The sequence below is a fragment of the Trichosurus vulpecula genome, chromosome 4 (assembly GCF_011100635.1).
Source record: "Trichosurus vulpecula isolate mTriVul1 chromosome 4, mTriVul1.pri, whole genome shotgun sequence".
Classification (NCBI taxonomy): domain Eukaryota; kingdom Metazoa; phylum Chordata; class Mammalia; order Diprotodontia; family Phalangeridae; genus Trichosurus; species Trichosurus vulpecula.
Window position 1 is genome coordinate 77,826,907 of NC_050576.1, and position 72,089 is coordinate 77,898,995.

Genomic DNA, 72,089 nt, shown 5'->3' on the forward strand with positions numbered 1-72,089 from the left:
CTTCCTAATTTAGGATGGGCAGTGACTACAGCTTGTCCCAATGGCCCCAGCTCCCCACCCCACCCCTATACTTTCCCCACTGAATGGTGGCCAGTAGAAATGAAAGAAATAGCTGACTCCACTAATTCAGTCCCCTCTGAAATTAAATGATATATATATATATGTATATATAAAATGAGATATTATCAAATGAGATAGTAATGTAAAGCGCTTAGCACAGTGCCTGGCACGTAGTAGGCGCTTAATAAATGTTTATCACCTTCCATCTCCATTAACTGGCGGACTTGCTTAACCTGGGATTCTGGGGAACCTCCTTTCTAGTGCAATGAGGCCCAAACACCCAGGACCAGCAAGAGTTTCTAAACTGCAAATCATGTCTGAGACCCATGGCCATTCTTCTCTTCCCTCTCAAGGGTATGGGACTAATAAGAAATCAGAGAATAAAATGTGGTGGCAGGGGGAGAGGGAGAGGGGAGTGAATTGCTTTTGCATTATTTACATACTAGCCCAGCATAGCAAACCTGCCTTCTCAGCAGAAATGACCCAAGGCATTATGAAGGGCCATCTGCTGACCCAGAGAAGGGTAACAGCTGTGAGTGCTACCACTAACCAGCACACAAACACGACCAGGCAAATGGAATAAAAGTCCTCTACCTGATGGCTGGGTCACACGTTGGAAGTGGCCCCACTTCCTCTCTTCCTCACACCCCCAGCCTCCCACCCCAAACTCCACTGCGTTTAAACACTGATGATGGTTCACATTGGAATATGGTCTTGGCAGCTGGGGGAAGGGGAAAGCCTGTGATTTCCATGGGTCCCCATCTCAGCTCTAACTGAGCCTCCTCTGGCTTTGAGTCAGAAGATCTAAGTACATTTTGGACCTCAGGAACCGGGGGTAAGAGTCTTTCTCCATGAGGCTGTGCACTTTCCCCTGGGCTTGGTCAAAGCACGTTAAGGAAGGTTCTTGCATGTTCTTCCTTGTTTCTTCCCGAGTCTGGAAGTCTATGTTCACCTGGAAACATAAAGAAAGAGCGAGGTTATAAGGAAGCTAGATGCCTGGTGGCTGGGGGCTTGCCTTGAATTGGTTAGGTTTTTGTACCAATAGTAATTACAATAAACAAGTTATATTTGCATAATTCCTTATTTTGTTTTGTTTAGGTGTGAGCATGTGGGAGATGGGGGGAAAGGAGGAATGGTCAGGTTAGAAGAAAGAAATTCAGACCTGTGTAGAAAGCTCTCCATGTGGAATTGCCTGGGATACTGATATTTGCCCCTAGCTAGTATGTGTTGGAGGTGGGATTGAACCCAGATCTTCCTGGGTTCAAACTCCCAACCACTGTACCATGCTGTACCTCTGTAAAGCTTTCTGCTTGTCAAAACACTTTCACAGAGGTGACTGGGTTCGATCTTTATCCCCTGAGGTAAAAAGGGAAGTTATCCCCACTTGACAGTTGAAGAAAGGAAAGAACAAAGAAATGGAGTGATTTGTTCAGACATGAGTAATTATCAACTGAGGAGGAATTGAATTAGGTTATTTCTAAGGTCCCTTCAGGTCTAATATGCTATGCAACATTACTGGTGGGACTGGGGTTAGAACTCAAAGCACTTGACTCCTCCCTACAGCTCTTTCCAAAATAAATTCAATTCCATGACAAGTTGAGGCCTTCAGCAGACATTTTTGAAACAGGCCTCTCATCCTTTCTTAACTGTAAAGTAAGCACATCTGATGAAGAGCCTTTTTCCCCCCCACAGGTCCTCCCTTCCATGCTTGCTGGGCTAACATTTTTTACCTCCATTAAAATACCACAAGGATGTTGAAACATCCCTTCCAATTGGGACCTACATAATAAAATAGAGATAGGAAATGAACCAGTGATTTAATTGGTAAGGAGAGTTCCTTGTAAGGAAATTCCCTCTACCAATGCAACTTACTTTTATTGTTCAGTCATGTCCAACTCTTTGTGACCCCATTTGGAGTTTTCTTAGCCAAGATACTGGAGTGGTTTTCCATTTCCTTCTCCAGCCCATTTTACAGATGAGGAACTAAAGTAAACAGGGTTAAGTGACTTGCCCAGGGTCATACACCAAGTAAGTGTCTGAGGCTGGATTTGAACTCATGTCTTCCTGACTTCCTGACTCTATCCACTGTGCCACCTACCTAGCTGCTCCTACAACTTACAGTCTTAGAGAATTTCCTAGAGCCTGAGATTTTAAATAACTTCCACAGGGTCACCCAACCAATATGCATCAGTAGTAGGACTTGAACACATGTCTTCCTGGCTCAGAGACCAGTTTTCTATCCCCTATGCCACACTGCCTCTCCTATGAGCATAAGAGTATTTTTGCACAACAGTCAATAATATGAAGAATTCAGACAAACATGGGAATATTTGATGCAGAAAAGAAAGAGGGAACACTATACCTCTTGACTACAAGTCAACAAAACTCTAGTCAAATTCAAGGGACCACCCTGGAACCAAACCAGAATTTAAGCACATAGCTTTCCTTTACGTTACCAAGTGGTAATCAGCCTACTCTATTACATGGCTTTGCTTAACTTTATTTTACAGCAAGGTATAAGGCAAGGGTGCTTGTTGGGAAGTGACCGATATGCCCAAACAAAATGTATCAATAAAATAAATATTATATATAGTGTAGTTAATATATATGTGTGTGTGTGTGTGTATATATATATATACATATACATATATATATATATATACATATATATATATTTAAATTGGTAACAAGACACCCTAAGCAGATTATAGTCAAATTTCTTCAGGGTTGTGACTCAGCCACATATCATAAATGAAGTAATATTTGTAAAGCCCTTAGCACAGTGCCTATTACATAGTAGGTGCTTAATAAATAATTGTTCCCTTCTTTTCCTCCCATATCCAATGATTTAATTCTCCTAAGCTCCCCTCCCTTCTCCCTAAGAAATCCCATCTGAAACTTGAAACAGTCCATTTTGGTTTGTCAGCAAGCCAGAGTCCTGCATCAATACAATTCTTTCCAGACATCACCACCTAACAGATCACTTAACATATCCCTACTCCAGTCTACTGGAGCCATCATCTCCACTTCCACTTCCTCCTAATGAGAAAATTGTCCTCCACCTCTGGAACCACCTTGGGGTTTGAATGACCAGTTTTGGCCTTCTTTGGCTCCATTCTAGACCTCCACAGCAGTTTTCAGACATCTCCAGCCACATCCATCTACCATTCTCCTTTTCCAGCTTCCTTTTATGTGTTGTCTGCCTCCATTAGAGGTAGTTCCTTGAGGGCAGGACTATCATGCTTGCATGTGTTTATATGCCCAATGCTCAGTGTCCGCATAGTGTCTGCAGTAAAGACTTAGTAAATGCTTTATCTATCTATCTACCTATCTACCTATCAGCCTATCTATCTCTTGCTCTTCTTGAATTTCTAAGCTTTTGCCACCATAGGTACCACCCTAGTGATTAGCAGCAGTTATAAATAGATGAAGCTGATGAGGCTCAACTCAGGACAAATGGATTCATCCTTGGAACAAGACTCCAAGAGAGAAAAATGCTGGCCTGTTTCACCACATAGAGCCAAGATAAGTAGAGACTTCCTAGACAGCAAAGTGTTCACCACCAACATACCTCTCGAGGAGCCTGAACATCTACGAACTCCTCAAAGATCCTGTGAGCCTTGGAAACCAGCTTGGTGGTCGACCGAGTCTTCTTGAACTCCTCACAGGCTAACCAGAATTCCAAGTTCTCCTCACTGAACTCAGTCTTTAGGAAAGCTCTGAACGCCGCCACTCCATCTGTCATGAGAGAGGGGGGGGAAAAGAGAAGTTAGACCAAAGTACTACAGAGGAAGAAAGAGAAATGGTACCTAAAGGTAGGCATAGTTCTAGATGTCCAGTCTCTTCTTTTCCCTTTAAAACAGGGATTCTCAATCTAGGGGATCATGAACTTGGGATTTTTTTATATTTTAAAAACTATACTTAAATATTATTGGCTTTCTTTATAATCCTATATATTTTATTTTATGCACTTTAAAAGAATTATTCTGAGAAGTCCATTTGTTTCACCAAACTGCCGAACAGGTCCATAACACACACACACACACACACACACACACACACGCACGCACGCATGCACGCACGCACGCACACACACGTTAAGAATCTCTGTTCTAAAGGTTTCCATAGACCTAGAGCCCAGAAATGCCCTTGTAATGTATATGCATTATGTATGTAGATGCACATACATTGTACATGTGTCCAGAAATTTATGTGTATCATATCTCTAACCCCCATATCAGTGAATGACACAAGAGAGTAATTAATCACCGTAGTGGTCATAGGCCAAGGAATAGCTGGGTTGACTCCAATCAATAATAGCTGCTGGCTATCTATCTCCTAACAACCTTTGCCCTTTATCTGTTTGGTTCAGCTGGTGGAAACCTGATGTTCAGAAGGGCAAGGTAGGGTCATAGGGTCATTCTCAATATGGCCATTTAGCCCACCTCTGTTCCAAAGCCACCCACTGAATGTCCAACCTTCAACAGCCATCCTACAAAAGTGTTTGGTCAGCTCTTAGGGGAACCAGGAAAGAGTGTGGATGGTAAAGTGTGAGCCCCTAAGTGTTATGGGTGAAAAAGAACATCCCCACTAAAAGTAGGTAACTAATATTATCTTCCTCCATTAATGACAGTGTATGTGTGCAGGATACTGTACTAGGAAGATTATGTATGGTAGGCAGAAAAAAAGTCCCCTTGTCACTCCACACTTCACCCTCCTATTTCTACTCTTCTTTTGGAGTCTCTCCCTTACTTGTCACCTCTCTGAAAAACTGTAATATTATTAGGGGCATATGTCGTATCAAACAGCAACATAATCAACAAACCATAATTTACTACTCATGATTCCTGAGTAAAGGAATAGCACAGTGTAGAGAGGGTCAGCCTTAGAGTCATGAAGACTTGGACCCACGTCCTGGCTCAGGCACAAACTTGTTGTGTAGACTATGGTTAACTCCAGAGGAGAAAATGAGGCTGGTGACTTTGCACAGCTCTCCCTCATTTAAATCCAATTCACTCGCACATCATGGCATCACCTCCATGTCATGATCTTCTTTAAGAATGAAGGACAAACAACAACAGCAACACTTAACCTCTTGGTGTCCAAGACAATGGGTTACCATCAAGTAAAAGGAACTTCCATGCACTGGTGAAATTTCAGGTCTAAACCACCCACCCCAAATCAACTCACCCAGTCTACCAGGATAATATTAAAATTAAAAATTAAATTTAAATTAAAAAATTTAAAGTTCTCTGTGAGTAGAGATTGTTTCATTTGTTATACTTATATCCCTGTTGCCTGGCACACTGGAGGCACAATAAATGCTTGGTGAGTAAGTACCACCCATAGAACCATGGAAAGAAGAGGAGAAAGTTCACTCTGTACTTTTAAAAATATCTGAACACATTCCTATATACCTCACAAAGTTTTTATAGGGGAGAAAAACATGCTCATAGACTCGGAACTATATTAGAGGCAATCTTGTCCAACTCCCCCATTTTACAAGTAAGGAAACAGTCCCAGGGAGACTAGGTGACTTGTCCAAGGTCACTGAAGTAGTAGAGCCCATTCGAAGCTATGTCCTGCCACTCCAAATCCAATGGTCTTTTCACTTTTCCCACAATCCCTAAGGAGAATCATGAAAGCAATATGATGAAGTAGACTAATGATAGGAGGCTACGTTCCTATAGCACTTGATAGATGAGGAAGTGCTCTTATACAAAGCTGAAGCAGAATTGCGCATACCTAGAACCAGTTCTAAATGGCAACTGGCCCCATACCATTCTATCAGCACAGACTCTCGGGATCTATTCGGCCAGAGATTCACAGGCATTGAAAGGGTGGTGTTGTCAAAGCTGGCACAGGGCTGTGGTGCCTGAGGGTAGAAGGGCCAGGGAGGTTGCAAGTAAACGACAGAGTCATTTGAGCAGTCACCTCATTTCCCCCTATTCCTGTCAGTTACACAACTATTCTTATAATCACAACGTTTCACCGATGACAGGGACCTCGGAGCTCACCCAGTCCAACAGCACCCACCTATTACACCGCAGCCCAGAGAGGTGACGTACTCTGCGTGACCCAAGAACTGAGATTAGAAACCTGGTGTCCTGATGCACAGGTCCATCATACAAAGCATCTTTGACTTGATATCCATCCTCTCCCACTGCTAATCAGTTCCCAAGTCCAGTGGATTCTTCCTCTTCAGTCTTCTCAAATTCATCCCTTCCTCTCCATTTCCAAGATAAAAAGCCCACGCCCCGCCCCCCCCACCCACTCTCCCCTTCCCTTCCCCTTTCACCTTTGAGCACGCGCAGATGTTCTCAGCCTGTCTCTAGGGGACCAAGCAGAAATTTAAACATAGGCAGGTGTCCTCTCCCTGCTTCTGGCTACGAATGACTCATTACTGAGTTGAATCCCTCCCCACTCCCATCCCCATTTGGTTGCTCAACCAATTAAAAATAAAAGCTGATCTTGCTACCACACCAGGTAGAGAGGTGGCTTCTGGCTGATGGCCCTTGTGGCTTCCATACTCCAGGCAGCAAGAAGCAATTTCGGCCAAGTGTGAAGAAGGTGCAGCAGATAGACTGCTGGGCCTGGAGTCAGAAGACCTGTGTTTTGATCCTGCCTCAGACTCTTACTAGCTATGTGACCCACACAATTTCTGTCTGCCTCAGTTTCCTCAAATGTAAAATGCAGACAATAAGAGCAGCTCCCTTAAATGGCTGTTGTTAGGAGTAAATGAAATAATGTTTGCAAAGCGCTGGGCACATAGCAAGTGCCATAGAAACATTAGCTATCAGCATGGTTATTACATTAGATTCCCTTATGTCTACCTGTCTCCCATCTAATCTGTCCTGTATGTAAAATCTTCCTTAAGTGTCATTTGAATCGAGCCTCAGTTCAAAAATCTCTGATGACTCCATGTTCTATCATATCTAAACTCTAATGTCTAGTGTTCAAGCCCCTTCATCAAGGGCCCCTGCTCTATGTCTCATAGCTGCCTAGCAGGTAGCCCCCATTCTCATATGACAGATTCAGTCATGCTTTTGTACCTTTGTTCATTCTGTTTTCCTCCTTCCCCACCCTTGTTAGACCCTCTCTACCTATCCAGATCCCACACATTCTTCAGTCAAATCCTGCTTGCTCCCTTCCTGAAGCCTTCTATGGCCACTCTCTTTTCAAAATTCCAATTTTGCCTCAAGTCAGCACACACTTGTAAACCCTCTTTTCTTGAATTTTCTTGAAGAAGTTCAAAGTTAAAAGATACCCCAGAGGTCGTCTGATCCAGTATGTACCTGAAAAGGAAAGGTCTCTACCAACTACCGGACAAGTGATCGCCCAGTCTTTGCTCAAAGACCTAACCTGAGGCAGCCCAAGGGGAGACTTTGTCCCTTAAACTTAAACCATACTCTTAAGTTCTGCAACTGGCACAGTGTTGGGCCCTTATAGAATGATTTCATTTGAATGAGCAATTCAGGATAGGTTAGTGGGGATGAACTTAAGGGGGCTTGTGGGTCTCTTGAAGACACCTGGTTTGATAGATACCCAGTCCCCTAGGGAGCCCAGCGGGGTGTGTTGGTGGGAATGCTAGAGAGAGGCAAGGAGAGGGGCAATTCTCTGGCTCTGATTTATTAGGTCTGGACCCCAACAGAGATGGAAAACATGTTCTTAAGTTTAGAAGTCATTGGCTCTGGCTTTGCCGTACATTGCAACTTCCAATCTTGGTAGTGTTTTGCAAAGAGCTAGGGTGTATTCTCCTCCCTCCCCCCTTGCATCAGATAGGCCATCTACTCATACTCTCTCCAAGTCAGATAGAGTCTCACCAGGCTTGTAGCCAAAAAGGGTAGCTGGAGATTAGAGCAGCTGAGAGAAAATCACAGTTCTGTTCCTTCCTCCACTCCTGGAACAATTCCAGGAAACCATTTACCCTCCCTATTGCTTAGGTTATCCCCATCTGCAAAATGGTGGTGAATAGTTAGGATGGCAAACATTAAGTATTACCTGCTGCAATCCACAAAACAGGGAACCATCAACAAACCCAGAGACAGCCCTGCTCACAAACCTGGATCCTTATTAGCTGCCACCTCTTCTGCGCATGATGAGGTCAGAGAATTGAGACAATTACCCAAATAGCCAGATAATTCCTATTACTTAGGAAATTGCCTCAATACCCAAAATTCGCCCGAGTCTCAAGATGCCTATGACTACAATAGTTACATTTTCTAACTGTGGCACAGAGAGAGCTTAGCTAAATATGCAGCCAAAAACTCTTAAGAAACCTTGTCAAAATTCTCTAAGCTTTCAGATAAAATCAACCCCAGGGCTTTCCACAGTCTCTCCAGTGGCAGCGATACCTTTCTCCAGGACCATGTCTGGCATCTAGCAAGCATTTAATCATTGCCTGTTGACTTGACTTATCCCAGGCAGAAACGACATTTAATTAAATTCAATGGAGTACCGAGTTTGGAGTTCAAATTTGACCTCAGAGACTTACAAGCTGGGTGAGCCTGGGCAAGTTACTTCACCTGTTTGCCTCAGTTTCCTCGTCTGTAAATTAGGGATAATAATAGTATCCACCTCCCAGGGTTGTTGTGAGAAATCAAATGAGATAGTATTAGAAAAGCACTTGACACAGTTCCCCGAAAGCGGTAGGCACTACATAAATGTTAGCTATCATTATTATGCACCTACTGTTAGCAAAACACTATAATAAGTGCTGCAGGAAAAAAACCAGAACAGTCCCTGCTCTCGGGGAGTATATATTCTATTGAGGACATAAAACAAGTGCCCAGATAAATTAATGAGGTAAATGGAAGCATTAATTGGGGGAGAGGAGGGATCAAAAGGTGGCATCTGAGCTGAACCTGACAAGAAATTCAGAATTCTCCAGACAACACTTAACCTACTTACTGTTCCTGAATGCAGTCCTCCTAACTGCTCGCCTTTGTACCGGTTATCCTCTATACCCAGAATTTTCTGCCCCCTCAGAAAACTCAGCCTCTCAATTTCCCTAGCTTCCTTCAAGTCTCAGCTTAAATCCTATCTTTTGTAGGAAGTAATTCCCAACCCCCCAACTGCTATTCTTCCCCTCGGAGATTTCTTTTCATTAGTTATTTCCAAGTCTCTCTCATTAGAATGGAAGCTCCTTGAGGGCAGAGGCTGTTTTCGTCTTTCTTTCCGTCAGAGCTTGGCACAATGCCTGGCACACAGTAAGGACTTCATAACTGCTTGTTGACTGGCTGGCTGACTGATCCCAGGCAGGGGATGAACTGAAGGGGAGAGTTGGAATATCCATTTCAGAGAACAGTCAATGTCAGTTTGGCTAGAAAGAATTCATGAAGGCAAGCAGTATGAGATGAAGCTGACAGCATAAGTAGGGGACTGACCATAGGGAGACCTTTAAAACTAGGCTGAAGACTGTCTTTTATCTTGGAGACAATGGCCCCCCCCACCCCCCCCACCCCCTTCTAAGGGTTTTTACCTCTTCAGGCATAAGGTGTGGCCTGGGCTTTTAGGCATCACTGGGTGGATTGGAGAGGGGAAACTGGAAACAGGAAGGCCATCCCCCTCAACTGATTATCTCCAATTTTTCCTGTATAAACCTTGTTTGTCTATCATTGCTTGCATGTTGTCACCCCTATGTGAACTCCTTGAGGGCAGGGACTGTCTTTTGCCTCTGGCACTTCATAAATTTTTATTGACTGACTGACAGCAGCTAAGGCTGGAAAGTGTGAGCCTCAGTGGGAATGAGAAGAAATCAGAAGTGTTTTATGTAGCTTTAAGGATTTTGAGAGCTGGAAAAAAGAAGAGTTCACCCCTCCCAAGTCCTTTCCCTGGATGCATCTTTGACCTGGAACAATTGACAGCTGGCTAGGGAACAGATTGTGATCAAGATGCCTTTACAAGACGCCTAAAGAACTGTGGAGAATGTCCACCTGGCTTCTGTCCGGCATCCCTTTCTTTCCATTGCTCTCTGGGCTTCCAGCCTCTTCCTACCCCTCACTCTCCTTTTCATACTCTGTACACTGAGTGGAAAAGCTGAGGAGGGGGAGGAGGGGTCTCTCAGCACAAACAGACAGGGCAGCCATGAACAATGACCATGGGAACAGAGTTGTGGGGCCTCCCACTGGACCCACCCCCCAGATCCAGGGAGCAGATGGAGGCCCCAGAGTCTTCAAAGGACAGCTCCCTCCCCCCCAGCTCTGCATTTGTTCCCCACGTTTTCTGTTTTTATACATGCTGGCAAATTAATTAGATGAGACCCCAGTCAGGCACTCTTCTCTTCCCACTCACTTCTTTTTCTTCCCCCTCCATATCTACCTCCTACCTCCTCCCGGCAGTCTTTTCACCTGCTCCTCATTCCCTGCCTCCTAATCTTCCTTCTCTGCTCCCCCATTTTGTCCTCCCAACCTTTGTCCTTTTTTCTCTCCCCTCCCCATTATCACCTCATCCCTCCCACCCCTTAGCCAATAACGCCCCCCCCCCCCCCGCCCGCTTCCCTTCCACAAACAATTTCTCTTCTGAAAGTCCATTTACTGTACTTGGCTGGAACCACAGAATTGCTTTCACACAGATTTACTAACATCATCGACATACTATGCTTTGCATTTGCTGTGCCGTCGTTGCAAGGACGCTTCTGAGGCCCTGCCACCTCACCCATACCCACTCATCAGGAAGGTGCATGGCACCACTGCAGCCTTCGGATCAGACTGGAAAAGGTGGGCTTTCCGATAGGACCTGAGCATAATTCTGCAAATGCGCACGGAATAGACATGTTCAATCACACGTGCCCAGCAGCTAAAATAAACTTGACTGAGTTTGAAGGGTGGGAGGAGGAGGCAGGCAGGCAGGCTCTGAGCCAGTAAAGTCATCATCTCTTCTCTCTCGCCTTCAGGTTTACTTCACATGAGAAACTCTATCTATGGGGTTTCCTGCCTGGGCTTTCTGTAGGCCATGTTCTCGTGCCCTCTTAGATTAGTAAATCAGGTCCAGAGTTGAAAAGGAGTCGGAGAACAGGAAATTGCAAAGCTCCCGGGATGACCTCAAACTTCCCGTGGAAACAAAAATCTGCCTTTTCGTATGAAGATTTTACTCAAGTTGCTGCATGTCGGTGAGGCATGGATTACAACAGTCTCCAAAGAATTAAAAATGAGTATCACGTGGAAGCAAATTAACAAGTTGATAGATATCTTGTATGAACAGTCATTTGTGTAATTTCTCCCACCATTACAAAGTCAGCTCCTTGAGGGCGGAGACCCATATTTTTGCTTTCTCTGTAGCCCCATCACTTGGCATCCTACTCAGTGCACATGGTAAGCACTTAATAAATGCTTGTTGACTGATTGACATACAGTCAATCAGCCAGGAGTCAGTTAACAGTTCTTAAGCGCCTACTATGTGCCAGGCACTATACTAAGTGTCAGAGATACCAAAAAAAAAAAAAAAAAAAGGTAAAAGACAGTCCCTGCCCTCAAGGAGCTCAGTGTGATAGGGGAGACAACTTAGAAACAACTACGTCCAAATGAGCCATATATGGGATAACTAGAGAATAGTCAACAGAGGGAAGGCATTAGAATTAAGAGGGATTGAGAAAGGCTTCCTGCAGAAGGTGCAAGTTTAGCTGAGACTCGAAGGAAGCCAGGAGGCAGGAGAGCATTGCAGGCCTGGGGGATGGCCAGAGAAATTCCCAGAGTCCAGAGACAGAGCAACTTGTTCAAGGAACGGCAAGAAGGCCAGCGTCACTGAACCCCAGAGTGCATGATGGGGACTGTAAAAGCATCAGAGGATTGGAAAGGTAGGGGTGCACGGTGGGTGTCAGGAGACTGTATGTAACCGATGAGAAACTTCACAGGAAAAAAAAGTGATGTCATCAAGGAGATGTATAATAGGAAGATAATTATAACTGACAATTATGTAAAGTTTTAAGTTTAAAGCAAAGTGCTTAAAATATATTACCTAGCTTAAAAAGAAAGGGGAGAGGGAATGAGCATTTGTATTGCTCCTACGGGCAAAAGCGCTGAGCGTTTTCTACAAACGTTATCTCATCTGATGCTCACAGTGACCCTGAGAGGGAAGTGCTATTATCATCCTCCTTTTAGAGTGGAGGACACTGAGGCAAACAGAGATAAGAGACTTCTCCAGGGTCACTCAGCTACTAAGTGTCTAAGGTAGGATTTGAACTCGGGTTTTCCTGATTCCAGGCCCAGAACTCTATTACACCCCCAGCTACTTCTAGGAAAGAAAAGAAGTCGTATTGATTAAGCACCTACACTGCGCCTGGCACGATGCTAAGGGCTTTACAAACAGTATCTCGTTTAATCTCCAGCTTCAGAACATGTGACGGACGTCACTATTAGTCCCACTTTGCCGATGAGAAAACTGAGGCAGAAAAACAGCCACTCAGGATCGCAGAGCTCGTAAGTGTCTGGGCAGGATTCAAACGTGGTTCTTCCTGATTCCAAATCTAGTGGTCCATCCACTAAACCACCCAGAAGAAAAGATGGGCTGGGTGAATAGGACAGTCCAAATACTCTAGGGGTATCTTCTCAACATCAGGAGAAAGTAAGAAAGCCCTCCAGCATGATGGGTGTACTGCCTTGTTACAAGCAACGGTGGGGCATGGCAGGCATCGCACAGGATGGGCAGGAATGGAGGGAACAACAAAATCCACAAGATCACAGGTCCATTTGAGTATCTGAGTGTGTCTTTGTGGCTCCTTAGACACAGAAGAAAATAGAGGAATAGGAAAAGGGTGGAAAGGAGATGAGGAAAGAGAGGAGCAGTATTTGCGATGGTGGTGGGACCAGACTTTGCGGGCTAACAAAATCCTCTTAGATACAGGGTTGTGGGGAATATTTCTACAAGACTAAATGAGAGCCTGAGGAATTTAGAATGGTGCATTCCTGAGAACCATTTGGCATCTCTGCATAAGACATCAACCAAAAGCTGAGAAAACAGGAAGCTATTTATTAGAAGCATAGTAATGTCTCCAAAGGCTCACAGTGAGGCAGGAGCTCTTTAGGAGAGCCCGGTGTAGAATACAAGTATGTGATTCACTGGAGGGTACCAACCCTCGGGTCATGGTTGGGAAGAAGGTCAAGACCACTGCTGAAGGAAGCTCTCCAACTTGAGCTCTGAAGAAATCAGCAGGAATTGGGATAATTAAAGACCCAAAGGAGGTCACGGTTAAAATATCTGAAAGATTTCTCAATTAGAATTGTCACCAAATCAATCAACAAGCATTCATTAAGCACTTACTGTAACAGGCTCAGGGCTAAGCAGACAAAACAAGAACAGTCCCTGCCCTCAAGAAGCTTCCATTCTAACAGGAAAGGCAACATATGTAAGTCAGAACATACAAAATAAATACAGGGTAGATGGATGAACAAGTAGAGGAAATGTCACTAGCAGCTAGGGGAACCAGGAAAGGCTTCCCGGAAGAAGTGGCCCCTGAGCTGAGCCTTAAAAGAATCTAGTCAGATGGGAAAGAGAGCATTCCAGCACAGGGCACATCCCATGCAAAGGGAGATGTTGTGGGCTCAATGGGCAGCAAGTAAACCAGAATGGCTAGATTATAGAGGGGAGTAAGAATGTAAGATTAGAATTATAGGAAGGAGACAGGCGGTGGAGAACTTTGAATGCAAAACAAAGAACTTTGATCCTGGCGTTTTTTAGAGTTGGCAATTAAGAGATCATTGATTGGGATAGCTCTGTGGTACAGAGCACTGGCCCTGGGGTCAGAAGGACCTGAGTTCAAATTCCAGCCTCAGCCACTTAATAGCTGTGTGACCTGGGCAAGTCACTTAACCCCATAGCCTCAAAAAAAAAAAGGGGGAGAGTGATGACTTTGGAGAAGGAGTTGAAGCTGAATTATGAGGTCGGAAGCCATATTGCAGAGGATTTAGAAGGGGGGAGGGTTGGAAGTAGAATACTGGTGTCCCCATTTGTCAAAGTTTCTTTGAGGGAAAGCAAGCCAGTTAATAATGAAAAATGCAATAATCCTTTCATATGGAAGAATTTTAAGGGCAGAAGCTTAACTTTGGACACCTGAGAAGACATGAAGAGTGGGACAAGGGAAGAGGACCTATGGATACTACCATAATACTGTCAATGAAGTTGTACATAAAGCTGTCCAAAAGACAAGGTCACAGACAGATCTATGGAGGGACAGGGAACAGTCGAGGCCAATCCTGGTGAGATGTGCTCCCAACAAGAGGAGAAGGGAGATTGGTAATGAGGCAAGAGGCGCCCTCCAAATCTGATGCCCAGGTTTTCCCAGGCCAGACCTGGGTCATAGTCCTGGCTCTGCCAATAAACAGCTGTGCAGCCCTGAGGAAGCCATTTCCCATCTCTGGAGCTAAGTTCCTTCATCTACTGCTCTATACAACATGCAGATATTTAAGGTCTGTTATGAGGAAGAGACAAGAGATTTTCAGCTTGGCCCCATGGGGCAGAACCAGGAAATACATTTACATCACAAAGAGGCAGATTTTTAGCTCAACATAAGGAAACATTTGCTGAAAATTACAACCATCTAAAACTACAATAAATTCCCCTAGGAAGTAGTGAGTTTCCCATCACTGGAGATCTTTAAGAAGGAGCTAGAAGTCTGTCAGTATATACTGTCTCACTCTAGGGTCCCCGTGTTTCAGAAAAACTAAATCTTGTTCAAGAGCATGGCTGTCCCTAATTCCACTCACCACCACCATCACTGCCACCACTGCAAAAATTACTTTGCATGTCTTTTACTTTTTTTGGTCTTTACTCCTCTATGTATGTGCTATTGCTGTTGCTGTTTTTCCTTCGTTTTCAAAGAGGACCAATGACATCATGGGGTAATGTCATAAACTGGATTAAAGTGAGGGAGAGTTTCACAAAGTCATCAGCCTCACTCTCTTTTCCAAAGTCATCAAAGTCCAGTGGCAAGACAAAAGTCAAGATGACCTGCCAGGATGTAGCGGATGACCTGGTGTCTTCAATGTCTGACCAAGCTCTAGGTGCTCCACAGCGCCTGCTTCAGTTGCTCTCGTGGCCATTGGAACAAATTGTTCTCATCTGCCCATTCCACCAAGGGAAGTCTTCACGTGCTTGGGGTAGATACCCCCCTAACTCACCAATGGGTCTGAGGCCTATAGGTTACCCTTGACTTGCTTTAACCCATACATATTATATCCCCCTCAGTAGAATGTAGGCTCCTCCAGGGAAGGGGTCATTTTGTTTTTGGTTTTTTATCCTCTACACCTACCACAAGTACTTCATAACTAGCTGTTGAATTAAATTGAATTCCCTCTAAGAAAGCAGAAATACATGTGCTTGTTGGAGGGTCTGTCCCTTTAAGATTTTAGCAAATGCCCTTTTCAGGTCCATTAATATAGATACGGTGAATAATCATCAAGCAACAAGCAACAGCAATACAAAGAAAGGCAAAAAAGGATCCCTGCCCTTGAGGAGCTCACTTTTAGGAAACCACGTGGCAAACGCACCTAGTATCAGGGAGACCTGAGTTCAAAGCTACCCTCAGACACTTATTGGCTGGGTGACCCTGGGCAAGTCACTTCTGCCTCAGTTTCCTCATCTGTAAAATAAGGATACAATAAAACGTTGTTGTGAGGATGAAACGGGATCATTCCAAAGCTCTTGGCATGGAGCCCAGCACATAGTAGGTGCTATCTAAGTGTCAGCTATCATTATGATCGTTATTATTATATTCTAATGCAGAAGATAGCATGTATGTAAATAGGAACATATAAAAACCACACAGACTAGATACAAGGATCATCTGAAAGGAGAAGATACTAGCAGCTGGGGGATTCAGGACAAAAACCACATGTTGCTCTGCACGATGTCACTCTAGTAGCAATAAATAGTCAAAGGGTAGTCTGCAGGATTGGCAAAAGGGGCAGACTAGAAATCCTTCACAAAGATTGGCAAGATCTCCAAGTGTTCATCGATGGCAGCGGCATGTGCTGCTAGCATAGCTCTTTGGCCATTTCTTCCTTTCAGCCTCTTACATAAGAGGAAAAAACTGGGTGTCTGTGAATGGTGGGTACATCTGGGAGGAGGGGGAAGAGCCTGATGATGAAGAGAGATTGAGAATGGGCAGTTAAAGACTCAGGAAGGAGAGAAGCTGACTTCACCAGCCAAGGAAGGAGATGGCACAGAGGGAGGCCAAGATGTATGTCCACCCTGGGCAAGGTTTAAAAATTACACACAGACCCCCACCCCTGCGTGTGAAAACAGCCCCCCAGTGGGTGTTTGTTACCATCCTTGGGAGACTTTGAGCCTCCCGACAAAACATATCCCCCAACTGTATGATGCTCTGAGGCACTTGTTACAGTTTACCCCCAAATAGAATGCTACATGCCTTGGAGAGTAGATTTAGGGGGCATTTAAAGCTTGAGAATTTATAAAGAGTTGGAAAAAGGAAGGAAAAATGTGGTCTAATGGACAGAGGGATAGCCTGGGAGCCAAAAAGATCTGTATTCAAGTCCCACTCTGATGCATATTAATTGTGTGATTGTGAGAGAGCCACTTGGGTTCTCAGCACCTTGGGAACTCACTAAGACAACAAGCTGCAGAGGAGTCGCTGCTCCGCAATGGCGGAGTGATTTCCCAAGCTAAGAGTCACCATACTGATGGAATTAGAGATCTGAATCAAAAATATATTTTTATGTATTGGGAGATTTAATTAAATGATAAGATCATGGCTTTACAATTGGAAGGGCCTTAGAGGGTGTACAATCGAACCCCCTCATCTTATAAACAAAGAAAGTGACTGAGACTCAGAGAGGTTAAGGGACTTGCCCAGAGTCACTCAGCTAGCATTTGATGTAGGATTTGAACCTAGGGCTTCTTGACTCCAAATCTACTATACTATGCTACCTTTGCATAATATATATATATATATGTATATATACATATATTATATACACATATTGTGTACATGTGTGTATATACAGATATACAAGTATCTTTTTCTATATTTGTATATGCATGTATGTGTGCATATTATATATATGTATATATATATATACATGTATATAGTGTAGCAGGTAAGGCAATAATAACAACATAGATGATAATTGTCAAAATGCCTATATGGTTCTATATTGCAAAGTATACGAGACTCTCCACATAGAAGGTAGAAGAAGTAAACCATTTGTTCAGACACCAGAGGACCAAGCCACTTACCCACTCTATCACAGCAGTAAAACATTCCACACACAATATAACAACCCGGAGCCTCTCCATCCCCAAACCTCTCTGACCCCCTGCTGGGGTCTTCCCCAAAACAAACCCACAGGACAACTAAGTCAGCCTGTTCTGTTCTAACCATCACAAGGGCAGCCATTAGCAGCAGCCGTAACTGCGCTCTCTCTCTCTCTCTCTCTGCATTTCCTGTGACATACCTTCCTTTTCCTGTCAAGAAGTTCCTCCCACCACATGTGTCTTAGGCTTCTTGTGACATAAGCAGGTCACATGGCCTATTAATGGGTGGGAAAGATCTTCAAATTTAATTGCTACTACATAGAGAGAGAGAGAGATAAACACTACTGTTGTTCAATCATTTCAGTCATATCTAACTCTTTGTGACCCCATTTGGGGTTTTCTTGGCAAAGATACTGGAGTGATTCATTATTTCCTTCTCCAACTCATTTACAGATGAGGAAACTGAGGCAAAGAGAGTGAAGGGGCTTGCCCAGGGTAACAAAACCAGTAAATGCCTGAGGCCAGATTAGAATTCAAGAAGATGAGTCTTCTGACGCCAGGCCTAGCACTCTTATCTACTGCACCACCTAGCAGTCATATATACTATATACACATATGAACTATATTTGTATATGTGTGTGTGTGTGTGTGTATGTGTGGATTCATATGTATGTATATTTATAACATACACACACATAGAGAGAAGTTTTTTCATTGTGTGCCGCCTGCACATGAACTCAATGGCTACCTGCTTTGGCTGCCATTAGTCCTGGCTGTCGATGGGCACCAGGCAAATAAAGCATTAGAAACTTAGACAAATACAGAATGACAGCTTGTTGTTGGCTTTTTTTAAGTCATCTGCTAAACAGATGTTGGACAGAGCTCATAGCCCAAGTCCAAGGCCCCCACTGTATGGGAAGAATCTAGATCAAGGAATTGACGCCGTGTTGAGACTATGGGTGAAAGGCAATCTTACAAGCCCACTTGTACAGTCTCAACCCAAAATTCTGGACTTTGTGATGCCTGGGACAGGGACCAGGCTAAAGTTTGCCTTTGCTCCACTTTGTACACCATACTCAGGGTCCTTGAGAGAACGAGTTATTTTCTTAAGCACTGTGAAGGTGCCTTTAATTGGCAGTGACTGAAGTACTAATTAGGCATCATTCTTTCCTGCCCATTTAAAGGAAGTTCTCTAGAGGATTAATAGTTTGAGTTTGTGTGTGAACGCATCCATGAGTGTGTGCACACACCTGTGAGCATGTGTGCACATGTGTGCTCGAACAAGACATAAACTCACTTTCTTGAGCCACAGAACCATAAAGGGACCTTCAAGGTCATTTAGCCCAGATCCTTCATTTTGCACGAGGAAAGAGGCTCAAGGGAGAGAAATGGAGTCATTGAGCGAGCTGAAACCTGCACACGGCTCTTGAGATGCAGAAAGAACAGACTCATAAATTAGAGCCTGCCCAAGGTCCCCGGACTAATCTGCCTTGGACATAGGACCAAGGCTTCTGGCTCCTGCATCAGTGAGTCCAGCATGTTCCCAGTCAAAAGGAGGAGGCTACATTTGGGAAACAGTAGCAAAGACAAAGATTTCTGTGAAAGGTCTGCTGAGTATTCTCCCCTGAACCTCTTTAGCAAGAGGGAATAACTATGTAGCCTCATATTGATAAGTAAGAAGCAACATGGCTTACGGGGGGAGGGGTGGGGGGGTCGACATTGGAATCAAGGAGGCCCAACTTTGTGGACAAGTCATTTAGCATCACAGAATGTCAGGCACTTCTCTAAGACAATAAGCTGCAGAACAATCACAAGTCTGCATAGATAGAGGGAGTTCCCTATGCTAATAAAATCACAGGCCTGGCAGCTAGATGGGGCAGGGAGTAAAACACTGGACCTGGAATCAGGAAGATTTGAGTTCAAATCCAGCCTTGAGACACTTACCAAATGTGTCACATTGGGCAAGTCAATTAAGTGCTATCTGCCTCAGTTTCCTCATATGTAAAATGGGGCTAATAATAGAACTTACATCTCAGGGCTGTTATGAAGATAAAATGAGATGATATTTATAAAGCTCTCTGCAAACCCTGAAGTACTCTACATATTCCAGCTATTATTTTTTTTAAGTATACTACACACAATCATATGATCCAAGATTTAGAGGTGGAGGGGGCTGGAATAGATGACTTGTGGGAATTTCTTCCAGCTCTAAATCTCTGATTCTATGCTTTTCCAAAACAATAGCACACAATAGTATAACATAATAGCATATAATACAAGAGTACCAGAGCCATAACCAGTAATCTTGACACCTGGAGCAAGTAACACAAATAAACTCTGTGATTCATGATACAAAAATAATATAAGCAATTAAGACAGATTTAGTTGAATGATAAAAGTTATTATAGTGGCTCAAAGATAGGTGTTATTAACACCACCAGTAATATGATCGCTTCCCATTCTACAATTATTCTTCATAACTAGGTGTTATGCTTCTGTTAGTAACTAGGCGTTTGCCTACCAGCTGAAGGAGGCATATGTTAAATGCTCGTGCTCTTAAATTTCTGTGCCCAAGGGCATAGTTCCCTTGCCCTAGTAATGGTTCTGAATGTTATATACGTAGAACCTGTCATAAATGAATTAGTTGGCATTAAAGGGATCTCTCTTCTCTTTTTAGAGTTTTTCCCTTGACAATTTTATTTGCCTCCAAAACTTCAACTAGATATCTCTAGATTGCTGCTGTTTGTCCTTCGTTTTCGAAGGGGACTGATGGCATCACGGGTGATATCTTGACTTGCCAGTGGATTGGATTTAAGGGAAGCAGAGTAGCACAAAGTCATCAGCCTCTAACAGATGACTCAAAAACCCATTTCTCCAGTCTGGAACTCTCTTCTAAACTCCAGACTCTCATCTTCCTCAAACTCTTTCTTTCCCTCCAAACCTGTTCCCTTCTAGCCTCCACTATTTCTGCATTTGACTCAACAGTACTTTTGTTTACGTTCTTACTGGTGCCCTACTTCAGTCTTCCAACTCTTAGCCTGCTGAAAGTCTGTCCTTTAAATCCTAATTCAAGTGTCATCATCTCCTCCATTGGGCATTGGCCAAGTCTTTTAACCTTCCTGAGTCTCAATTTCCTTATCTGTCAAATGAAATTACACTAAATCGGGCATCAATCCAACATATGGTGCAGTAAATAAGAGTGCTGAATTTGCAGTCAGAAAAACAGGTTCAAATCCTGCCTCAGACGCTCACTAGCTGTGTGACCTTGGACAAGTCATGGAATCTTTACTAGCCTCAGTTTCTCTCATTGGTAAAATGTTGCTAATGATAGCACCCATTTCAAACTGAGGCAAACAGGGTTAAGTGACTTGCCCAGGGTCATACAGCTAAGTAAGTGCTGGACCTGGAGCCAGAAAGACTCATCTTCCTGAATTCAAAATCTGGCTTTGGACACAGCTGAAAACAACTGAACCACAACAAAAATACCAGCATGATGTTATGGGCAGTGAGCTGGCTTTAAAGTCAGGAATACCTGGGTTCAATTCCTTCCTCTGACTTATACTGGCTATGTGACCTTGGCAGGGGTGGTATCAAATGTACATAGAAAAGGGGGTCACTAAATTGTGCATAAGGATCCCAGAGGGCAGCATATTAGCACTATGTTTCAACATTATTAATCTTAAAATACATAATACATATTATGTATATATTATGCATGGAGAAGGAAATGACAACCTACTCCAGTATCTTTGCCAAGAAAACCCCAAATGGGGTAATGGAGAGTCTGACATGGCTGAAAGTGACTGAACGTTATATATGCAATACATAGTACCATACAATACTATGCATTAACATTATTTATGTGCTTTTATTTATTTTGCTTAACCATTTCCCGATTTTACTTAATCTGATTCAGACTGCACAGGGGAGTGTTGTGAGCCCCTCCCCTAAGACTCTAACTTGTACAGAAGGCACAGACCTGCAGTAGAGAGTTTCCTCACCTAGGAAATCTCTATATCAGTGAAATCAGGTCCAATCTCTATCTCTATCTCCAAGTAAGGATTAATTTGTTTTAAATGTTTGTAAATTGGTTTTTAGAGATGGACACCATGTAAATGCAAAGGGTGTTTTGTCTGTGACACTCCAGTGATTCAGCGTTCTCTGGTTGAAGCAAAAAACATATCAACCCAGTACCTGAATGGGAGGAGGGCAGACATATGTGAAAGGAGATGGGTGTCCTCCAAGTATGGAAATCCTGGGTAATGGAAGTGGGGGTGGGGGGAGGGAAGAGAGGAGAATAGCCATCACTTTACAACTCATATGGCTCTCTCTCCTTATTTCCTTGGGGGGGTGGGGGGAAGGTCTGAGAGATAAAGAGAGCTAAAGACAAGCTACCCTACTGGAAGCTGGACAAATAACAAACCATGTGTCCAAACCTCGTGAGGAATACAGGCTGAAGATGCACTACGGCATGCCTGTCCTCCGGCATCCTGTCACATAGAATTTCCATCAAGCTCACAAACCAGGGTGGGAGATGCTGGGGCAGAGAGATGTCCTTGTACATTGTACTCACGCACGCGTGAACGCATACACACACACATATTCCCCTCCCTCTAATGCAGATGCACAGTTGGTGCAGACATGTGCCTGTAGACACATTCCCCTTCCTTCAGTGCAAACACATATATGCATGCATACACACACACACACACACACACACACACACACACACACACTCACACCTTCAACCAAAAGTTCTGAGCTCCAACCCTGCAGAAACCAGGTCTAGACTCTTGCTAGACTGAAAAGAGAAAAAGATGCCAAGTGACAGCACATTCAAGCCACTTTCCTGTCTATTGAAGCTATCAAGGACCACCACCTGAGAGAGAATACAGCTTCAGCACTCCATGGCATCCTTTCCAATTGTCACCTCAATATTAGCTTTGGGTAAAAAAGAAAGGCAGGTTGTGGTAGTAGGTAGACAGATAGCTGGACTCAGAGTCAGAAAGAGCTGGGTTCAAGCCCCACCTCTGATACCTACTGGCTGGGTGTTTCAAGCCAAATAATCTCACTTGTCCATTCTCTAGGCAACACCCTGAGACAAGCTGCAGAGGGGGGTGCCAACCTGAATTAGTAAAGGGAGCTTCCTCATCCTACAGGGTCCAATCCCTAGCCCTAAAAAAGAAAAGAGTCCATCTTTTGTTTCCCTGCCTTAGGAAGAGTCTATCTACCTTCCCCACTGGTTTCTTAGTAGTATTTTCTCTTCAACTGCATTTTTAAATAAAGAAGATCCATGTCTATTTTTAATAAAACTGCTCCCAAATGTCATTCCATTTTTCAAACCACTTAATCCTAAAGTTTTAGAGATCACAAAAGGTTTTCTTTATCACAGGGTGTGAATCAATTAAATCTCCCAGTCTAATATTACCCAAGAAAGACAGAAAACTGTGCTGACATGGAGTCCTTAGCCCTCCTTCTGGACACCTTTCCCATCTCAGCTCAGATACATTTTTCCATAACCCTGCAGGCAGCCATGCTGAATCAGACTCCCCCCCTGGAAGTGATTGACTGTTGCTCAGTCCAGGTTCCCTGAAGGCAGAAAAATGAGCATGGCACACAAGGACGTGGATAACAGAAATCATGGCCTAACAGAACAGTTCGCCTGGGAGGTGCCTCAGAGAAGAACTTCGAGTCACAGAGTCACAAAATCAGAGAGGGGGAAGGGGCCTCAGCAGCCCTCTAGTCCAACCAATACAGAAAAAGATCCTCATAATAACATAACCCAAAAGTGGTCATAGAGCCTCTGGTTGGAGACCTCTGAGGAGGGAGAACCGACCCAGGCTACTGCTGGTAACCTCACCCACTTTGGGACAACACCAACCAGGAGTTTTTGTTGACATCAAGGGTAAACTGACCCCTTTTCAATTTCTACCCACTGTTCCTGGTTCTGTCCCCTGGGACTAAACTGAACAAGCCCAACCTCTCTTCCACAGGGCAACAGTTCAAATACTTGAATATTGTTATTATGTACTCATGAGTATCCAAGCTAAATAATCATCATTCCTTGAAATGATCTTCATACCCAATTCTGAACTGAATAAAATAGTATTTGTGAAGCATTCAGCACAGAGTTTGGCACATAGTAGTTGTTTAATAAATGCATATTTATAAAAATTATATGACTTAGACTAAGGGTCCTTCACCATCCTCGTTGTTTTCCTCTGAAGACTCTCTAGCTTATCAAAGTCTTTCTTAGGTACTTGGGGACTGAACACAATACTGATGATGGCAGAGCTGTAAAACTAGCACTTCCCTATAATTCAGCCCAAGATCATGTTGGGTTTTGTTTTGATTTTTTTTACTTTATATTGATGTGAAAAACTACTAAAGTGCCCAGATTTTTTCAGAACCACTGTTATCTAACAACACCTTTCCTATCTTAGCTTATGACATTGATTTTTTGTACCCAAGTACAACACTTGACATTTATCCCTACTGAATTTCATCTTCTTAGACTGAGCTCAATGCTCCAGTCTGTTGAGAGCCTTTTGGATCCATCCCTCCCAACTTTGTATCATCTGCAGATCTGTTTATCCAGGTCATTGATAAAAATATCAAACAGCATAAGGCCAAGCATAAACCCCTGGTTACTCCACAATGACCTCCTGTTATGCTAGCATGGAACCATTAATAACAATTCTTTTAATCCTAGTGATCTATCCTATCCAGAATTCATCTGATTGTAATACTATCTCATCCATATTTCTTCATCTTCTCCATAGGGATAGTATGAGAATGGTCCACCCTTCCTCATTCTAAGATGAAACTGAGGCCGAGAGGTCCAATGACTTGTCCAAAGTCAAACATCTGATCAGCAGCAGAGCCTCAACCTAACGCCTAATCCAGTAGGCTATAGTGTAGTGAAAAAGGCAGATTCCCTCCCAATTTAAGTACTCAAAATTACTGGAGGTGGATGAAATGTGAGGGGTGATGAAATGGCAGAAATGGATGGCATGGCTGAAAGAGCAATGGGCCAGTACGACTTTAGCCCACTTAACCTGTTTGGGCCTCATTTTCATCTTCTGCTAAGAGAGGATATTGGACTAGATCAATAGGTCTTAAACTATAGTCTAGGGATCCCTGAAGATCCTCAAGACCCTTTCATGGGGTCCATAAAGTCAAGCCTATTTTCATAATAATACTGTAGTAAATATTTACAGATGTAACCCACATAAAGGGGCAGCTGGATGTCTTGGTGGATAGAGCACTGGGCTTGGAATCAGGAAGACTCATCTTCCTTAGTTTAAATCTGGTCTCAGATACTTACTAGCTCTGTGACCCTGGGCAAGTCACTTAACCCTGTTAGATTCAGTTTCCTCATCTGTAAGATGAGCTGGAAAAGGAAACAGCAAACCACTCCAGCATCTTTGCCAACAAAACCCCAAATGGGATCACAAAGAGTCAGAAACAATCAAAACAATGCAACAACAACAAACTCACATAAACAAAAGCTCTTGGGAGGTGGAGACCCTCAACTTTTTAGCATGTAAAGGGGATGTGGGATCAAAAATTTTGAGAATCACTAGACTAAATGATTTCTAAGATTTCTTCCTGCTCTAATATTCTATCATTCTATGTTTTTTTTAAAGGTGGGAGTTGAGAGAGGGACAGAAAAGAAATGGGATCATTTGGTTACGCTTCAAGAAAACTCAGAGACTGTTTACTTCTTTTAGTCTTCCCCGGCTGCAGAGAATTACCAAGGAATGGCTCATGGAACCTCGATCCATTCCTCTGGGACCCAACCATTCAATTCACTCTCCTTCGCTTCATTTTTAGGACATATTTTGTTGTCTTAATTGAAAGCCCTACACGCTTATGATCAACAGCTGTCCCTCCTAAGAGACTATTGCATCCAAGGTCCCTTTGGAAAAGCTTAATCAGCACTAATTAAGTCACCATCCTAACCCAAATTAATTAGATTTTTAAAATGTTGTCGACACCCTTCAAGGTTAAAATAGGCTCTGACATCTCCTTAGACCACATGTTGGACCTTATAACATTGCACTTAGAAGGTACCCGAGAGGTTAGCCCTAGACAAAGCTCTGAAAAATCACTTCTGAAATTCTACTAATGACCCAAAGCCTCTGAAATTCTACCAATAACTCAAATAAAGTCCTCTCTCTTCTCAAAGAGACATAGATTTTTAACTTCCACACAAAGACGGAAAAACAAAACATCGTAGGATCAGAGATTTAAAGCTGGAAGGGACCTCAGAGACCATCTTATCTAACCCCTTCATTTTACAGACAAGGAAACTGAGGCCCAGAGGTGTTAAGTGACTTGTCCAAGGTTGCTAAGGCAGTAAGAAATCAGATTCACAAAAGGATAACACAGTATTAAGAGAAATATGTTTGTTTGTTTTTCTAACTTTGAATGGGACCAGTCTGGAATGGTGTTTTAAGTTTTCCTTAGTCTTCCAACTCTAGGAAGGCCTATTTCACTTTTCTTTTTTGGAAAGGGCATAGGAAAGTGGGAGATCCAGACCTGTGATAATTATATTTCTAGGGAATTCTTCATGAGAAAACTTCCTTACCAATGTATGGTATGTGTCATAGTTGGCACTTGAACCCGAGTTTTAAAGTCTGGCTTTCTATCTAATTCACTAGGCTGCCTCTTCCATAATTCACTTCTGAAGATAAACACAATACTCCCAGACTTCTAATTTAAAAACATTGATGGAAACAATAGAAATGAAAGTCCTTCTACCACCAGTCTTTTGTCAGTACCAAGGTCTTCTAACAAAGCTCTCATGAGTAAATTTATCAGCCCCTTGTAATGACCTAATATTGATCCAGGCAAAAACATCAGTTTATCTGAATTCCAAGGTGGTTCATCTTATTCTCATAAAGATACTGTTTTGTGTTAAATATATAATGCCTTCACCTAATATCACCTTGTTTCCACATAGCTCCTTTCTATAGAGGAACTCAAAGCCATCTGAAGGTACTTTCAATTATTCACACCACCTATGAGACAGGAGAGGAGTATTTTTATCTCCACTTCACCAATGAGAAAACAGCCTCAGGGGCCTTAAACCCAGTGAGTCAACTCCAGAGGCAGCAACAGAAACCAAGTTTCAACATGACCTTGAAACAAATCCATTCCAATGGGGAAAAGAAGAGAAAAATTGGGAATGACACTTGTTTTAGCCCTAATGAGACTCCAGATAACGTAGCCTCTCAAAAGAATGGGAGTAACTGTCAAAGCCAAAGTCCCGTTTGGCAGGTTACTGTACCAACCTTTACAGGATAAACTTGCTGCTTTTGAGAATCCTGTCTCCAACACAAACTGCATCTGCCTTGTATTATTTCTTCTCAGTGCAACTGATAGAAATTTGGACATTTCTCCCACAGCAATCCGTTATATTTGCCCAATTTGTTATATAGCATTGCATTCCATTTGTAATTTGCACTTGCAAATTATTTATTGGAAGTGGAATCTGTTGAACAAGGTCATGGTCAAATCATTGTTAAAGATATACTACTTATACATCCCTCTGTCATCCGAAGAGCCAGTGTGCTTTATAAACTAACAGGCTTACAGAATAGTGAGGTATGGTCAGAGTGTGAGGTGAGGAAAGAAAAAATAGAGCTGGAATGGTTCGCCACCAGTGACGACTGGCCATTGATGATGGCTATCCTCAATCCTGACCATCACTGTGGCTCTACTGTATTATATCCTGCTTTTGTCACTTTCACGTATTCCTCTTTTGGCCTTGTGGGAAGCAGTGGGCACAGTAAGAGCAGAAATAAAAGAAATACGCTCCTCCCCTAGAAGAATATAAGTTACCTGGGGTCAAAAGTGCACATTGAGGGGGGACCAGACCTTTGATTTCATCATTTTAGAAACGTCTCAGTGAGGGACTTCCACTATTGATGGAGATTGGACGGATGAATGGAATAAGCATTTCTTAAGTGGCTACTATGTGCTGGGCACAGCGCTAAGGGCTTTACAAATATTATCTCTTTTAATTGGCACCTCATCTGCACCTTGACATTTTAAGGGTACCAGTAAAGCGCTTGGCTATTCACCAGTCTCCCAGTCCCTCTCCAGTCACAGGACTTCATATCTTTCCTCTCCTCCCCCCACCTCCACCAGCCACTTTTATCTTCTTTCTATATATTGCCTTTTCTCCTCCCAAACTGATTTTTTATTTGAACTAGGTAAAAGAGGCCATCCTCTGCCTCATTTCTTACCTAGCCTCAATCACTGAATGGGTATTGCCTCAGACAAACCTGGGAAAGACCTTAGCTTAAAAAAATCCCACTGCATCCAGAGCCTTCTCCAGTCATCCTGATCAATATCTTGCCACCAGACTCAGATGGCTCTGGAGGAGAGAGTGAGGTTGGTGGCTTTGTACCGCTCTGCCTCACTTAAATACAGTTTATTTGCAAGTCATAGCATCACCTTCCTGATGTCCTCTTCAAAAAGGAAGGACAAACAATTACTACAAGAACAACATCTGTACTTAAAAGTCTTGGAAAGCTGTCTGAGGCATTGAGACTAGAACCCTTTGTCTTTCCGATTCCAAGGCCAGCTCTCTCTTTCTCCTTACACCCAGTAAGCTCATAATAAATGCTAGTTGTATTCCATTGCCTTGAAGAAGAGAAAAGCAAAACTTTAATTTTGACGTAGTTTATAAAACAGAAGGTAGAACTAAGACCATTCCAAAACAGAACTCCCCCTCACTTTATCACCTCATGCACCGATGGTCGTATTCTATACCACTGTGTAATACCTGCTTTATGGATGATACCTCTGAAGACGCAGAGAGAATGTCATTTAGACTTACTGGCAATAACTAGGAACCAAAGCCCAGAGCTCTGACCATTTAACCCCCCAAATATGAAGTCTCAGAGTAAAATCCCTTCCCTGAAAAGTTGCTATAAAGGCTCCCTTAGGGCACTTGTTCTTATATTCCTTATAAAAACCACATCTGAGCCTCAAAATTAGAAGCCCTGGAATCTACTCACACTTATGGGAGAGGAGCACATCAAATGAATCTGCCCACCTCGTAGCTTCTTCTGTGGACAGCCTCCTGGAACAGAAGAAACAACATTCTGGAATGCTATCCACAAAGCCCTCTCCCCCTGCCTCTCCTTTGGCTGGCACAAAGTAACACAAAATGGAAACTTGAAATAAATGGATTATTTGATTGATTATTTGATTAATTAATTAATTAATTAATTAATCAAATTAAGATCAAAAATTAAGATCAAAACCCCTCTGTGTCTCCAGAGATGTTTTTTGAAAGCTGACTTTTCAGCCAGGAAGATGGGAGTTTCAGATCTGCCTCTGACACATACTACCTCGGTGACCCTGGGAAGTTACTTAACCTCTCAGTACTCTAGGCTTCTCTCTAAGGCTCTAAGTTGGGGAGAAAGGGCCAACCTGCATTGGTAGAAGGAACTTCCTCCCCTAGGAGTTCCCTATGATAATGAAATCATAGGTCTGACTATTCCAAAGGCCCCCAAATTCATCCAATTTTGGGCAACTTGTCAATGACCCTCTCTGAACTCAGTGAGGCAAGGCTTAGAGCAACCTGTTGCAAGACCTCAAAGCCTTTTCGATTTAACACGACCTTCCAGAGCTTGTGCTGTCATTACATTTTCTTCTAGAGTTGAGGATCACACCTATGCTTGAGGAAGGCATTGGTCAAGAGCTTCAGTGGAGAACAACTTGAAATAAACTGAAGAAATGTTTTCCTTTGCCGACCTCATGCTTTAGGGGAACTGAAGGAGACATATACTAAAACCTAAAGGGAAAATACGGGCACTTTTAAATCAGTTATGGGGCAATAGAGATTCTGCTCGTGATTAGTATGAGTAGTCATATGTTGATATGACCAAAGAGTAACCCTGAAAAAGAGGCACCAAGGATGCCACCAAGGAAATGTGTGACTGAAAGAGAGGAGGAGCTGGGCTGGGCGGAGCAAGGGGCGAGGGATGACAGGTGAGTAGCTGAAGAACTCCACTGGCACCTTTGAAGGATCAGGAAAAATCAAAAAAGGCCTTTAGCACATAGGGTGTGCTGAATTAATTAAATTAACTTATTATTTATTAATTTAACTTAATATTTTAAGCAAGTTTCAGTTTCTTAGTTTCAAGGGCCAGGGCTCAGATTTAATACTAACAGGAAAGGGACAATAAAAATATCCCCTCTCATCATCTCCCCAGTCATTCATTCCTGGTGCTTCCCTAAGGGGAAAGGGAGACCAAGCATGGTTTTCATTCATTTTGGAGAGAAATAAATGTTTCTTTCACAACTGCTCAAAGGTAATATAGTATTGGGGAGGGGGAGGAGGGAGGAGAGACACAGAGCCTGGAGTACAAAGACCTGAATTTCTGCCTTGGTTTAACCACTTACAGCTGTGTGACCTTGGGCACATCCCTTAATAAGGACAGCAGCAATTACATAGCACTTTAAGATTTGCAAAGAGCCTTACAAATATTGTCCCATTTGATCCTCACAGTAACCTGAGAAGGTAGGTGCCACTATTATCTCCATCTTACAGATGAGGAAATTAAGGCAGATAGAGGTTAAATGATTTGCCCAAGGTTACACAGCTAGTGAAGTGTCTAAGGCTGGATTTGAACTCAGGTCTGCCTCTATGCAAGTCCAGTGGTCTGGACGCTGGGCCACCTAGCTGTCTCTGAGTCAGTTAACTTACCCTTAAAATGGGGTTAATAGTATTTTACTACCTCTCTTGCAAAGTTTGGGGAAGGATCAAATGAGATGTTTGTTAAAGCACTTTATTATACAGAAAGTACTGCATAAATTCATTATTGTAAACTGATTAACAAAGTCACACATCCTTTAGCTGTTCCTTGGGAGTACCATAATTCCAGGACAGCCTGTACATAACCCTAGCTAGAGCTTGTCTACCCAGTGGGTGCCCAGAGAACTCTAACAACTGAGTGACTAACATAAGGCTGTCCATACTCACTTGAGAGCCCGGTTCGGCTTGTCAGGAAGAATAGCTGTGAAATCACTACATGAATCTGATTTGTGAGACAGACATCCCAGGCGAGTCCTCATCCCTTTGTTCCTACAACCAACAACAGGAGCAGAAGGAAGAGAGAAACAGTAATAAAAATAGTGATCAACAGAAAGGGTTCCTGCACACAAAAAGCACTGAGAAGCTCACTAGCTCCCACAACCACCCCTGAGATTTCATGAGCAAAAGGGAAGGAACCAGAAAGATCAGCAGCAGCATTATCTGACTACCTGAATATGTAACAGGTACCTTTCCCCTGGAGATCTAGTGCTTTTTAAAGCTTCTACAGAAAATTGGTGATAAGTCAGTCAATGAAGGTCATTAGCTTGGAAGACTTTCTAAATCAGGTTTCCCCATTGGGAAAGGAGCTACAGTGATGTCAAAATAACAATCTGCATCTTTCCCTCCCTACAGAAGGTCAGAGTAAGCAACTGTTCCTCATTGTAAAAAGACCCATGAGGCCCAAGGAAGGGCATCAATGTTTGGGGGGCAAGATCAAGCCTTATCAATTACCATTGTCTATACTGGAGAGACACCAGCTTGGCAATGAAGGTTCAAAATGGTGGCAATGAGGGCTCAAGATGGCGTGGAGTTGAGCAGAGTGAGGAAGGCCTCTGTGATTCTGACTAGCAATGGGGCTAATTATTGAAATCCCTCACCAGACCAACCTCTCCTGATTATGTTAGAATTAAAAACTAGTAGGGGCTAAACAGGGGAGGGGAGCAATGATAATTAATGCATGCATCAGTTAGGAGCCTATTTATACTTGCACTAACAACTCCAATCATTTCATTAACTAAGCTCTCTGCCTTCATTAACATCACTTGGTGCAAATCAAAATGGTAACACATTTTAATCTCAGCAACTCACCTGTCACTTGCATTTATTAGCAAGGACCTGGCCTTGGTCAATATTTTCATATATGATAATTGATGGGCAGGTCACATGCTCCATTGGTATCTTTGGGTTGCTAGGAGAACTCAAGAACATTGGGTGGAACTCCTATAATGAACTCAGGGGAGGACACAAATGAGACTCACAGAGTATGGGGAGGCCTTGATGGGTTCTGATCTGTACTATTGGAGAGAATCGTCATATCAATGAGCTCACAGATTCATCTGAGTGTTTGAGGGTAAAGATGATCAAAGCATAGGACATTTAAGCTGATTCTAGAGGCAGAATAGTATAGTTGATGGAACAGAATGCTGGAATCATGGTTAGGAAGACCTGTGTTCAAATCCTGACTATAATACTTATTGGTGGGTGACTCTGAGGTAAGTCACTTTACTGCTCTGACTCTCATTTGTAAAGCAGAGATAATAAAAGCACCTTCTGCCATAGGTTTTTTGTAGGGGTCAAACAAGGTAACAAGTGTAAAGGGTTGTCCAAACTTTAAAGCATTACATAAAAATGAGCTATTATTATTCATTGTAATGGAATCTAATGAATAGTTTTGCTCATTGTTCTCCCCTGCAGGAGACTTTGGCACTTTCTGGTCTCTTACCGAATGCACTATGTTGTACATTACTATAAGGTCAGAAAAGTCAAAGAGTGTTGAAAAGACTCTCGTTAGAGTGGTCCATGCCTCAAAAAGAGGCTGTTTTTGCTTCATTTATAAGGCAAGTTATTATCATTACAAAGCAATAATCCTGGAGGCCAAGGGAGGTTCTGGAACAGTGGTCTTTCAAGCCTTCTCTCCCCTATCTATTGGTCCCAGTGACTTCCAATTCTGTGGCCCAGAAAGACCCTCTTCTCTAGCCTTGCTCTGCTTCACTGCATCCGAGAGAGGCCGGTTGCAATGGATGCACACTCTATCTCTTCATAACCATTTCAGATCTAGAACATTTGAATGTCCATTAAGGTGCTTCCCTCCAATAGACAGTTAGGGCTGCATGTCCTGTCCTTCCTGCACTTCCCTCAGTTCCCATTACTAAGCCATCTCTTTCATAGATCTATGAAATTGTGACTACAATAGTTCTCTCTCCCCTCCAATGGTGAGTACCAGGGTGCAGCCACATGCTGTTACAGACGGCTGAGATTTTGGTAACATGAGTCCTGGGTGGATAACAAAATGACTAATGAAGGGCTCTGGGTCATCAAATTTAGTGAGTCCAAGTAAAGATTCACAAATCACCCTGTAGGCCAGTAACCCAGCCTTCAGTAATTCACCACGCCTACTCTGAGCTTCAGGATTTTAAAAGCATGATGTGACACTGAATAACTGCTCCCTTAAAAGTATTTCCAGTGATTCGTAGAAGAAAACTTAGGTGCTGGGTTTGAACCCCAGCTCTGCGGCTTCTTAAAGGTGAGGCCACCTTGCTAAGCCTCATTTCTCCTCCTCTGTAAAATGGATTCGTTATTTGTACTGCCTGCCTCAAAAAGTGAGGAGAGGCTAGGATAGGAATTTGAGTAAATCATAATTTGCAAATCTATATGGGCTAATTGGCAAGGCCCTGCAGGGTATTAGTATTACCTGTGTCAGAAACCACTTTGGGGCCCTTAGGCAGCAACTTTCCCTGATGGTACTCTGAGAATGAACAAGTCTTATTTTCTTTCTAGGCTAGGTCAAGCCTCAGGTTGTGTATGACCTGTTTAGTACGAGTGGAAGAAACTGGAAATAACAGAAGAATGGAGGGCCAAAGATCAGCATTATGGTTTATTATAGCCTGAAGGGCTTGGAAAAAACTAACTTATTCTGCTCCCTGAAGCAGCTGTCCTGGCCAATGCTATGGGAGTCTTCCAATTAACTAAAAAATGTAGTAAGAACAAATAACTTAGCACAGTTCCTTGGGCTCCCATCCTCACGCCTGTCAGTCATCTGTAGACGGGAGCATACCTGGCAGCCACAAGGTTTGGGACTAAAAGGACATTGTACAAAATCACAATCCCATTAGGGGACATACATGGCAAAGCAGTGCAGGAGGAGAGAGGCGCCAGGAGGGGAAAAAGCTTGAATGGGACAGAAGCGCAGGGGAGAGCAGGAGGCGAGGGAGGAAGGAAAGGAGGTGGGGCAAAAATGCACGTCATGGTTCAGTTACCTCCGTGGCATCAGTAAGGCCGCCATACAGGCATCCGGCTACGGGCAACCCTTTAATTGGCTGGCTTGCAGGGCCCTCAAGGCAGGAGGTAAGACTGCGGGGAGGAGGGGTTTGCCCTTTCACGTCCTCTCACCTAAAATCAAAGAATCCTAGGTAAAAGAGGGGGCCTTGGCCCTCTCGAACCCCTTCACTCCCTCTCCTCTGAGTCAGGCTTTGGGCCCAGGTCATCCAGGCACGGAAGGTCAATGTGTCCTCAGCCAAATGGGCCCATCCAGGGTTGTGCTGGCCAAAATGAGCCAAGTGGATGCAGATCGCTTTAAGATTGGCCAGGGGTTGCTGTTTCCCAAACTACCGGCCACCATTTAGAGGAAAGTGGGACATATGGCCCAAGGGAAGAGCTGAGCCGGCAGTCACCAAAATGCTGTTCTTTTTTCTCTCCAAGGGCAAAACCGAGGTGACTAATGGGTAAGGCAAATCTATACTGATGATGCCTGACTGACCCTTTCTCCACGCCACCCTCCAACAGATCCAAAAGGTTGTGCTTGGATGGCATTCTGTCTTATACCTCCCTCTCGAAGTTTGTCTATGATGGGAGAACACAGCCCAGGGAGGGCATGAGTAGGAAGAAGGTTGGAAAAACTCCAAGGAAGTCTTTTCAGGTGCTAGCAACCCACCAGCTATCTCCTTCACAAGGCTACAAACAGAGCCAGGATTAAGGGGAGGCAGATAGGCAAAGGTCTAGAACACAACACAAAAGGGGACTCGACAAAGGATGCTTCTTAATGTCAGTTTTTATAAATGCTCGATTTTTACAGCCAGAAAATTCTGCTCTCCGTGGTTCATAGGGGCTTATTTTGTAGTAAGTCAAGTCTAATGGGGAAAACAGAGAATTTTCAGATATGGGGAAGGTAATCTTTCAATGCAAAGGGGTACAACTTTCAAACTTTGCTTCAGGTGTGCAAAAGCCACATCTCAACTCTGTGTGTGTGTGTGTGTATGTGTGTGTGTACACAAATCTTATCTGTGTCAGCAGAGAGATTGTCTTACATTGAGGCAACTGGTCTCCCCTAATCTCATAGGTCCCTGACCGTTTCTGACCAGAAGGGAGAGGTTATTAGATGTGTATTAAGACTGATTGGCTCCGTACTTCCTTCCTTCTGAACTGTTCAGCAAGGACATAGCCTGGTATACTCCTACCTGTCTACTTGCACAAAAATAACTGGAGAGAAGATGAGAGAAAGAAAAATCCCATTTTAGAGAGGGCATCCCATCCATAAATAGCTTCTCAAAGGAACCCCAGCAATAAGCATGGAATGTATTTTCGAAGCTTTTAAAATATATATTAATTAATTAGCATTTCAAGAGGCAGTGTTGCATAATGGAGAGAGAGAAGTCTCACCCCTTTCACATAGCTCTGTGACCCTGGGCACATCCCTTCACCTCCCTTTCCTTTGGCATCCCTAAGATTATAATTTGCAGAGCAGGTAGTGGTAGGGATTTTCCGATGGCAATACAACCACCTATATGGCTAAAATAAGCCTCTTAAGAGTTTATGGTTTTAAAAGTTCTCTACTCCAGGAATTTGGGGAATTGTGTTACAAATCAGAGGATACATTTTTCCCAATCCCTGTCCTGACCATTGTCTTCAATTATGCTGCTTAGTGGCATAGAGTCATAGTGGCACGGGGGAATCATAGAAATCAATGCTTCTAGTCCTTTTCTGTCCTGATCTTCCTCTTGAACAGAGTAGAGACTATATGGAAGGGAAAGACACATGTGCGGCATACCGAAGGTTTCCTTTCTAACTACCACAGTGACAGTCAGGAGCTCAGTCCCTCACTCCCTGATATCTCAAGCAGAGCAGGCAAGGTCACTTGCTCACACCTGACAAGGCATCTCCTGGCACACTCTACCTCAGCCTCCCTTCTCTTCCCATTTCTCCTGCAATCTCCCGCCACCCCCCTCAGAATGACTCACATCTCCAGCAGATTCCCTTCCCTCGATCTCTTAGCTGCCTGCTATCAGACACTATCATGTCACCCTAACCTACCCCCTCACATGTCTCCTCAGACCCTCTGTCCCAAACAAGGCAACTCTTTTGTTCCCTTGATAAACCCAGCATCTGATCCCATTCAGTGGGAACCCATAGGTTGCTATATCCCGAGCTCACTACCCTCACCAGTCCCAGAGCCGGTGATTTTGCTCAGCCTTCAGAGTCCCAGCACCCAAAGTTTACCTCAGAACCTTAGCATAGTAGGCTGAGGTACAAAGGGGAAGGTGAGGTGTTTGATAGCACCCCCAAAGTGAACACAGTCTCTTGGCTGCCTCAGGGAGGCCAACCTCCCACATTCAATAGGAGGGCAGAAGGTGAGAAGGATGGAGAACCCCCACCACCTCCACCCAAGGAGTAAGAAAACCAAGGGTTAAATGAAGAAAAAACAAAAAGCTGAGACTGGAGAGAGGATAAGAGCCATTGAGAGCTTCAATAGAGAGAAAGCAATCAATATGCAGAGAGAGGTAGGTTAAAGATAGGTTAGTTAAATATGGATAATGTACTCTGCACACATGGGCACCCAGGTGAAGGAGAAGACTGAATAGAAAGGAAAGCCATACTCACTGCCTTTGACCTGTCCTCATGGCCTGTGGGTCTTTGCCAACCAGATGGTCAGAGAAGCTGCTGGTCAAGGAGCTCTGAGGAGAGAGCAAATCTATCTCTTAGCAGTCAAATCCTTGGCGGGGTGAAGAGCGCATGCCTGTGGGTGAGTGCACACACACACACACACACACACACACACACACACACACCCCTCCCACCACTTTTGCCAGGCAGTACAGATGAAAGCTCCCCTCTCTGCTTGTCACATCCAGTAAATACTCAAGCATCCCACACCCAGCAGGAGGTGGCTTGGCTAGGCTTTGCCACGCGGTGTCTGCTCACCCATTTTCATTGGAAGCATGAAGGAGGTGCCCACCTGATCAGAGCCCTGCCTGAAACTCTTCCTCCTTGCTAACCTGATTCTCAGATCCTTGGGCTTCAGTTAAATGAAAAGGAAGCACATCCCAACCTTGCCTCAGCACCAGGAGACTTTGAGGGGTGGAGTGTGGGGGAAGAGAGGGGAGGGGGAGTTCAGATAGAAGTATTTCTTCCTCATGCCCCACCCCCACCTCAGCCCTGACTTAACTGGAGATCGAGCATCCCATCGGTCTGGCTTTAATGAGCTCTGCTGCAGTCGGAAAGCCAGTTGCTACTCTGAGATCGGGAATCAGAGAATTCTTGCCCCAGACAGCTGCTGACAGCAGGGACCATGGCCAAGTCAAACCTCCTAATGAGCAGGGGGCTATTGGGTGCTTTATTAGGTCTAACGTGATGTGACAAATGCAGAGAAGGCTCTGGCATTCAAGTACCCCATCTGACTCCCACTCCCTTCTTCACGAGGTGGCTAGTCTCCCTTCCTGTTGCTAATGTGCCTCATGCCAGAGCTGAACCCCACATACCAGAGGTATTGCCATGAGGTACCATATTTTAGCCATCTCCTCCCTACAGATAACCATTCCCCTCTCCTCCCCTCCCCCCAACCCCTGTCACGTCCCTGCTCTTCTCTTAATGAGAAACTTCCATATTCTCTACTCATTTATCATCCTCTGCTCTCACCTGGATCCTCCCACAGTGAAAAATCACCTCACTTTCTCTGCCACCACCTAGCAGCTTCCTTCAATTTGGGTTTGCAGAAGGGAGAGAGTCTCCTCTTTGTTCTGCCCCAACTCCTCCATTTTCTAGTCTGTCTTCTTACCATACCTCTTCTGAGGCTCCTTGACCACTCAGACCTTTGCAGGCTCTGTGTTCATCCCAGAAGGAGCTCTGGGTAGACCCAGCTTCATAGGACAAGTCAAATCTGCACCCTCCCTGGCTTTCTCCCTGGGTTGCCTGGTGTTGGATTCTCTTGCTCTAAGCACATATCTGCTCTGAAGAATGATGTCTAGCATTCACCTCCACCTGGCAAGCACCAAGAAGGGACTTAGTAGAGCTAGGAGGAATCCCTAAGGAAGAGTGGCTGTGAGGACTTGGAAGAAGCCCACTTTTCACCTCAGGATTCTTCATGCAAAACCTGCATTCTGTCAAGGGAGTGAGTGATGCGGCGGTCCCTGCCTGCTGCCTGATGACAGGGGCCAAATATAAATTCCACTGCTGTCTCTACAGTGACTCATTGTCTCGCTCTAATAATGTCCATGGTGTCACTCGGTTCAGCAAAACGGCCTTAGTGGTAGAAGATGAGGTTTTTACTTTCTCACTGCCACTGGGTTTCAGTCCTAGCCGGGTTTCAGATGCTAGCCAAGCATCAATTTCTTAAAAATAAATAAATAATCCAGCAGATTCCAGGCTTTAGGATCACTGTCCTGGGACCCTGTGCTATGAGGAAAATAGACTGACAGAAATTGTAAAGATGAATTCTGTGAAGAAGCACCTATCTATAATGCACAAAGCATTCCACAAGTCAAATTACAGCCATACGCAGTTATACGTATAAAGCATCTGGCACCATCATATGAAATCCCTAGAAGTCAGGTGCTATTCTGGATTGCTAACAGCAATGACAGCAATGCTTACACAAAGCCAGAACTAGCAAGGGACACACAACACTTTGTCCCAGGGCACTGACATGGCAGGGAGGGTGTATTACTGGAGAGAGAGGTTGCTTTCTCCATGGAAGGGCCCACTTCCTCTCAATCCTCTGCTGACTGCCACCATTCCCAGCTCCAGGGTTCCACTGCTGTGTAGCCCCCAAACCAGAGTCATGATTGTCCCTCCCTAGGATCCACCTTTCCTCAACTCCTGGCCCAGGAGTGGGGAACCTGCAGCCTCAAGGCTACATGGGGCCATCTAGGTCCTCAAGTGCGGCTCTTTGGCTGAATCCAAACTTCACAGAACAACTCCCCTTAGTAAAATAAATAATAAATAAATTAAATAATCAGAACAAATCCCCTTAATAAATTAAATAATAAATAGACAAATAAATAAATAGAATCAATCCCCTTAATAAAATAAATAATAAATAAAACAATAAATAAATAATCCCTTTATTAAAGGGATTTGTTCTGTGAAGTTTAGATTCAGTCAAAGGGCCACACTTACGGACTAGAGAGCCACACGCAGACTTGAGACCGCAGATTCCCTACCCCTGCCCCCAGCCCTTGTGGAGATGAAGACCCATTCCACCTATCTCCTATCAGTACTATACTAATAAAACCCCTGGTTTTACCCTAGGTGAAAAGAATTTCCAATTACATCTCGGGAATACTTTGGGGTTTACAAAGTATTTTCCTCAAAACAACTATGCGAGATGAATAACATAAGCATTTGTCCCATCTTATAAACAAAGAAAGTGAGGCTAATAGAGATCAAAGTGTTCACACAGCTGCCTAGCATTACAGCCTAGATTCAAACCCAGATCTCCTTGTGAGAAACATCTCAATTAATTCGACAAATAAATTAATCAACAAATATTTATTACGTGCCTTCTGTGGGCCAGGCACTGTGCTAAGTGCTGGGGATATGAGACAAAGGAAAAATAAAATACAGTCCCAGCTCTCAAAGAGCTCACAAGCTAATGAGAAAGATCAACTTGTTGTCTCAGAGGAAAAAGCACTAAGACTGAGGAAGGCTGGGGAAGGCTTCCTGAAGAAGGTGGGACTTTTTAATCAAGACTGGAAGGAAGCCAGGTAAACTGGAAGGCAGCAAGAAGGAAGGAGAGTGTTCCAGCGATGGGGGACAGCCAATGAAAATATTTGGGGTTACAAAATGGAATGTCATGTTCAAAGAACACCAAGGAGGCTAATGACACTGGATTATGGTTTACGTGGAGGGGAGGAAAGTTTAAGAACACTGGAAAGGTAAGAGGGTGGCCAAGTTATGAAAGAATTAAAGGCCAAACAGAGGATTTTATATTTGATGCAAGAGGTGATAGGGAGTCACCAGAGTTTACTGAAAGAGGGAGGTGGGGAAGATTGATATGGTCGGACCCACACTTTAGAAAACTCAGTTTGATTGCTCAATAGAGGATAGACTGGAATGAGGAGAAACTTGAGGTAGAGACACCAACTAACTATAAAACGTACTTGTATTTGAATGGATTGCAGAGAAGGATGTTAGTAGAATTAGCAAAGCCTTACTAGATGGATATATAGAATGCCATGTGCGCATATGTCTAGCAGGAAATCAATGCAAATTTATCGATTTCATTTCAAAATAGAAGAATTGTTAAGAAAAACACGATACTTCCCCAGTGCCATATGAGTTCCAAAATATGTACAATTTACTTCAAACAAAAACATAGCAACTTTGGTTTCCAAAGATAAAAACTGATTTCACATAGAATTTCTTCACTTCGCCCATTTGCTTGAGCAATTGTGCCATAGCTGTATGCTTGGTTTTGTTGCTGTTGTTATTGGGTTTTTTTGACCTTTCATTTCCTCAGTATAGGAAACTCCCAAAGGGAAAACACTCTTTACCAATGTAGCTCAGCACTCGGTTTCTAACTTACAGTAAATACCTGGAAAGCTAAGAGGTTAAGTGATTTGCCTAAGGTGATATAGTCAGTCAGTATGTATCAGAGGAAGGACTTGAACCCTGATCTTCCTGACTCAAAGACCATGCTGCCTCTTTGACTGACTCTAATAAGATGAAATTTAAAAGAGATAACTGTAAAGTCACATCTAAGTTCAAAAAAAAAAATCAACTTTACCAGTACAACATAAGGAAGGCATGGCTGGACTACAATTCTGAAACAGACCCAGGGTTTTAGTGACTCATAGAATCAAGATAAGTCAATGGTTCAATATGGTAGCCAAGAAAGCCTAGTTCTCTGGGCCCAAGTTGGACAGCTAGGTGGCATGTGGATAGAGTGCCAGTGACCCTGGGCAAATCACTATCCCTGTTTGCCTCAGTTTCCTCATCTGTAAAACAAGCTGGAGAAGGAATGGCAAACCACTCGAGTATCTTTGCCAAGAAGACCCCAAAGGGGGTCATGGAGAGACATGACTGAAACATCTCAACAAAAACAACTAGGGCCAAGATAGAAAGTAAATGTCTGTTATTAATCCTCTAGGACAGCCCAGGTACCCTTGCTCCTTCAGAAGGACAGTTTTCCAGTATCTCTAACAGAGAATGGCTCAGTTCATCAGGAGCCAGGGAAATCCATGCCATTGTCACACAACACACACACACACACACACACACACACACACACACACAATGTAGTTGAAGGGATGACAGAGTAAGCAAATTAGATTTCACAATGCAATATTTTAGAAAGCCATAGTGACGTAGGAGGTTTATGGACAAGCCCATCAAAAATGGCCCACATGCATTTAGTTAGCCAATATTCCACCCAGGACTGTACAATATTTAAAAGCTTTTCATAAAAACAGTCATTTATGTATTAGATTTCAATTTGGTCCTGTGTGCTAACACTCTGCTGCAAATCTTTTAAAAGCAAGCTCCACTTCTGAACAATCCTAGTAACGGCAGAAACATGAATCAACATAAACTGTGATGATTTGGAGTTACCATGGAGACAGGCAGGACACAAGGAAAGGCAGGACTGAAAGATGCCACTTGGCCAAAGGAGTTTACTCCAAAATGCCTGTACTCCTGTTTCCTCATCCTCAGGCCAAGCATCCAGCTGTCTCATTTGAGATGATGGGGCATTACAACAGACATAGCAGGGACTGTCACCTCTATGATCTTACAGATCTGGTACCCTACCTCATTCAGAGTCTAGCCAAGTCAGCGAGCATTTATCAAGTGCTTACTATGTGCCAGGCACTGTACTAAAGTTGGGGATACAAATACATGCAAAAGGAAATACAGTTCCTGCCCTCAAGTAGTTTATGTCTCAACAGGGTAAGACAATATGAGAAAGGGAGCTGAAAAGGAGTGGGGGGTGGGGTGGAGAGGGGAAGAGGCACAGTGGTGAAGTCCTGAGAAGGAAGGATGGCTGTCCCTGGCCTTTCCTCAAAATGGAGGAGCCAGGAAGAGCACACCAACAGGAAAAGAGTGACACAGAGCAGAGGGAGAAGGCAGCAGAGGCATACTGGCAATGTCCAGAAAATGAAGGATAGATCATTTCCTCAAAAATGGAGGTTCCTGGAAGAACTTCAGTCTCTTCAATTTTGTCTTTATATCCCTAGTGATTCCAACATGTGCCAGAGGGAGGCTGCAGGGTGGCTCAGCAGATAAATTGCTGGGCCAGGAGTCAGGAAGACCTGAGTTCAAATCCAGCCTCAGACACTTACTAGCTGTGTACCCTGGGCAAGTCATTTAACCTCTGTTTGCCTTAATCCAGTGGAGAAGGAAATGGCAAACCACTCCAGCATCTTTGCCAAGGAAACCCCACAAACAGCACTGGTGTGATATGGTCCACAGGCTCACAAAGAGTCAGCCACAACTGAAGGACTGAACAACAACATGGCAGCCAATCTACTTGGCTTACAGGATACAAGGATATAAATAAAATCATCCCTGCCCTCAAAAAGCTTACAGTCTAACAGAAGAGACAATATGTGCACAGATAAGTGTATCCAAAATAAATTCAAAGGCATCTGAGGGTCAGAGTACTAACAGCAGAGAGAATCTGGAACTTGAATGGGTTTTTGAAGGGAGCTAAGGACTCCAGGAGAGCATTTCAATCATGAGAACAGGCTGTGCAAATATAGAAAGATAAGAGATGAAATGTCATATACAAGGAACAGCAAATAGGCCGGTTTGACTGGAATATAGAGTGAGTGAGGGGGAGTGATGTGGAATCAGCCTCATAAGGCAGGCTGGAGCCAGATTGTGAAGGGTGTTATATACCAAACTCAATGAGCATTTATTAAGCACCTACTATGCTGAGAACAGAAGAGAAAGAGAAAAAGAAAATTAGTCCCTGTTCTCAAGGAGCTTACAATCTAATGGAAAAGACACCACAACCTGTAAACAAGTAAATACAAATAAGATACAGAGAGAATAAATTAGAAAATTATCAATAGAGGGAAAGCACTAGAATTAAGATTGGTTGGGAAAAGTTTATTGCAGAAGATGCAATTTTAGCTGGGACTTGAAAGAAGCCAGGGAAGACAAGAAGTGGAAATGAGGAGAGAGAACCATCCAGGCTTGAGGGACAGTCAGTGAAAATGTCCAGAGTCGGGAGATGAAATGTCTCATCCCAGAAATAACAGAGGCCAATGGCACAGAATTGTAGAAAACATGAAGGAGAGTGGGGTGTAAGAACACTGGAAAGGTAGGAGAGGGTCAGGTTATGAAGGGTTTTAAAACACAAACAGAGGGTTTGATATGTGATCCTAGAGGTAACAGGAAGCCACTGGAATTTATTGAGTAGGAAGTGACGTGGTCAGATTACTTTGGGATTACACAAGGAGATTACTTTGATGGCTGAGTGAAGAATGGACTGGAATAGGAAGAGACTTGGGACAAGCAGACCAACCTGAAGGCTATTGCAATAGTGCAGGTGTACATGATGCAGGCTTGTATTAAGTAGTGGGTGTGTTGATACATACAAGAAGTATTGCAAAAGTAAAACTGATAGAACATGGCAACGAATTGGGTGGGGGATGGTGAGAGAGTGAGCAAGGAGTCAAGGATGACCCCTGGGTGCACAAGAAACATGGTGGTGCTCTCGACAATAACAAGAAAGTCGGTAAGAGGAGAAGATTTAAGGGAGGACGATAATGAGTTCAATTCTGGATATGTTGAGTTTAAGATGCCTAAAGCATATTTTTGTAAAGGGTATATTGGGATTTGAGATGCCCATAAGAGAGTAAAATTGAAGAGTTTGTCTCTTATCTTAAAAGAAATAGGGAGTTGCTAGTTTCCTGAGCAGGGGAGTGACACCATCAGACCTGTGCTTTTAGCACATCTAACTCCACTTCCAACCCCAACACTGTGTTTTCAAATGAGGCCAACGAGCACAGCACAGATCAGGGAGGCCTGGGGCTCCGACGGGACTGAAAAGTTGCCTGGTTGAGTGCAGCAAGAGAAGACAACTGGCTTTGTCCCCAGCTAAAATCCTTTTTTTGTTCTCCAATGCTCCATCTGTAAAATGGGGATCATCTACTGCTACTTCCCTAGTTTAGAAGGAGGTTGTGAGGATTAATTGGATAATGTCTGTGTAGCTATTTGAGCTCCTTGGAGAAAGGTTCTATATAAATAGAACCTTATTATTTCAGGATTCATTTTTACCACCTACCTGCCTACCAGAGGTGTTGCAGAGATTTATAAGTTAACACATTTGTCCCGCCCTTGGAGCTACTTGGACAATAGAAGGTTATATAAGTTCCCTTTTTTTCTTCCATTCCCCTTGGCCTTCAATTCCCTCCCTTCTCTGCTGTCCTCTCCCTCCCTCCAGATCCCATACTGGTTATTTCTTAATTCCTTTTCCTTCTTTTGTCTTGTTCTCCTCTCCTCTTATATTCTTCTTTTTAAGTGGGGCAGCACTGTGTGGTGAGAGAGTGCAGAACTTGGAGTCAGGAAGACCTGAGATCAAACACTGCATCAGACACTTCCCAGCTGAGTGACCAGGGACAGATGGCTTTACTCCTCTGGGCCTCACTTTTCTCATCTGCAAATGAGGTTAGCCTTAATGGCCTCTAACTTCTGTTGAAGATCTAAATGTGTGGTACTATGAAATGCCTCTTTTGAGAAATCCTAGAAGTGATCCTAGCACTGAATGATGGAAGCTTCGGTAGCTAACTTTTCAACAATTACTTGCATCTGTGAAAAAAGCAAGCTGTTTCAAGAGGCTGGGAAAATAAGAAACAAGACATCTGCACTGTCTCCCCAAAGGGAGTTGTTGTTGTTCAATTGCTTCAGTCGTCTGACTCTTTGTGACCCCATTTGGGAGTACCATGGGATTATAAATTGTCCCCTAATCTGCTGGGATCAGTGATAAAATATGGTTCCTAATATGGGCATTACCTGTGAGCTCTATAAGCATTTGAACCGGAAAGGAAGGATGTAGTGTGTGGTTTAGGGCAGGGCTTCCCAACCTTTACAAGTATGAGAGGTCTTTTTTAATATCAAACAAATTTCACACATCCCTGCATGATGGAACTTGGAATAATTATATATTTGGAGATGGAAAGGAAACAAGTATTTATTAAGAGCCTACTATGTGCCAGGTACTATGCTAAGAACTTTACAGATACCATCTCATTTGAGCCTCACAACAACCTTGTGAGGTGCTATTATTATCCCCATTTTATAGTCGAGGAAACTGAAGGAGACAGTGGTTAAGTGACTTGCCCAAGGTCACACACCTAGTGAGTGTCTGAGGTCAAATTCGAACTCAGGTTCTTTTTGACCCCAGGCCCAGCACTCTATCCACTGCGCTACCTAGCTGCCTCAGAGAGAATGACCAAAAGCTTCTATGAATTCAGGAATGTTTTCAAATGTATTTGAATTTTATTCATCTCTACATAGATTTTTTAAAATAGTAATAAGTATATTACATTGAGAGGCAATCCTGGATTTGTAGATGGAGAGTGACTTTGGAGTCTGGAAGACCTGGGTTCAAATCCTACCAATGACACATAAGTGCTGGGTGATCCTAGGCAGGCCACTTAACTTCTCCTTGTCCTCCAGGCAACTCTCTTAAGCTGCAGAGCAGATGCTGACCTGCATTAGAAGGGATTCCCTGTCCAATGAAATAATAAATTAAGATCTAAAAATAAAATAAGTGTATTGAAGGACATATTTTTTTTCTGGCTGCAGAGTTGTTTCCTTCTTTATTGATTGAAATGTAGATTCCTAGCCATTGACAAAAATCCCCAGGCTTGGCCAGTAACTTCAGGTTTGGAGGATGTTTCATCTATAACCTTAGGACCCACTGAGCATTTCCTAGCACAGCTCCTAATTGCATACTATTGTCCCCTAATATCGGCTGCCCTCTCACACAGGTATCGGTTTTTCTCTCTTGCAAAAAACAGTAAGCCCCTTGAAGGCAGAGACGATTTCCTCTCAAGTAGTTTTTTGGTTTGTTCATTTTCAGCTGTTTTAAGGACTGAGAATCCAAGAAGGAATTGGAATACTGCTCAGACTAGACAGGACAATGATAACTGAAGACTTACTGTTTACTTTTAATTTTGCTTCTGTCTTCTCTACCAAAGGTGACAACCTGTGGTGTGGAAAAGGCAGAATAAAAATGGCTCATGGGAATTTGAAACTCAAGGCAAAAAGGAGGGTCAGAAGAGAGTCCCAAGCTGCCCTTAATGAGTCTAGGTCATTTAGTCAAGAGGAACTCTATTCTAGGGCAGTTGTCAACAAACTAGGGCCGAGGGCCAGATCCAGTGTACTGTCTGTATGGTTTCGATATTTTTAGATAAAGCTTTATTACATATAAAATGCAAAAACTATTATTTATTTTTGTACAGCTCATGGGTTGTACAAAAACAGGTTGCGAGCTGAACTTGGCCCTCAGGTAGTAGTTTGTCAACCCCCCAGTTCTTGAGCACTGGAAAAAGGGAGCAGATATGATTGATGAATTGTGGGAAAGATTTCTGAAGGACACTGGAGAACAGAAGTGGTACCATAGAACTGGAAAAGAGCTAATGTCCCCATTTTCAAAACAGGAAAGGAAAGCCTGTACACTATGGGTTAGTGAACTTAACTTTGATTCCTAGCAAAATTGTGAAATATATTATCAGTCAATAAGTGTCTACTATGTGCCAGGTGCTATGCTTAGCGTTAGGGTTACACAAAGAGTCAAAAGACAATCATCTCTGCCCTCAAGGAACTCACAGTCTAATAGATGAAACAGTAAACAAACAAACAAATATGTACCAACAAGCTATATACAGGATAAACAGGAAATAACTTAGAGAGGGAAGGCACTAGAATTAAAAGGGATAGGGAAAGGTTGTTTGTAGAAGTAGGATTTTAATTACAATAAAACTCCTGAATGCACAGAACCAGATTAAAATGTAATTGGGAAATGTTTACCAAAATAAATAAAATACAACATGGGCGGGTGGGTAGCACAGTGGAGAGAGCACTAGGCCTGGAGTCAAGAAGATTCATCTTTCTGGGTTCAAATCTGACCTCAGACTTAGCAGCTGTATGACCCTGGGCAAGTCACTTCACCCTGTTTGCCTCCGTTTCTTCCTCTGTAAAATGAGCTGGAGAAGGAAATGGCAAACCACTCCAATATCTTTGCCAAGAAAACCCCAAATGCGGTCACAAAGAGCCAGATGTGACTGAAACAACTGAACAACAACACAACATAGATAGTGTTTAATCTGTGGTTTTTCTAAGTCAATACCAAAGAAGGAGGAACGATGCTGCCAGCCAGGGATCCATTTCCTATTCTCTTTTCAGCTGCCAAAGTGATGTTCCTAAACCATAGATAGGACCGCGTCACTCCCTGCTTCAATAAATTCCAATGTCTTCCTATCACCTCCAGAATCAAATATAAAGTCCTATATTTGGTGTTTAAAACCCCCTACAACTTGGCCTCTTCTCACCTTTCCCGGCTTCTTTTACCAAACTCTCCTCCACACATTCTACAAACCATCCAGTACTGCCTATTTGCCCTGCTTCTGGGAGGATATTCTACCTTCCAATTCCATGCCTCTGCACTGGCTGAATGCTCCCTTTCCTCCCCTTCACATTTCCTGGATTCCTTCTAGACTTAATTCAAATCTCAACTTTTGCAGGAAGCTGCACCAAATGTTAGTGCCTCGCTCTCTGAGATTACTAATAATAATAATTATTATCATAAAATAATAAAAATATATATAGGGCTTACTATGTACCACACCCTGTGCTAGGCACTTTATAAATATCAGCTTATTTGCTCATATGCTCATATCCTCTGTATCTATTTTATTGGTACCCAATTATTTACAGATTTTCTCCCTATTACAGAGGTGTGCTGGAAAATGTTTAACAACTGGTTCTTCCTGGGGGGAAAAAAGTATATGGAGACATACTTTTAAATGTATTTTGCATTATTAATGTTTTCACCATGACTTTCTTAAGATTAGACGTTCATCAAGCTCTGATGTTAGCATTCACTGATTTCCAAGGTGTAAATATTCATGCTGCAAATTTAACAATGGGCTTTCCAGAGCATTAGCACAGGTTTCAGCACCCCCTTGTAATATGTATATAGGCAAAGGGGAAATTGGTAATGCTACATCTGGAGTAAGAGGGCTTGGGTTTGAATCTTGACTTTCCTACCAATGGGTTCCAACACATCTCTGCCCCATTATGGTATGAGTTCCTTGAAGACAGGAACTAGTTTTGCCTTTTAGGGGAAGATAGGTGGAACCATGGATAAATTTACTGGGTCTAGAGTCAGGAAAACCTGAGTTCAAATTTGAACTCAGACACTTACTAGCTGTGTAACCCTGAGCAAGTCACTTAACCTCTGTCTCAGTTTCCTCAAATAGAAAATGGGAATAATGATAACACCAAAATCCCAGGGGAGTTGTGAAGATCGAGTGATATAATAATTTTTCCATTTCTTTTGGGGGGGGAGGGGCAACAATTGAGATTAAGGTCGTATTTGAACTCAGGTCCTCCTGATTCCAGGGCCAGTGGTCTATCCATTGCACCACCTAGCAGCCCCATGGTATAATTTTAAGAAAGAACTTAGTACAATGTCTGGCACAGAGTAGATGCTTATTGTAAATGCTTGTTTTTACTAAGTCATTCCCTTACTCAGTAAATTCAAGTGATTCCCTACCATATCCAGGATCTAATACAAACTCCTCTGTCTAGTATCCAAAACCCTTTATGAGGAACTTTCCTCCTCCCCACTCCACCCCCAACTACGTTTCCAGTCATCTTACACTTTGTTCCCCTCCATACACTCTTAGATCCAGTGACATTGGTGTATTGGTAATTAAGGTTGGACTTTTTTTTTACTGTTTTCTCTTTTAGAAATGCTAAAATAATCTAATGCCTTTGGTTAAGCCTTACTAGGTACAAAGCAGCAGGCCCACACCCTTTTACTAACTAAGGGCTAAACCCCAGGCTCATGCCCTTTTTCTGATTAAGTGTGAATCCTTTGAGCCCTGAACACAGTATAAAAGCTCAAAGGTTAGTATTCTGTCTGGGGCTCTCACTCCCAGAGGAGTGTTGATGTAGAGACCCTGGGCAGCCACTCTAAGAGCCTCCCAGCTCATCAACCCAGATGTTGATGCTTTCCTGATAACTATGAATTATGATTTGGTCTGTTTCTAATGTATGTTTGTAATCTGTTTGTATTTGCTCTGAAGTTCAGGGTGCTGGCTTTTCCTCCTGAACTAAGTGAATGATATTTATATGTAGGATTAAAGTAAGATTGTTAACCCCTTAATGTTGCTTTCCTTAGTAAAGCAGATCAAAAGAACCTGTGATGGCAGCTCTTGTTGCTGGTCTTGTTGGGTCTTACACCCCACAACAGCTGCTAGCCGAATTGTTGCAACAACTGGTCTCCTTGCTGTTCCATGAAAAAAAAACCACTCCATCTCTTAGCTCTAAGTATTTTCTCTAGCTGTCCTGTATGCCTGGAATGCTCTCCCTCCTTATCTCTACCCCATGGTTCCCCTTGCCCATCTTCTACAGGAAACCTTTCCTAAACCCTCTTAATTTTAATGCCTTCCCTCTCTTAATAATTTCTAATTTAATTCTATATATAGCTCATTTATACACTAGTTTACATGTTGTCTCCTCCATTAGATTGTAAATTCGTTGAGGGCAGGAACTATCTTCTGCCTTTCAGTGTATCTTGCTTGCTTAGCACAGTGCCTGGTATATAGTAGGCACTTATAAATGTTAATTGAATATGTCAACAATGTGATAAAGCATCTACAAAAGTTAATGTGATAATGGACTCCATTGAGAGAGTCATAGTGCCCAGGACGATGAGATAGGTAAAGGAATAGTGCCTACCATGAGATAGATAGATACATAGATGCATACGTAGATACATAGATATAGATGTAGCTATATCTTTATACCTATATCTATCTATATCTCTATGTAGAGAGATATAGATCTATGTCTACATACCTAAATCTATTGAGAGAGAGAGAGAGAGAGAGAGAGAGAGAGAGAGAGAGATTGATTCTGCCTTGGTCAGACCACAGTTGGAGTATTGAGTTCAGTTCCGGACAAAACAGATCTTCATCAACTCTAGCCTGGACTACTACAATATCCTTCTGGTTGATCTCCCAGATTCAAGTCTCTCACCACTCCAATCCATCCTCCAAATCGCCGACTTTCCTAAAGCACAAGTCTGATCACATGACTCCCATATTCAAAAAATTCTAATAGATCCCTGTTATCTCCAGCATCAAATATAACGCACCCCCCTGCCCCAATTTGGTATTTTAAGCTTTTAACAATCTTGCTTCAACCAAGTTTTCCAATCCTACCAAATTTACCTTCTCAATATTCCTCCTACAGTTCCTGAAAACCCAAAAAGAAAGTTCTTGCCACCAAAGTCCTTGGTATTGGAAAACAGCTCAACATCAGAAACTGATAGGATTTTATCAACGAAAATGATATTGAAGAAGACATATTGTCATCTGCTTTGCTGCTGTACCCTAAGGACCACAAGACTTTCCATCTGATTTATAACTGAAACCTTCATATAGGCTGTCTATTAGAATGTAAACTTCTTAAGAGTAGGGACTTCTTACTTTTCTATGACAAAGGGATAGAGATGGAAGATGGATACAGCCCTTTTGTACCATTTCCTCCTCACCTCCCATTTAAATTTACTAGTTTCCTTCAGGGTCAAGCCTCAAACATCACTTTAATTAAAGGAAACTTTTCTTGAGCCCCCCACAAATGATCATCCCTTTCCCAAAAAATTACCTTGTATCCATTTTGTATATAGATATGGATATACATATTATGTATCCAATGTAGATTGTAAGTTCGTCAAGGGCAAGGACTCTTTCACACTTACCCTTGTACCCTAAGAACTCAACAAAGTGCTGGGCACATATGGGATGCTTTTGTGTGTGTGTGTGTGTGTGGTCAGTCATTTTTCAGTCATCTCTGACTCTCATGACCCCATTTGGGGTTTTCTTGGCAAAGATACTATAGTGGTTTGCCATTTCCTTCTCCAGCTCATTTGACAGATGAGGAAACTGAGGCAAACAGAGTGAAGTGACTTGCCCAGGGTCACACAGCAAGTAAGTGTCTGAGGTTGGATTTGAACTCATGAAGCTGAGTCTTCCTGACTCCAGGTCCACTGTACCACCTAGCTGCCCTTGGTGTTTAATGAATTGTTATTTATTAAGTGCTTACTATATGTGAGAGACAGTGAAGCTTTTGACTGATTGATGGATTGAAGGACATTAGGACCTCAAGAGTATACTGTGTGACAATTAGCTGAAAGAACAAAATGTTTCACCAAGACTTAGAAAAGATATTATAGCTTTCTCTTCATAAAAGGCTGTCACATGGATAAAGGACTAGGCTTATTTTCCTTAGCCCTGGAGAACAGAACCCAATGGTTGAAAGTGGCAAAGAAGAAAATTTCAGTTTGATATAAGTCAAGTCAAAACATTTATCAAGAACCTACTATGTGGTAGGTACTGTGCTAAATGCCGGGAATGCAAAAAAAAAAAAAAAAAAAAAAAGCAAAAAGCAGAACCTGTAGTCATCAACTCAGAGTCTAATGGGGGAGACAAAATGCAAATTAAGTATAATGGACATGTATATACATCGTATATGTATAAACAATATACAGACAGGATAAATTGGAGGCAATCAGGAGAGGGAAGGCACCAACAGTAAGGGGCATTGGGGAAGGCTTCTTGAAGAACGTTGGATTTTATCTGAGACCTGAAAGAAGGCAGAGAAACCAGAGGTGGAGACTAGAAGGGAGAGTGCTCCAGGCACAGAAGCAACCAGTGAAAACATCTACGCTCCAGAAATGGAACATCTTATTCAAGGAACAGTCAGAAAGTCATTGTCACTAGATCACTAGTCATGGGGTAGTCAGGGGTGAGGAGGAGTCTTCATATAAGAAGATTGGAAAGGTAGGGTGGGATTAGGCCATGAAGAGCTGAACAGGATTTTATATTTGATCATGGGGGTAATAAGGAGCCCCTGGAGTTTACCAAACAAAAAGAGACACAGCGAAGCCTACACTTTAGGAAAATCACTTTGACAGCAGAGTGAGGTACAGACCAGAATGCTATGGTGAAATTCCAGGAGTAAGATAAGGACCTGCATTTGGAAGCTGACAGTGTCTGAGGAGAGAAGGAGGTATGTACAAGAGATATTGAAAAGGTAGATTCAGCAGAACTTTTCAACTGATTGGATATGGGTGGATGGGGAGAGACAATGAGGAGTTAAGGATGATCTCCAGGTTGTGAACCTAGGTTACTGAAAGGACTGGGAAGATGGTGGGGCCCTCAACAGTAATAGAGAAGTTAGGGGAGAACCTGGGGTAGGGGGAAGATCATGAGTTCAGATTTGGACATGTTTAGTTTAAGATGTCTATGAGACATCCCAGTTCAAGATGTCCACTTTTGGACATCTAGAGATCAGAAAAATGGAGATCAGCAAAAAAGATAAGAGTTGGATGAATGGATCTGAGAACCACCTGAATAGATACGGTAACTGAATCCATGAGAACTGAAGAGAACACCAAGTGAACCAGTACAAAGGGAGAAAAGAGGGCCCAGGACAGAGTCTTAGAGGACACTCAATGATAGTGGGTACAACCTGAATGAAGAGCCAGCAAAGGAGATTGAGAAGGTACAATCCATACAGGTAGGAGGAGAGATCAGTGTGACCAGTGCTACCCAAAAGTGTTACCAGCTAAGTTGGTCTGACCATGTCATCCCCCTAGTCAAGAAACTTCACCGCCTCCTCTATTGTCTTTAGGATCAAATCTAAAATCCTCTGTCATTTAGAGCCCTTCACAACCTGACCTTTTTTATATTTCCATTCTTCTTAGTCTTGACTCCTATCCATGAACTATTTAAGATCCAGCTACAACTGTCCCATTTGCTGTTCTTTGCAAAGAACTCACAAAAGACAGGTGATCTCTTGGGCCCTCTTCTCTTCTCCCACTACATGATTTTACTTGGTGATCTTATCAGTTCCCATAGTTTCAATTATCATGTCTATACAGATGATTCTAAATGTACTTTAGCCATCCGTAACCTTTCTCCTGACCTCCAAGTCTTGCATCTCCAACTGCATAAAGCCATCTCTAACTGGATATCCCATAGACATCTTAAACTTAAAGGGTTCAGAATTGAACTCTCTCTTTTCCCAAAAGTCTTTGTTTGAACTTCCCTATTTTATTGTTACAGATACCAACTATGTTAGCTGCCACCAGACTCACAGTCTAGGTGACATCCTCAACTCCCCACTTTTTTTAGTCCCCTCCTCCCTCCCCCACCATATTGGATCTGTTACTAAGTGTGGTCAACTTTACCTGCATAACATTTATCTTATACTTACACACCCCATCCTATCCTCTGACACTGACATTGCCCTGGTGCAAGCCTTCATCAAACCACACCTGAACTATTGCAATAGCCTGCCAGTTGGTCTCCTTGCTTCATTTCCCTCCCCTCTGTTTCCTTCTCCACTCAGTTGTCAAATTAATCTTCTGAAAGCACAGATCTGATCACGTCATCTCCCACCCCTATTCAATAAACTCTAGGGATCTCTATCACCTCCAAGATCAAATATAAAATCCTCTATCTGATGTTCAAAACTCTTCATAACCCAGCCACCTCCTACCTTTCTAATCTTGTTACACATTACTAACACACACACACACACACACACACACACACACACACACACACGCATACTGCCATCCAGCGATACTAGCTCCCTTGTTGTTTTCTTGCAACAAGACACTCCATCTCTAGACTCTGGGCATTTTCACTGACTGTGACCCCAGTGCCTGGAATGTTCTCCTTCTTCTTCCCTGCCTCCTGTTTTTCCTGGTTTCCTTAAGATTCCAGTTAAAATCTCACCTTCTAAAAAAAATAAAAAATAAATAAAAAATAAATCTCACCTTCTATAAGAAACCTTTCCTGATTCTCTTAATGCTAGTCTCTTCTCTCTGTTGATTATCACCAATATTTCCTGTATATATTTTATTTATACATAGTTGTGTCCGTGTTGTCTGCCCCATCAGACTGTGACCTCCTGAAGAACAGAGACTGTCTTTTGCCTTCCTTTATATTCCCAGAGCTTAGCGCAGCGCTTGCCATAGCCAGGTGATTAGTAAATGCTGGACTTAGATTATAGATGACTAATAAATGCTTCATAAACGACTGACTGAAGATTCTCCATCTCCCACCTCCATGCTTTGGCCCTGAACGGCCTCCCTTCTCCTCTTCACCTCTTTGCTCCTCTGGCTTCCTTCGAGACTCAGCTCAAATTCCACGGTCTGAAAGACGCCTTTCCAGTCCCTGCTCCTTGGTCCTCTGAGACTACCTCCCCCTTCTTAGGTGTACATTTTTATTTGTATGTTGTTTCCCCCATTAAAATGTGAGTTCCTTGATGATGGGAGTGGCATTTTCTGCCTTTCTTTGTACTCCCAACCCTTAGCACAATTCTTGGTACGTAGCAAACACTTAACAAATGCTCGTTGACTGACTGACTAAAAAAAAAATGTTCTTCTCTGAAGATTTTGAGCGAAGTCATGGGACTTTATCAAATGAGATAACATATAGTAAAATGCTTTGCAAACTTTAAACTGTTGTTGTTGTTGTTGGAAAGAGGTTCTTGTTCAGGTACAGGCTGGACTAAATGGCCTCTGAGCTCCCTTCCAAATCTTAGATTCTGTGATTCCTTATCATTCCACACATCCCCTAAGGCCCTTAGCAGAGTGTTCAGCTCACAGAAGACACATTGGCTTATGGGCTCAATCAGCATTCACAAAGAAGGTACTTGGACAGTACTTTATCACACTTGTAGCATATGGATTGATATCAAGGAAATGATTTAAGAAAAACTGGTAAAGAGGCAGGCAATCACCAACGCAGATTCCAAGCTTAGAAAGGGTTTTGTTTGGTTTTGGTGATTTGGAGTGTTTGTTGTTTGCCCTTCTGACCCTCAACCAGTCAAAATAATCAGCCTCAGCTACTTTTTGCAGTTCTTTTGCCTTCCTAAAATGACAAACAAGGTATAAAACAAGTCACTTCCCCTTCTTCCTCTTAAAGTTTAAGAAAATAGATTAACTCAGACATTGCTGCCATCCTCATAGATCTAAGAGAGGATTCCAAAAGAAAAAAACACTTCTTGTAACACATATTACACACATAAAACTGATTCATGGTTCTCCATGCTTATTAGGACTGACAGTACCCTAATAAAATTTGCACTCATCAATGCACACGATCAAACTTTATTGACTATTCTATAATATAAATATCAACATTGTGTTAAGACTAAATGACCAGACTGATTCCTAAAGCTCTCCTAATAAGCTGTCTCCTTAAGAGGTACTCATTCTCATTCGGGCAAGTCCTCCACAAGAACATGAGCAGGATGAATTTTTATGGTCCTAGCTAAGGGCGTTTGTAAGTTATACCTAAGTTCTGATTGGTGATTACAGCCTATGATTACCTAAGCTTATCTGAAAGGAAACTAATCATCAAAGATTTAGTTTCTTAGTCACTAATTAATCAATCAATAAACATTTATTAGGTACCTACTACATGCCAGATACTGCATTAAGTGATGGGGATACAAAAAGAAGTAAAATATAGTCCATGCCTCTCACTTGTTTACCAGATTTGGGGGATACACACATCATTGACAAACTCAAGTACTTCTCTTATTACAGGAAAAAACTTACATAATAACAACTTAGTCACAAAATGGGAGCTTAAAACAAAATGGAGTTGCTCCCTCTAAGTTAATGTACAATAATATAAGTTATACACCACTATAACTGTCAAACTCAAACAGAAATGGGGGCTACTAAACCATCATAAGGATCCCTACAAGCCAGATATTGAATTAGAAAACTGCATGTTAATATCATCTGTGTTTTATTATATTTTTATTTATTTCATTAAACATTTCCCAATCACATTTTAATCTGGTTCAGGCCTCCCTCAGGAGTGTTGTAGGTGGCATGCAGCCCACCTGCCTCATTCTTGACACCTCTGGTATAAAGAACACAGAAATTGGAGTCAGATAATATGAGTTTGTGCGGTTGCTCCACAGGTTCCTAGCTGTGCAACTTTGGACTACTTTACTGACCTGTGGCTCAGTTTTCTGAACTATAAAATTTTTTAAAATAATTTTTTTTAAAATACTTGCAGCAGCAATAACATTCAATCTAGTGCTATTCAAATATGTCATCACAGCATGGAAATGACCTTCAGTTCTTGAAGCTTATTCTAGCAGACAATAGACTCTGGCTGGTCTCACCAAGCTCTGAGTACAAAAATATAGATTTGTTGCTATAATGTCTTTAACAGCCCACCTATCTCCTCCAAAGCCTCCTAGTGAGAAATCAGAAACATAACTGAAAGAACTTCTTCCTTGGAGTCCTACTTACATAGTCTCTCCCAGACCAGTATTTCAAAAAAGTCATAGCCAAGCTGCATTTCATTCCCTCCTCTCTGGCTATCATCAACTCTACAGCCTCTTCCACCATTTTCTACCTAGATACCCTCACCAGAGACCATGCCCTGAGGGTATTTCCACCCAGGGGCCCTGCTCTTTTGGTTGGTAACTTTCTCCCAGACCACTCACTATTTCAGAGCTGCATCTAGATTTCACTTCATTCCCTCTTCTTTGTCACATCCTTCACAGCCTCTTCATCAATTGACTCATTGCCTTTTTCTGCCTCCTTCCACCCACTCCAGTTCAGGAACTATGAACTATGATCAAATCAACTCTGCACTTGTTCCTGGATGGGGTATGTTAATTTATTCCCCCCATTGTATCTCATTCGTTGTCCCTGTAACTTTTTGGACCAAAATCTCCCTTCCTGGCTGCCACCACCACTCTTTTATATGCTTTAGAATATAAGCTCTGTGAGAGCAGGGATTATCTTTGCTTATGTATTTGTATCCCCAACATGTAGCACAGGTTGAAGAGTTGGTAAGTACTTAATAAAGGCTTTTTGTTCATTCCTTCATTGTCCAACCCTTTCATTTTAGAAGTGAGGCCCAGAGGTTAAATAAATTACCCAAGATCATGAAAGTAAGAAGGAGCTGAGTCAAAAGCTAGCACTCTTTCTACAATAGGTTCTGCCTCCCAAAGTGATGCTCAAATTCAGAGAAGATCATCACCAGCTAATAACAATTTTTCACCAAATACTGAAAAATTTAGGACCACAGAAACTCATAAAAACTGCCAAGACATGGAGAGGCTGACAATTTATATTAGTTGGAAGGAGAATGTGAACCAATGAAATCATGCATTTCATTGAAGTATAACATTTAAATTATCTATATCATAGAATTATTGATGAACAAGATTAAAACGTAATTGTGAAATGTTTAACAAAATAAAAACAATCTAAAATCAGTAATGTTAATTTATAGTTTTCTAAATCAATATGCTTTCAAACCATAAAATATTAAAAAATATAATTATTATTGACATGGTTATCCTTGTCCCTCAAATGAAAATTTGGAACCATAGACCCTGGCTGCTAGGAGAACTCAGGCAAATCATCTGTGACTTGGGAATATAACTGCAACCTAAAGTCTCATAATCCTTTGTCACCCAGTGTGGGAGAACCACAAACTGTCAAGAAACTAAGGTTATCTTCCATACAAGTGTTTTCAATTTTGACAGAGCTGAAGCAGTTGATTTGCAGTGGTTCTCTTCCTGAAGCATACCCAAAAATACCAGACACTTCCTAAGATTGTATACTAAGTGGGAAGAGATGACTCAGGATACCTTTTAGATCTCTATTTCATAATAAACAATAGCCTGTCTCCCCCAGCCCTTTAAGGACTCCCCAGGGCTTAGTAACGAGTCTTAAGGGAGATTTACAGACTACCTAATATGCATGATGTTATAACAGTCTCCATATTAAGATAATTATAGCCCCTTCCTTCTTCAAATCAAATCTCGTGTGTCTGAACATGGGTTTATTCCCTTAAAAACAGCTTTATTCTCTTTAGTACTGAAAAAATTAAAGGAAAAAGGAACAGAAGTCTAGAGATTCCAGGACATCCAGAAAATGAGGCCTAAATTCAATCAATTAATTAGCTAGGTGAGGGGGCAGCTAGGTGGAGCAGTAGACAGATTACTAGGCCCGGAGTCAAGAAAGCTCATCTTCCTGAGTTCAAATCTGGCCTTAGACACTTAGTAATTGTGTGACCCTGGGCAAGTCACTTAACCCTGTTTGCTCAGTTTCCTTGTCAGTAAAATGAGCTGGAGAAGGAACTGGCAAACTGTTCCAGTATCTTTGACAAGAAAACACCGAATCGGGTCACAAAGAGTCATACACAACTGAAAACGACTAAACAACAACAGCAACGTATTAAGCACCAGCTATGTGCCAGACTTAAGCCAGGCGCTGGGGCTACAAGACAAAAAAAAAAGAATTTTCAAGGAACTTTCTATTGGGGGGGATACTCCATATACTTACAAGTTTACAGAGTGTCCCAAAAGTCTTAGTGCAGTTTTGAGCCATTAAAGCCTAATAAGCTTATTAAAACTTGTAAGTGTCAATAGTTTAAAGCTGCTATAAGACTTTTGGGACACCCTGTATACCAAATAAACACAAGGTAGTTTAGGGACCTAGTAGTTGGGGGTCGTGGGGGTGGCGGATTGTAAAAGGCTTCATGTAGAAAGCTAGCCTTAACCTTCAGCTTGAAGGAAGTAAAGGATCCTATAAGGTGGAGGTGAGTATTGAGTCCTGTCCCCAATTAGAGAAGAGCCATTGGAGATGGAATGACATGTGAGAGAAGAATAGAAAGAGGGACCTTTCAGTTAGGTGTGAGAAGGAAGGAAATAAGGTAATGATGTATACTAAGGCTAGAAAGAAGTTGGGATCAGATTCTCAAGGGATGAAAATAAAACCCCCTAGATAGGCAATTTGTTCTAGATGCAAGAGGGAGAAGGGACTTTAGGTTCACCTGGAGTTTGTTGAGTAGGGAAGTGACATAGTCAGATCTGTTCTAAGGAAATTCATTTTGGCCATTCCATGGAGGAGAAATTGGAGAAAGAAACCAATTGGCAGCTGGGAGGCCAATTAAGAGTCTATTACAATAGTATAGGTCAGAGTTGTCCCCCATAAAACCTCTGCCTGAAATTAAAATGTAATTGGGAAATGCTTAACAAAATAAATAAAAATATAATACAAAATGGATAATGTTAATTTGTAGTTTTCTCAATCAATATGCTGCCCCTCAGGATCTGTTTCTCTGGTCTAGGTAAGAGGGGAAGAGGGCTTAAACTAAGGTAGCTATAAGATCAGAGAGAAGAGGCTGTTTGTGAGAGATGTAGAGTCAAAATTTATAAGATCTGGCAAATTAGATACCTGGGGTAATGGAAAATAAGGAGTCCAAGATAATACAGAGATTATAAATCTGGGAGATTGGGATAGTGATGATGCCTTCAGTGGAAACAGCTAAGTTCAGTGAAGGAATGGTTTTGAGGGAAAAGATAACAAATTCTGTTTTTGACATGGTGAGTTTGAGATGTCTCCAGGTCATCCAGCTGTTGATGTGGAACTAGAACTTGGGAGAGAGAGAGACTGGAGCTGGGCATGCAAACTTCAGAATCATCTCCACAAAAATGAGAATTAAACCCATGTGAGCTAAGACATCGTCTAGGAAGAAAAGGACCTAGGATAGAAACTTCAGGAACACCCATTTTTAGAGGGCATCATATGGATGAAAAGCCAGCTAAGGAGACTGAAATGTAGCAGTCAGTCAGGGAAGAGGAAAACCAGAAGAGGATAGAGTCAGAGAGAAAAGAGTATCCAAGATGAGAAAGTAGTTAACAGTGTCAAATGCTGTGGAGAGGCCAAGAAAAATGAGGATTGAGAAGAGAAAAAACTAAGCATAAAATTTGGGAATCACTGGTAACTTTGGAGAAAGAAGTTTCAGTTGAGTTCGGATGAGGTGGAAGCCAGACTGCAAAGGGTAAAGGGGTGAGTGAAAGGGGAGGAGGCAAAGGCAATGAGTATATTTGTGTGTGTGTGTGTGTGTGTGTGTGTATACATATATGTGTATAATATTTTACATTTTCCCCCAATTACATGTTAAAATAGATAACTTTTTTTAAGTTTGCACAAAGGAAAAGAGATGTAAGATGATACTTGAGGGGATGGTAAAGTCTAGTTAAAGTTTTTTAGGAGAAACTTACATGCATTTAAAGAAAGGAGATGATGAAAGGAAAATTCTTCATTTGGGTTTTTCACCCTGAGGCAAAAACCCAGGAAAAAGAATTTAAAAGATTTTATTATGATTACCTCAAGGTAACACCTTGTTGACTGGCTGTTCACTAAAGATCAGCAATAGCTTCAAGGTGGGGCCAGCTTTTATAGGTTACTTTAAGACAATTCAGATAAGTCCACCTCGACAGAAGAGGTTAAAGCCTTGCATCTCAATTCCTCCCCAATGTAGCAAGAATATGACAATTTGCTGGTAGTGGTACCTGACAAAGAGCATGTGATACAGAAAGCTGCGGACTTGGTGTCTTCTTCCCCACTAAAGCCTCCCCCAGCACCAGTTGATAAGCAGGGCTGGGAGCAATGGGTAACTGAGTCAACATAACTTTCAACAGAGGGAAGAACTAGTGGACTTCATCATCCTGCAAATTCTCACCAGCCATGGTCTTCTGCCTCATTATTACTCTCTGCCCCTCTGATTTAAAGGTGGATCCATGAACTCCAAAACCTTCATTTAAGGATCAGAACATATCATTTCTCACCTGGCTGCACTACTCTAGGACTTCTCTCCATCATGCCCCTGTATCTGATATTCTCGCTCTCCATCCCCACTTTCAGCTTCCTTTCATGTATTCCCCCATTAGATTGCAAAGTGCTTATCTTCCTTTTTATGTATTTGTATCCTCAGCACTTAGCACAGTGCCTGACATAAAGTAAATGTTTACTGAAATTTTTTTAAAAGGAGTGAAATTAAGAGTAGGGATAATGGCCTGAGAAAGTATCAAGGGGTGAGGGATCGGAGGTCCAATGATGGCAAAGGATAGGTTGACAAAGGGTGAAGCACAGGGAAAGATAAAATGATAGGAAGAGTGTCAGAGTTTTGATCAAGGAAGTGGAATGATGGTGAAATCAATAACCATCCTTGTACATGGCTAAGGTGTAGTAGAGAAGCAGGTTGAGGGTTTTGGGGAGGAGGGTCTGAGATTAAGGTGTTTGAGAGACAACATGAATGTTTAAACCATCTAGTATAAGGGTACGAGTTCAGGAGAAGAGAAAGACACTGAGCCAGATGCTGAACTCCTTGAGAAATAAGGGAAGATAACTGGGGAACAGATAAATTATGGCCACCATAATGAGTATGAATCAAAAAAACTTTAATAGAGTGAATCTAAAAGGAGAATAGTTTGCTAAGTTATGGCAGCAAAGGGAGAATCTGGAAGTGGCAATGAGGAGCAAGAAGTATTCCAACTCCCCTTCCAGGACCAAAATTAAACCTAAAACTTGGAGCCTCTGAACTTTCACCTCTTTACTGTGATCACTGTCCGATGTCCCTGCCCCAGAAATTGCCAAAGACCTTAATGCTAGGACCTAGGGCTGACAGACTCCATGATGTTTTTTGTAATAGCTACAAGGAACATGAAGCATGAATGCCTCCTTGGGAAGACGCCCACATAGTGAACTGGCCAACAATCATTGTAATTAAAATGCCTGAGAAAGATAAAAGTCCCCATTTGAATGTGTGACCCCAGGTACTGAGAAAGCAAATTTCATTTCATCCCCCTATCATATGTTCAGGAGCTATGGAGGACTGAGAAAGAGTCTAAGATTTAAAAAAAAAAGCTGTGATTTCTGGAAAGTAAACAATGTTGTCTCCTGGCATTTGAGTTCTGGTTTCTGCTCTCATTATAGGATTACCTGACCTCTCTAACTCTATTTGATTTCTTGGGCTTTCTCTTTCCTATAGTAAATAAATCTATTTTCAGGGAAACACAAGGATGGACTACTAAAGGGCAGGCCAATATTTATCCTAATATGCTGTCTAGTACAGCATTGTATACAATAGATATTCAATAGAGTATTCCAATGATGCAACTTTACTCCCCAGTTGTAATTACACAATAATTACAATTGCATATATTTTGATACCTGAGTTAGTATATTTGGCTACTTCTGCTAGAAGACCACACAGTGAAATAAAAGGAGGCCCAGTTCTGGAATCAAAGAATTGGGGTCAAATCCCATTTCTAATGCTCAGAAATTCTATGGTCTTGAGGAAATCATTTCTCTAGACCTCTGTTTCCACTTCTGCAAAATGCATGGGGCATCTAAGATCTCTTTCAGCTGGAAAATGTCATCCTAATATCCCCTACCACTAGCAACAGGCCCAAAGCCCTTTGAGGAGAAGACACCTCTTTTTTTCTTTTTTTAGGCAACTGAAGTCAAGTGACTTCCCAAGGCCACACAGCCAGTAAGTACCTGAGGCAAGATATGAACTCAGGCAGGACACCTCTCTTTAAGTACCTTAGATCTAAGCCCTATGCCGGCTCAACCCATAATAAACGTTTGTTGAATTGACTTCTCAGAGAGTGCTCACGAGATCCTGTCATAGGAGACCACACGGCCTAGCGGTTAGATGACGACACAGAACTAGATATACTCTATTGTGAAATACTGCAATTACCGTATAGTCGCAAAGAAAGCATTGAACATAAAATGCTCTTGGAGGAGACATTAAAGAAGGCCACCTGTCCCATAGACGTCCAATCCCAAAAACTAAACCCACACCTATTCCTGACTTCACCGTTTCTACCTCAGGCACCCGCATCCTTCCAGGCACCCGGATCCCCAACCTAGGCGTCCTACTTAACGCATCACTCTCTCCCACCCTGTGCGTCCAATCAGTCGGCAAATCTCTGCAATATCATTCACGTCCATTCTCTTTTCTCCTTTCGCTTCATGCTGGGTCCTCTTCTCAAGCAGCTCATAGCAGAATGGGAGAGACAACACACGTACATATCTACTTTTATTCGGTCGTTTCGGCGGAGTCCAACTCTTCACGACTCCATTTGGGGTTTTCTTGGCAGAGACACTAAGGTAGTTTGTGATTTCCTTCTCCAGCTCATTTTACAGATGAGGAAACTGAGGCACAAAAGGGTCACACAGCTATTAAGTGTCTGGGGCCGCATTTGAACTCAGGACCTCCTGACTTCAGGATTGTGCTCTATCTACTGTGTCTGGACTACAGACAAAAGCCTCCTTTTGGTTCCCCTACTTCAAGTCTCTTCTTTCTTCAAACTATCCTTCACTCAGTTGCCAGTTTTCCCAAAGCCTAATATTCTGATCACGTCACTCCCCGGATCAAGGAGCTTCAGGTGACCTCTTTATTGCCATTAGGATTGGCCATAAACTCATGTTTGGCCTTTAATGCTCTTTACGTGCCTGCTCCAATTTCTCTTTCCAGGGTTATGGCGAGTTAATCCCCTTGACGAGAGAATCCCTCCTAGAAGATATTCCCTCTCACCTCCACCAGCCAGACTCCCCTAGCACCTTTTAAAGATCAGCTCAGCTGTGACACTTTTTAAAAATCCCTCCCCCACCTCACCCAGCTGCTAGTGCCTCCCCCGAAACCCTCCTTCCAAAAAGTACCTGGTATTTCTTTTGTATATGTGTATATGCTGTCTCCCCCGTTCCAATATAGGCTACTTGAAGGTAAGGAGGTTTTCATTTCTTTGTATTCGCAGCTCGAGGCCAGGTGTCACTGTGCTAGGCACAGTAGGCACTAAATGAAGGCTCACTGATAATCACAGCTCCTGGTTCCACCAAACTATACCTGGCTAGTACCTAACTATTCCTCAGTGTGAGTCCCACCTCAAGCACTAATTTTAATTTTTTAAAAATAGCTCCCCAATGTCCAGGTGAGCAGTTGCTGAGCAGGAGGAAAAGAAAAGGAGAATAGGTAGCTAGAGGCTAAATGAATAAGGTCATCCATAATTCCTGCAGAGCAGAAGGAAGATGGGGTGGGGGGTGGGGCAATACTGCTGACGAGATAGGTGCTGTAGAGATGATAAAAGTGGCAAAAAGCCCTGGGTTTGTGGGGGCGTGTGGGAGTGGGGGTGGGATGCTGCGAGAAAGTTAGGCCACAGGATCCAGTGGTAAAGGCCTAGGGCAAAGATGTAAGTGAAGTACTTTTTGTTCCCACAATGCCAGGGCACTGGTTATGAATCTCTTCCCCTCCTTAAGCAGTAATAAATGCTTTGCCATTGACTGCTGAGGTCTACAGCTGCCTGCAGTTAGCAGACCCAGCAAATACCCAGTAACTCCACCTTATCCCCATCCCTATCAGCCTCCCACCAGTAAGTTGAGCTCATTCTAATCCTTTTTTTTTAATAAATGACTGCCCGTAGGAAGCTTGCATGCTTCCTTCCCACCCCACTCCCCAGTCTCCTTCATTTCCATTCTGCCCCACTCCAACCAGCCTTCTTGAATTATAGAAAAAGAAAAATCCATAGCAGCCAGACCTAGAGTGGCTGGGGTATAGCAGCAGGAGCAGTGTTGGAGATGAGGTGGTGGAGACAGTCCTCCAGCTAGAACTTCCTCTTTTTACAGGTCCCTTCTGGAACCAAGAAGCAGACTGAGAAATTCTATGTGTGTGCACTGAGGACCAGAGGAAGGGTTGTATGGGTGCACTCTATTGAAGCGAGAAGGTGAGCAAATTCTGCGTGATACAGGCCTGCTATCCTCCCTTTCCCCTGTAGGCCTAAGGCCAAAAGTGAATTCTATTTGTAAAAATTACTCTTAAAAACGGGGAGCCCCAGTACAGAGGAATCCAAGGAACTTGTCTAAATTAGGTACATCAGGACCAAGTGATCAGGTTAGATAAAAAGAAGATAAGGGACAACAAAATTAGAATAAAATGAAATGTGCTGACTTTTGTATACAACTTCAATTCATCACCAATAAGACAAATTTCAAGTTGTTGTTGTTTCAGGAAATAGTGACAGGCTCCAAAGTTTGATCTAACTATCCATACACAAAAAACTAAGTGGATGAAGAATTCTACTGCCCAGACTATGCTACACAGTTAGATAGACAATCCATAGAACTGTTGGCTCATCCTATGCAAACCTGGGACAGAAACTGCAAATGGCCAATGAGCTGAGCCCTAAGTTGAATGGAAGGAAGAAAGCAAGTTATTGACTTTGGGATATAGTACAGTGCTCTTAATGATCTCAATCTTTTCCCTGAAACAAGGGCCCATGTTTTTAAAAATAATATTCATTCTGTATGTCTGCAAGTCATAGAAGACCACTATCTCTGAGTAATTAAAGTTCAGGATTCACCCAACAAACAATGAAGGGGTACATGCTGGATATGAGCAGGGTACAACACAGCTAATGAAGAATCACTCAATAGAAGCAGCAGAAAGGGTGTCATAAGAGAGATGTATGACTGGTAGGGGAGAAAAAGGAGACCATTCTCATGATGGGAACAAGGGATAGCTAACGAAAAGCCCATATATTCTACTGGTATTCATGAAAATGTCGAGAGAACCAGAGGAAAGTCTCCATCACATTAGGTCAACCCCTTTTTACCAATGAACATGAACAAAAGGATGGAAAGGAAATAGGTTGGGATCTGCAAAGTTATGGGGGGAGGTGGCATGTCATATCAACAAAATGGTGAATCCAGTACAGCGTCAAAGAAGGAATGGGCTATGTTAAGCCATCCACAGCCTCTCACCCCCCACACCATCCCTTGTGATCACTGGGGCTGTCTCACATTTATGAGGCTGCTGCTGCTCAGGCTTATGGATGCAATCCATTCCATGTGGATGGTCAGGAATAGTTTTCCTCTGTTCAGAGTTGACCGGCTCATGTGGAAACAAATCTCATTCACAACATGTTTTATTCAACTGGGCTGAGAAAACAAGGATAACTGGACTTAATGAAGAATTTTTAGGTATTATTTGTATCCTGAATGGTATGTGGAGTCAGAGGGATGCCAAGAGAATCTCACAGTCCAGGGCCTGTCCCAAACAGAGTAGCACAGCTTCCAGCCTGCCTCAGTCTGACTACATTGTGAAAATCAAAACACAAAAACACATATCTCTCTACTGTTCCCCAACCCAGACTTCTCCCAGAAAGCCAGCTGAGCACACAGCAGGCATTCATTAAATACCTTCTTCATTGATTGTAAAGCTATAGCCCCAGAAATAATCATAATGACAATAATAACAATAATAATACCACTTTGCTTTTTAAAAAACACTTGCAACTTTTTAAAAGCACTTATTATCTCATAATAACAGTTTTCTTCCTCCTCCACTTTCCAGAGCCTCCTGTACACTCCAAGGAAACCTTGAAGTTTTCCAAGGCTCCAAGAACAAACTAACTAAAAATAATGCAAAGGGAGGATGGCCTTCCGTGCTGTTTCATTTGACTGTAAACTCCTGGAGGCCAGGACCACAGGGGGGTTATTACAGAGTGCCTGATAAAATGGATTGTGTCAAATTATACAGCAAGGAGAGCGAGCCGCTTCTAAAGAAAGTCACACATTAGGCAACCCTAGAAGAAAAACCTTGGGAGGGACCCATTCAGCCAGTGCCAAGCCTAGTGCTTAGAACCTGCCATCTCCCGCATATTTTTGTCTCACTCTAACCCACTGTAAATTTGAGCCCTCCGGAGGCAGCATTTATCACCTGACCTGCATCCCAACTAAAAACAAAGCAAATCCAATTTGCATATGATCTAGCTAAAACAACAACAACAGAATGAATGAATGAATGAAACTAAAGAGTGAAGATGTCATACCTCAAGATAGCAGCCTGAAATTATTATCGTAACAGTGTGAAGGGATCATCACTAATGGGGGGAGGGAGGGAGAGAGAGGGACAGAGTGTGTGTGTGTGTGTGTGTGTGAGAGAGAGAGAGAGAGAGAGAGAGAGAGAGAGAGAGAGAGAGAGAGAGAGAGAGAGAGCGCCTAAGAACAGAAACCTGCCAACTGGGAATCTGGAGAGTTTCACTTGATATAGGGAAGAAGGTAAAGATGAGACAATGTGCAGCTTAGAGCCTGCTAATTAAGAAGAGTGGGCACAGCCCTCAGACCCTTGACAGAAGCAGCTTAATGAGATTGATGAGGGTTCCAGCAGAGGCCAGACCAGCAGAGCCTTCCCACCCTTGAACTGGCCTGCTGTTCCTTGCCAGGCTCAGTGTTGGGAGTCAGCTGCCGAAGGGGTGGTCGGAGATACTGAGGACTTGGGGAGGGGGGGAGGAAGGAACGTGAAGGGGGAGGGGTGGCCCCTGCAGCCCTGCCCTCTCCGAGACTCCGCTGGATCGGAGGGGCTGACTCCCCGTGATGCTAGCTGCCATGCCTTCCTTACCTGTCTGGCGGTGGTCAGAGCAGAAGAAACACAGCTGGGACGGGCTCCGTCTGGGCATGGCTCAATGAGGCCCTGAATGACAGAGTCTGCTGCCTCTTGGTACATTGGAAAGCCGAGGGGCAGCCAGCCTGACCACAAGAGCCTCTAGATTAGAACAACTGCAGAGACATGCTGCTCCCGCTTCTCTCCTAGCTCTGAATCTCATGAAAAGAAAAGGAAAGGGAGGTGGAGGGGAGGGGGGAGAGAGGGGAGCTCTTACAGATGATGCACACACGCACACAGAGAGTTGGGGGAGGCACACACAGACTTATGCAGGATGGCACAGGCTCTGTCTGTTGCTCTCACTCCTGGCAGCTGCCTGAGACTGGAGGCTCTTTGGAATTCACAGGTTTCTGGGAGAGACAAAGGTGGAGGTGGAGGAATGAGGGAACCGATCCAGAGGAAAAGAAGCTAAAATAGGAAAAGATGGGAAGAGGAAAGAGGCCCTGCTGTACACACACACACACACACACACACACACACACACACACACAACAAATAAACAAGCCTGGGGATGGAAATAAGGCTTTATGAGAGAGGGAGAGGAGAGGGCAAAACCTCCTTACTGACTTTGCTTCCTGGTTTCTCTAGTTATCTCTCTCATTCTCCATAACCAATGTTTTTGTGTAGTGAACAGTCCCACACCCAGGAAGAACTGGGTTCAAATTCTGTCTGTTCTACACCACTAACTTTGTGATTATGGGAAAATAACAACCTTTTGGAGCTTATTTCCTCATCTGTGAAATGGAGATAATACCTAATAGTACCCACCTCACAGAGTTGTGAGATAATATATGTAAAGTGCTACAGAAATATTATTCTTATTTAGCAAAATGCCTTGCATGTAGTAGGCATTGATGAAATATTAATGGAATGAGCTGGGCCATTTTTGTCTAGACATGTGGAGTATTTCTTTAGCTTAAATAAAGTGTAGATTAGAACTTTCTCAGGAGGGGAGGAAAAATGAGAAAGGGAATTGTGCAATGCATAAATTGTTCAGTGTTATTTCATACTCTCTCTGCTCCAAGCAGGCCCCCAGACCCCCTCCCCCCTACCATCTGCCCCATCTGTGTTCAGTGGGGGATGTGGTGGCAAAGATGGGAGAAAGAAGGGAGGGGAGGAGAGAGGAGGGAAGGAATGCAACCATGTGACCCTTCTTTCTATAATGTTCCATTTGGATGGTCAGGGCAAAACCTGGTGTGTGGCTTGGACCAATGCCCAATCCAGTTCTTGAGAAGCGACATGCCTTGTCTGATGCTACGGTCTGCCTTTCTAGCGACACATATGGAGGATCAACTCGCAGTTCTCTGCAATGTCAGCTATCTACCTACATGTCTGATTTCAGCTAAAAAATTAGCCATAGGACATCCTCCCCCTCCCTGACCCATCCTGGTCCTGGCAGCACTGGCATGCAGCAAATGAAAAACCTCTCAACCAAATGGAGCATTAGCCCCAGAGCTGGGCAGTCACCTTAGAGATTATCTAGCCTGATCCCTTCATTTTACAAATGGAGAAACTAAGGCCTAAAGAGTCAAAGGGATTTATCCAAGATCACACATAGAGTAAGTAGCAGAGATGATATGTGAAAATAAGTTTTCTAACTCCAAATCTCATCTTCTTCTCATGATCCTCCAACCATCCCATGCCTATGGAGTTCTGAACAACACAAGTCTCCAGGAGAGGTAGGAAAGGTGTTGGGGAAAAGATGCATGTTTGTCTTAATGATTTGAATAAAAGCTTTTATTTACAAATAAATTAGTGTAACATTCCTTCTGAGGTGCTTCCCCGATTCACACTTGCACCAGCCAAAAAGTCCCTAAATGATATCCCCTCAGTATTCATTTCTAATACTTTTGCTCAAAAGCCTCTAGCTGGTGTGTTCTTTCCCCCACCCCCATATCAATCAGTTGGAATCAATTAGATTTTTGAAAGATATATTTATAGAAAAGGTATAGCAAGCACCTAAGTTATTAAAACTTTCTCCAAACTGGGTGAGTTTTCTCCCCTTGCATAAACAAGGTGCCAGGTGAGAATGGGCTCAAGCTTGAAATAGCTTGGAGCATAGATATGGGGAACATGTGGAGGTGAGGGGTGCCTCAACATTCCTAGCCATGGAAGTCCTTTTCTCCCTCTGTAGAGTCCCCTCCAAGTTCTCTTTTAGGCAAAGCATTGGCAAGGACGAGTTACTCCCCTTGCTCAGCTGGGCTGGCTCTTTTTAGGATTAGTGTCTTAGCTGACAGATCAATCAGACTCTCCAAGCTCAGTCAAGCAGGTCACTTGGCCAATGAACCGTCTCCTCACTGGAGTCAACCACTGTTGCCACTAGAGCCTGTGGTCTCTGCTATCAATTCTGGTTGCCAAGGGGACCTTTGATGGCTCCTCCAACCTTTCAAAGCTGACAATGTCATAACCTGGTCAATTCTATTGCTGGATCCTTGTTCACTTAAGATCAGGAAAGAATAGACTCACAAAAATCAATCACCATGTACTCAGGGATACATGGCAACTGGGGATGGTGGGGGGGGGGGTTGGTGCCAGCTGCTCTTCCTGCTATCCCGTGGCTCACACCAGTTCTTGCTCCTATAACTTCAAGGAAGAAAAAAATCACAAAAAGTCCACTGGAAGATTATATATTCTTTTGCATTCAAATTCAGTTTTGACACTTCAGCCAACCAGAAAATTTCTCTTCCTCATATAGCACCAGCCCTATCCAGTCCAGTCATTCATAGCCATAAAGAGGCTCACCATGCCTCCATATGTAGAATTGGAACCAGGCAGAGAATGCTGCATATCCCCAATGTGGAAAATATTATACTATTTTATATCATTTTTGTAATTTCAGTAAGACTCAGGGCCTGAACTACTTAACCAGAAGAAAAGCCTGATCCTAACAGTCTCTTTGTTCTCTGAGTAAGCTCAGAGATATCTCTATCTTATATCAACAAAATCCAGATGGAGCATTCCTTGCTCTGTCCATGGCCATTAAGGGTGAAAACCTTGACCCCATACACTATCTTGAATTATGTGACTTTTCCTTATCTTAATATTTTATGGGCATATACTATGTTGTGGAATGTTAATGGCAAATTAAACACAGAGATCCTGGGATAGTAATTCCAATTGACACTCTGTCAACTATCTAATTTGTTGTATTTACAATCTATTCCATTAAGGAAAATCCTCTTCTTGTATCATGGTTAAACATACATGGGGGTCATAAAAATGAGGTCATACAGGCTTGCTAGCTCTGCTAAAATAACATATATAAGTTTTCTCATTGCTTTGTTCAGGCAGCCAGAGCTTCTGCTCTGACTCCTTGTCCATACAAGTAAGCTAGCTCTGCTATGCTTTAAGGGAAAATAATAAACAACATGGATTTTTCTATCACCTAGCTCTGTTGTTTCCTTCAACCAAATTTTCAGGTTTAACACCAGGAAGGGCAAATTTGCAGAATGCTCTCAGGACTACACCCTCACTGAACAGTCTTTCCATTATACAAGGAAAACTTAACCCAAGGTTTAGCCAGAGAAGACCAAAAGAGGCAGCTGCTCCAGAAGAAACTGGCTCAAGGAACTCTAATAAGAAGAAGGGAGATGTGTCATAAGGGCCTCTCTCTGGAGGAAGAAAACAAGAAATCTGGGAGCATAAGGAAAAACTGATGCAGATCTTTAGGAAGTTCTCTTTTCCATATATGTTAGAAAAAGCCTCCCCCAGGCACTATAGCTCAATGCAAAGATTCAGAATCAGAGGGTTTAGGCCACTTGCTACCTATGTGGGCTTATGCAAATCACTTAAAGTCTCTGGGCCTCAGTTCTCTCATCTGTAAAAAAAAAAAAATGGGGGGAGTTGGGGGGAGGTGGAGATTGAAAGAGATGAATCTTTAATGTCTTTAGTATCCCCACCAGTCCAAGAGCTCTGATCCTACAGTCTCATCTTTAGGAGGTTTAAAAGCTGAAATAAAGCTCAATTTCTCTTAGTAATGGCTTATACCTTTGGGAAACTTTTTTAGGGAAAGTGCATTTCTATCACCAAGCTATGTAAAAAGGTTTGAACTTAGAGCTATAACTAGACATCTCTCTGTGGTGAGAGCTGATGGGGTAGCAATGGCCAGCGATGACATAGAGTATCAGAAAAGAGGGGTAAGGGCTGGCACATCTTGGACCCAGAGCAGAGTGGGGTGGGTGAGGTGGAAGGGCTGGTACAGAGGATTGTCCTGCTAAAGGATGGGGATATTTAGTTCCCCAGATACATTCACCTGGGCACCCAAGGGGTGGAAGACAGCCAGAACGGGAGTTTCCTGGCAGTGGAAGATTGGATGAAGGGGTAAATGAGGTAGTGGGTCCTGAGTAATTGCACAGGGACCCCAAAGGTTGAGCTCTGTGAGCGAACAGAGCCCCATCCTCCAGTGTAGTCACTGGGGGTGGACCAAGGAAAAAGATCGATTGCATTCTGCAGACCAGGGGAGTGTTACAAAAAGCCAGGAGGGTCTTCTCAGAGGGGTTCAGGGACACCTGCCAGGATAACTGCCATGGGGAAGAAGTGAACCCTTTGGAAGCTGATGCCCTAAGCCAGGCCCCAGTGGCTTCCTAATTATAGATCCTGCTATGAACAAAGAGGGCCCTGCAGGGATAAGCTAACATAGTATCTACGTTAGTAACTAACTAAGTAACTAAGTATCACTGGGTTTCAGAGAAGGCATGTAGTCTTGTGAAAATGCATATTTATCCTGAAATAAGCTCTGCTCCCCTCCTAATCCCTTCTACTTGTAGCTCAAGTGGCCCTCAGTCACTGATTGTCCTAAATTGCTGCCAAGTACAACGCTCAGACTGCAATCTGGACTATCATCATTGCCTCCTAAGAAGCCTCTCTGTCTCCCTTCTCAGGCCTCCAATCTACCCTTAATACTCCTGCTAGGCAAATCTTTCTTATACGTAGATGCCATCACATCATTCTGTTCAAAATTCTGCAGTGGCTGCGTTTGGTGGCCAATGGCTATAATTCCAGCAATGGGGGAACCTAAGCCTTGGGTCATATTATTCTGCTCCAGACACTTTATCATCCACCCAAACCACCAAAGCTCTTTCCCCATCCCTGTAATTTCCTCCCCTTCTTTGCCCATTAAATTCCCACTTATCCTTTAAATCCCAAATCAAATGTTATCTCCTTCAGGAAGCCTTCCCTAA

General features: G+C 42.8%; 1 protein-coding gene across 1 annotated transcript; it reads right to left on the bottom strand.

Moving 5' to 3' along the window:
• Positions 1-421: 421 nt before the first annotated feature.
• Positions 422-33,424, bottom strand: RGS8 (regulator of G protein signaling 8). The gene is made up of 5 exons (XM_036756836.1): positions 33,364-33,424; positions 30,275-30,376; positions 28,302-28,366; positions 3,632-3,798; positions 422-1,012 (listed from the first exon to the last, which is right to left on the bottom strand). The coding sequence occupies exons 1-5, from the start codon at positions 33,387-33,389 to the stop codon at positions 830-832; spliced, it is 543 nt and encodes a 180-aa protein (XP_036612731.1). The 5' UTR covers positions 33,390-33,424; the 3' UTR covers positions 422-829.
• Between the last annotated feature and the right edge of the window lie 38,665 nt (positions 33,425-72,089).

What these genes read in the sequence shown, in the direction of transcription:
- RGS8 (XM_036756836.1), bottom strand. Translation starts at nt 33,389, where the DNA reads ATGGCGGCCTTACTGATGCCACGGAG. An exon ending in AAGCCGAACCGGGCTCTCAA is followed by an intron (nt 28,367 to 30,274) that starts GTGAGTATGGAC and finishes CTTCTGTTCCAG; the next exon opens with GAGGCTGTCCACAGAAGAAG. An exon ending in TGTGCTCCTCTCCCATAAGT is followed by an intron (nt 3,799 to 28,301) that starts GTGAGTAGATTC and finishes CTCTCATGACAG; the next exon opens with ATGGAGTGGCGGCGTTCAGA.